At 51.9% G+C, this 71,508-nt stretch overlaps 1 long non-coding RNA gene across 1 annotated transcript; it reads right to left on the bottom strand.

The window, feature by feature from the left end:
• Positions 1-43,422: 43,422 nt before the first annotated feature.
• On the bottom strand, positions 43,423-61,896 carry LOC116799480. The gene is made up of 2 exons (XR_004361066.1): positions 61,747-61,896; positions 43,423-43,512 (listed from the first exon to the last, which is right to left on the bottom strand). It is a non-coding gene; the product is annotated as an uncharacterized LOC116799480 (long non-coding RNA).
• Positions 61,897-71,508: the final 9,612 nt, after the last annotated feature.

Raw genomic sequence — 71,508 nt, 5'->3', positions numbered from 1 at the left:
GCAGCTGCAGGAGAAGCAGCAAAGGTGAGAGCATCACCTGGCTCCCCCTCAGAGAAGGAGATGAGTCTCTCACCCAGGGAATGGCTCTGGAAATCGCAGTGATTACACAAACTGTGCCAGGAGGGGCTGATTGACCTTGGGAAAGCACTTCATACCTCTGCAGATTGTAATCAGGTAATGCCTGTGAAGTGCTCCGAAGGCTCTGGACAGAGAATGTTGTAAGATGATCCCAAAGGCAATAAAAAAAGGGAGAAATGCTGTCCAGCCATAGACAGAACTGTACCCTTGAAATTACATTTCCTTCCTCCCCTCTCCTCCTCCTCCAAACGTGGCACCAATTTGTCAAGTCTGGACAGATAATCCAGAGCTGTGTGCCTGGTTTATCACCAGGAATGGCTGCATCACACCTGCACTGGGCAGAATATAGATTTTGATTAACGAAGATAAATCCAGAGGATGTCTGATGGCTGTATTTTGTAAATCCGGCAAGAAAAGACTAATTTCTGCACAGTTGTGTGTGGTGTGTGTGAGCAGGAGAGCCTGTCTGCATTAGCATATAAATGCATTCAAAGTGAGACAAATACTGGTGGCTTTGGCAAGCGGGATACCTCTGGAATCAGGAATGTAAACTGTTTAGAAAAGGCAACATTTCTGTTTAAATGTAAGGAAAAGGCGGCTGGGGAAGGTAAACATCCTCCCAGAGCAGAAATCACCATGGGAACTCTGGGGAAAGGTGGACCTGAGGGTTCTGGAGCTGGTACCTGGGCACTGGGAGCAAACCCTCCTCGGGGGAGGCTGTGGTACCCGTGGGAAGTCCTGTGGGAAGGTAATTCCCAGGCAGCCGGGCCCCCAGAGCAGGGATACCTGCAGAGGGATGCACACACAGCTGCTCCAAGGGGTGGAAACGCTCCCAGAACCAGATCCATCAGTGCAAACCTTCCTTCCAGACGGGGCTGGAAGATTTAGGATTGCAAACTCATCGAGGGTTTGGCCACTCCTTTGGTATGTGCTTGCACAATTCCCACGGCCAGGGGCTCGCCAGCCCCGAGTACAGCAGAAATGACAATAGCAATAAGGAACCTTCAGAAGTCTTAATTAAGCAGTGACCCTAATTTCTCTCTCTCTCTCTCTCAGCCTGGAAAAGTTTCAGGTAGAATGAGGCCCGTCCTGTAAGGCAAAGCTGCCTCTTTAAAACCATCTACTGCTTGGCTTCGTGGCGTGTTTACACGGGGAAGGAGAGAAGGGAATGCTGGCAGGGGCTGAGCGAGGCCCCAGGTCTGTGAGAGCCCCTCCTGTGCCCCCCAGGCCCTCGGTCCACTCGCACACCAACAGCACCAAGTTTGTCCAAACAGCCCAGATTTTGCCTGTTCATGGCTCGGGGTTTGTTTTGGAAACAGCTGTTGGTCCGTGTGGTAAAACAGAAGATGGAAAGTGTCACAGGAATGTGGTTGTCATGCGAAACCTTCCCCAGGAATGGCAGGGAGATTTATACTCGGCGTTTGGATTTAATTTGATGCATATGGCTGCAGATGCCTGAGATTGGGGAATGGCACTCGCAGCCAGGACACATTTTTCAGGGATGGCTCGTGGCCGAGTGCAGGAGGAGAGCACATTGCAGCCACCCCATCCACCCACGCTGGGCAGGACCCACCACCCCTTCCCCCAGGGCTCTGCTGGCAAACAGAGGTGTCCCCCTGATGTCACTCAGGTGACCCTTTGCCTCCCCAGGTCAGGCCCTGAGCTGTTCCTCCTCTGTGCATCCTGGTACCCTGATGCTGTCCCTGCATCCCTCCAGGATGCACAGCATCCATCCAAGGATTCCCACCTCCTCCAGACTCTCGGGTAAAGCATCCCAGTCCTTTCCTACCCATCTGCTCACCGCTGGCCATTGCTTCCTTACACCATTTTTAAACCATTCTCCAACTATTTCATGCCCAGGTTTGGACAGGGGTGCAAGGAGCAGGCAGGCAATGCGGAATTACGTTTAAATGCTTTTCTCTCCCTCTCCTCATTTTTTGGGGGGAAAAACCCCAACCAAACAGAACACAAACAAACCCAAACCAGATGTGGCCTGTGTGCTGTGAACAGAGTGGGAATCTCACGAGTGGCCCTGGAGATAAACAAGGCTGGGCTTGTAAAGTGCAGACTGGTGGTGTGTGGGGACGGGAAGAGGATCTTATTTTCAAAGAATTAGAAAAATGTGATGCAACTCCTTTAAAAGAAAGGAAGGGAGAGGGAGAGCAATGCAGGGAATGCCACAAAAGTCGTGTAGGCAAGAGTGTGCAGCTGGCTGAGTTTGAAAACAAATGATTTTAATCAGCTGCTATTCAACTACTGTCAGCTCTGATTTACTGTGTGCAGCCAATTAAGGTTTTTGGGGGGTTCAAAGGTTAGGAGTGAAACACAAAAGCGTGTTGTCAGAGGACAGGAACACTGAAGCAAGACCAGGAGTGGGGCAATGTCCCTCCAAGTTTCCTTTCCCAAGTTTCCTGCAGTACCAGCGACCTCCCTGTCCAAAGGTTCCCTGAAAAAGGGAACCACCTTTTTCAGTGACTTCAAACTTCATCCCTCTCACACCAAGCAAGTCACTGCCATAATCTAAAAACGACAAAATGACTCGAGGTATCTTCCCCCCCTCCCATCTTGGATCATCACCAATACATTCAAGGCAAACAGTTCCAGCAGGGCTGTGATATGAGCTTTCCACAATTAATTAGTCCAGCTAAGCGCCAAGCAATGAAGAAAATTAAAAAGAAAAACCATCTTCCCGAGTACAGAGCTATCTGTGTGTTTGCACAACTCCCACCTTGGAGCAGATAATAGTCTGGAGTCTTTGATCCTATAATAACTCTTACAACTATTAGTATTGTTGGGATGCTCCAGGCTCTGGCTGCTGGCAGTGCCTGCCCCGGGGCTGGGCCGTGCATGGCAGATGTCTCACCATGTCCCACACCTCGGTCCTGTTTGCCCTGAGATCTGCACTCTCACTCATCCCGGAATCCTGTCACCCCCCTGCCTTTGTTCCTCCTATTTAGCACTTTGATTTGTGCAGCTCTGCTAAGAATCTCCCTTGCAGCTTGTTGACTTATCACTCATCCCCGTGAGTTCCCATTCTCTCCTCTCCTGACAGCTTTGCCTAATGTACTTATTCATTCAATTTAAATAAATCGAACACGGGCCTATGACAGCCGATAAGTGAGTCACACAAGAACAAACAGAAAGGAAGCACTGCAAATAGTCAAATGTCAAGTAGGAATGGAAAACTGTCCCTACAGCTCCAGCGAACCTTAGATGTCTAATATTTATGGCCAATTGATGTCATTAGAAAGTAAATAAGCCCTCTTATGCTGCATTACAAAAGATTAACTGCAAGCAATGGAGTTTAAATAGCACAGATAAGTGCAGATGGAAATAAACCTGTTTAAAGCTGGAAATATTTGCTGAACCTCCTTGCTGCTTTTAAGATAATTGATCTCTGTATATCTGTATTGAATCTCACCATAAAAGCTTTGAAACATCTTCTGGCAGAGCCCAGCTCACTCGTGACTCAACCTCTCCTTATCTCTCCAGATTGCAGAGGGTTTTTTCATTCCTCAGCACGCTGGGTGGGGAGCTTGGGGCCGGTGTCAGCACTTTCCATCCCGAGATGCTCCGGGCTGGGGTCCTGGAAAACCACCAGCCCCAGCCTTTGCCCAGCCCCAGTTTGGACCCCCGAGCTGGTGTGAGCATCCCTCACCCTGCAATTTGCCCAGCTTCAAAGGACAGCAAAAAAGTAAATAGTCTTTCAGGTTGCTGGAGTGTGGCTCCAGCCCAGGAGCTCTGAAAGAGCCCCGGCAAGAGAGATATTAATGAGCCACATTCTGCTGATAAGGAAAGTCGTTGAGAGAGGAAGGAAGAAGTGATTTGCTGCCTCACGCCCACACTGATCCCTGGAGCACGTCCCACCCTGCCTGGACCCGTGTCAGCCCTGGGAGACTTTTGGGGTACCTGTGCCCAAATGGTGAGAGGGGGCAGAGGGGCCACACCCGCTGGGACGCCAAGGGCTGCTGGACACTCCTGTGCACTGCAGGCACTTCTGCAGTGCCCGTGAGAGCCTTTGAGCAGGTCGAGGGCGGGAGGACACGTGGCCAGGACAATAACTCAAGCCCTGGAGGCGAGAGCAGGCCCCCCCACCCGAGGGCCCCGTGCCCCCCGCGCCCGCCCGCCGGGCACCATCTGCAGCGGCACTCAGTGCCAAGGCAGCGCTGCACCACTTCTCCACTGCAGAAACATTTATTTGATCCTCCAACTCTGCTTTCAGGATGATTAATCTGCGCCCGGCTGCGTGTTTAGGCTCTCCATAAAGGCAGGTGCATGTGTTGGTGTGCTGCTGCTGTCAGGGCCGTTAATGTAAGCGTCTGTTTTACAGCCCAATTGACAGCAGCATTGTTCTGGCAGGGTTACAGCTCTGACATGTGGAATCAATCTTTTTAACCTGTCAATTAATCAGTGGGCAGCTGTCAGCCCAGCTGAAAGGCCTGAAGGACAGTGCCCTTTCAATGGATTATACTGGATGCTCAGTGGAGTAAAATTGAACGCTTCAGCCTCGGGAACTCTCCCTGCATCCAGAGCAATGCTCCATCTCCTTTCTTGCTCTCCTGCCCAAAACCAGGCTGGGAAGGATGACAGTGAGACACCTTGGCTGTGTGTAACCGCCGGCTGAGACCTCCAGAACACAACCCCAGGGCAGGGCTGCACAGATCCCTGATCCCTGCTTCCCACTCCTTCCCAGAGCACGGCAAGGGTGGGGAGGTGTGTGAGACACAGACCAGCTTCCAAGGGCTGTCACAGGGAGCAGATGTCCCCATGCCTGGCACCCCACAGCCCAATCCTTGCTGGTAGCCCAGGCTGCCCCCAAGCCCCAGACAGTCCCTCGGGTGTGTTGGCCTGGGCTCCCCCAGCCCCATCCTGCAGCTTCCCCTGCCCCACTCTGCTCCCAGGACGATGGGAGCCACTCCAGGGAATTTCCTCCTGCAGCTCCTGTCTGTGATTTCCTTCAGGGGTTAAGTCTCCTGCACTATCTCCTTGCTACTTCCAAGGATGGATCCCACACTGGGGAACAGGAAGGTACCTGAGGGAGCTGACACTGCTCTGTAACACGACCTCCCTTTTCCCACAGCTTGTTGGGATTCTCTCTGTCACCTCTGGAGCAGGTGCTGGAGAGGGGACAGCAAACATCCCCCTCAAAGTGACTCGGCGTGGCCAAGGTCCCCTGGCAGGGAGCAGCTCCGGCAGGAAACAAAAGCATAACCTTGAAAATGCAGCATTTCCCCGGCCCCCTCAGCCTAATGTTCTGTGGTGTTAGTTGAGCGGCCACTAATTTGATTCATATGAGAAGCTTGACCTTATTCCACCAAGTGTTTTCCAGCCTGGATTTCTCTAACTGCTTGTTTATAGAGAGTATATGGAGCATTTAATGTTTTTTCGGCTGTTTAAGGACTTGATTCTTTTTTTTGAGGCAGTCCCAAGAGGACAGGGCACAAGCCACAGCCTCCCCCTACCCCTCCCAGCCATCAGGGTGCCCAAAGCCCCTTCCCTGCTCCAGTGCTGGGCAGGCAGAAAGGATAATTTATTTGGTGGCTGCATCATTAGGTGGAGGTGACTCCAAAGCTATTATCTTTGTTTAGCACAAGCAGGGAGCAGTTAGTGCTCTCTGGGTAATCTATCTTAGGATCAAAAAGCTATGGAGACACAGAAAAGCTCTTCTCAAGCCTTAATCTCTCAGCACCATCATTTTCTCAGCCGAGGAGGGGCAGGGACCTGGGTGCCAATGCCTTTCGTGATGATTTTAGATGATTGATCTCTCTAAACCGCTTTTTTCCTTGCTTGCCACGCAGACATGGATAGATGGAGCATTTATAGATTATCCCTGTGTGAGATGGCTTTGGACAATTAGTCACAAGCCAAGGAGTCCCCCCCCTGGTTTTCAGCCAGGGGAACACATTGAGGGGATCAGGATCTGCAGCTCTGGGTGCCAATCTCGTGACAAACTGGAATGGCAAACTGGAAGGTGGGAGGCAGGCACTGACCATTTGTATAAAACACCTGATTATCTGCCACAGGGTCCGAGGCAGCCTGCCCAAAAAGCAGTTTGAGGTTGTCAGGACTTTGACAAAAGCACAATACACCTCCAGAGGGAAGGTGGATGCCAAGGAGCAGCATGGAGGGGAGGAGATGTGTAAGGAGAGGAGGTCTAGAGACAAACCTCGGGAGGGCATTGGCTCCCAGACCTCTCCCAACAGCCACCGTTTTCACTTGATTTATTCTCACATTGCACTGCAGGAAATAGAGGACTATTATCTGCTGTTTTCCACCGAGCTGAGGTGGAGCAGCCGGCCAAGGTCACAGAGTGAGTCTGAGCACAGAGAGACTGAACTGAGGTCCCTGTGCCCACCCAGGCAGCCTGGCTGAGCTCAGGAGCCTGGGCTTGGAGAGCTCCTGGCAGTCCTTTGATGAAAGACACTAAAGAAGAGCAAATAGCAGTTGAAATATTTTCATCCAGGGCCCTGCTACAAAAATCTAAGTGCCAAATGGCTCCTAATTTGCACCTGACTCTTGTAATCAAATTGAGCTTTCAGCCCCAGTCCTAAACCAGGCTTTTCAGAAAAGATTGCAGAAAGATTATTCATCAAGAGGAGCAGAAGCTCAGAGAAGTCATTAGCACCTATTCTTTCGACAGAGGAAAAATGAGGTGACCTGTTCCACAGCTCAGCCTCCGCCTGGATCCTCCCTGGCCCTGCCAAACCTCCCCTGCTGCCAATCTGCTCACTTAGACCCCACTTGGCAGCGGGGTACCAGCACCACCATCCCACCTGGGAGGGGCAGGAGGGTTTTGGGGGGTCCAGAGCCTGCCTGGGAGGGTTGGATGCTGATGGGAGAGCCCAGCCTGGCAAGGTGTGCGGGAAGGCACGGGCACAACACGAGCCCAGACTGAGCCTAACAGAGTGCCCACGTGCCCGGGGGGCTCTGCAGGGACACAGGACACCCACACTGGGGTTACTCAGCTCTGCCCCTGCTTCTCTCCACCCTGGGGTACACACCCCGAGGTGCAGTCCCAAGTGACAGCTCCCTCCCACGATTACACCACCGGCTCGGATGTGTCTGTGCCCACTGATGATTTAGGTGCCAACCACCCTCTCCTCCCGCCACAGAAACAGGGGGACTTTCAGGTGAAATTGTCGGATCAAAGCGAGTTTACAGAGCCCCTTTAAACAAATTTTTACAATAATAATTTCTCTGTGCAGCGTCTGCAATAAAAGCCAACAGATGAGATGGCCAGGGAGCGAGCCCTGGCTGTAAATCACTGCAGGGCCTGTGCAGGCTCCTGCACTCTGCTCCGTGGTTTATGGTGTCATCCCAGTCCCAGAATCCCCGGAGTGAATTACAGCCTCGCGGGCAGCGGGTGCCCATCTATTATCCTACATGTAAACAGGTATTCAGATAGCAGCTTCAGAGCCTTCTCCCTGGCATTTAATCATGCCTGTAATCTAACCCCAGCCCTTGCCAAGGTCACAGCTCTGATTGCTCCTGCTCCAGCACGGCGGGTCTCAGCCAGCAGCACTGACAGCCTCAGACAAGCTGATTGTCCCCCAAATTAACTCTGATGCTCTGTGCAGAATAATTCAGTAGCAACAAGGTCTAATCACCAAGCCAGAGCCTGTCTCTGTCCCCAGGGCAGGAGGGGAGCCTGACAGAGGTGTTCAGCCTCCATGGCTGGGATGGGACATCCTCCAGACCTGCAGTGGGCTCTGCTAGTCTGGTGGGGATCTTGGGGCCATCCCAAACCTTATTCCTGCCCCCTGATCCTCCACCCTGTCAGCAACTGCCAAACCACAGCCCTGGCTCCCTCCTCCAGCTCCAGCTGGAAGCCAAGTTGTCTTGGATGGCCCATTCCAGCCTTTGGTGATTGACTTTCCCCTCCCACCCACACCAAGGGTGAGCTGGGAGCACAGGGAGCACTTGGTGCCCTTCTCTTTCCCACAGGCCACCTGGATTCACAGGCACAGGGAGATGCAGTGTCCAGAGTGTAACTCCTCAAGCATCACCCACGACAGAACAGCCCAGACACAGACACAGACCCAGACACATCCAGACCCTGTCCCGTGTTGAGCCCCAAGTCAATGAGACTTGAAGGTGCTCAGCAAAACCTTTTAAAGGATCCTTGAAGCGGAATCAATAACCAGTTCATCATCCTCCCTTGCTTCTCTTTCCCCCGTGACACCTTTTCTAAAAAGCAGCTGAGAAATTCCTCAGTCACTGCCCAACTAGCAGGCAGTAAATCTGCGGAATATAAAGATGATTTTCATTTCCATTGGGTTACTCCATTTTTCTCTCTAAATATTTCAGGGGAAGTTCGATTCATGGCCTCTCCTTTGGCGCTAAAAGAAAATAATAATAATTTTTTATTTAAAAGGCAGGGAGCAGAGCCCCGAGCGCCGGGGCCCCCGCGCTGCGTTTCAGATGGTTCCCGGCTTCATTACTGGCTCTAAGCAAGTCCTGTATACATCACCTGCTTTAATTCAGCAATATCATCAGTGTCAATGGGCATCCAGCGGCTGCCGGCTATTGGTCATCCGGACCTGACACAAACTCAATAAATACTCCATAACCCCTGACAGCCGCCAGCAGATTAGCCCGAAATGAGCGATTGCCCGGCCAACACCTGCTGAACCAAATCACCGCCGTGAGTGATGGGCCCGTACCCAGCTCTGACCACGGCCGGGATCAGGGGGAGAGTGATTTCACACTCGAAGAAAAGAATTAGAGGCGGTGGCTGGAGTGATTGGAAAACCTTCACGGGGCTCCTCAGTCCTTCCTGCCCCCCCGGCGGGGCGCGGGTTGACCGCGGGGCTCCGGCGGCACCGGCGGGTTTTATCACCCTCTGCATTATTGGTGCTGCCACCGGAGACTTTATTTCATGACCAACCTCGCTGGCGCTGAAAATCATTGTTTTAAACTCTTTGGTGAGGCCTCAACCTCACCTGCTTAAAAATCAGCACTTGTTTATGTTTGAAGGTGTTGTTTTGCAAATGGGGCTTCAGGTGCGGCAGAACAAGAGCCTCCGCTGCTGGTCCCAGAGACCCACTGGAGCTCAGACCACAGCACCAAGAGCCAGTCTAGAGGCACTACACAAGGCCTTGGAAATCTAGAGGAGCTGAAATTCCAGGATCTGCTGCAATCCTGAATTGCTACTCGCCCTGGGCGAGTGGAATCATAAAAATCACAAAATGGTTTGAGTTGAGAAGCTAAGTTGAGTTTTTAAAGCTCATCCCATTCCACCCATGTGCCGTGGGCAAGGACACCTTCCACTAGACCAGGTTGCTCCAAGCCCTGTCCAGCCTGGCCTTGATTTACCTTGCAAACCTGATTTTTAAAGTGTTCAGCTCCCAGGAAAACCACAGGTAATAACAATACACTGAATAAATGGAACAAAATCAGCACAGCCAGACCATACCCAGCTTTGAGCACGTGGCTCTTCCAGTGCCTCAGTTTCCCTTTAGGCCGGTCAAGAACTATTTCTCTCTGCTTAGGGGCTTTTTGATCTTTTCCTCCTAAACTAGACTCTTTTTTGGCTTGACTCTTTCCCCGTATCATCTCAGGAGTGATTCTGCACCAGAAGAAACAGTCTGGTGCAGAACTTGGACTGACTCAATTTGCAGCAGCGAATCCCATCCTGGCCCAGCCCTGCAGCTCAGTGCTCTGGGGGGATGCTGAGCTCCGTGGACCCTCCAGGACTGGTCTCTGGGCTCTATTTCCCAGTGCCTGGCACTGGTCCCCGGGTGGGACCTGTCTGTGGGAGTGGAGGGTGACGGCCCTGCGTGTTTGAGCGCGTTCCTTCCTGTCTGCTCAGAATCTGTCAGCGTTTTCACTACCCGGAATAGCTGTCACTCCAGTTTTGGCTCTAGGATCCTGTTTTGATTCCAGCCCTTATCGAGTTTATCTAGAATCCTTCTGCTCATTTAAAAGAAAAAAAAATAAAAAGAAGCCACCCAAAAAAAAAAATATCTCTCATTGGAAGCGCTTTTGGAGTTTGTCTGAGCCGGCTCCCGAAGCGCCCTGTGTGGGTTTGATGCACTCCAGCCTAATTGATGTCCCTGGATTTGAAGAGCTGTCTGGATTAGGGGCCCGCCAAAGTCTTTCAGAGTAATGTGATTTGCTGGAGAGCCCTGGTGTAGGTTTGCAGAAACGCTGCTGCTCCCGCTGCCAGCTTAAATCAGATACCAGCCTGACCTCGGCAAGCGGTGTCTTCTCCTATAAATTTTGGCATCACAGTGAGTTACATCATTCGTGCTGCATTATGTGCTGTTACAGACAAGAAGTCACGCAAGTTAATGTGGCATCTGGCTGGAATTTAAAGGCAAATGCATGAGGGTGGAAAATCCAAACCCACCTTTGCCCTCACACCTGCAGCTGCTCTGCCAGCCGTGCCCACAGCCGGGGAGGTGCTGCTCCCACGGGGCAGGGATGTGCTTCCTTCCAGGGAACAGTCCCATATTTACTGCTGGGAGGCTTTTCCTCCCCACTCTGCTTTTGACAAGAAGATGAACAGGAATCCTTCATGTTTTAGGAGGCACTGACTGACTTGAGCTCCATCTGGGGATGCTCCTGAGCGCGAGCACACGGGGAGACGGCGGTGGGCGAGGCAGGGAGGTCCCACTGGGGTCACCTGGCTGTGAGAGAGCAGGACACAGCCCCACACAGCCCAGGAGGGCACAAGTGCTCCCAAACAAGAACCCCTGCACATTTTCAGTCTCATTCATACAAGGGCTCCCAAAATTCCCAGCTGTGTCCACACGTACACATGGGAGGATATGTGACCTCGTGCCAGCCAGCCTGTCCCCAGGGGAATCACCATGTTCCAGCTCCACATTGAAGCAAAGAGATTTTCCAGCATGCCCAGGACCCCTTGGCCACCCCTGCACCCCTGTGGGCTATTGCCAGGCCCAGCTCAGTGTCCCCCAGAGGTGTGGGATGAGCCCCAGGCACCGGCAGTGCCCTCCCCGTGAGTGATGGGCAGCCCTGGGAGAGAGCAATCACAGCCCCGCTCACAAATGGGCACTTCTCTCATCCCTGCTTAATTTGCTCCTCGCTGCTTTACAGAAGCCTTCTCCAATTAGCCAATTAGGAGCTAATTTGATTTGCTCCAGCAGGGCTGCAGCCCGTGGTGGATGCCTGCAGCACGTGCTGGCCCCCTGTGCCAGCGCTGGGTCCAGCCCAAATTCCATCCACCTTCCCTGTCCTTCCCCAGAAGCCTGGGACAAACCTTTGCCCCAGACAAGGCTACAAACACCCATCTCCCAAATCCAGCACTTCCAGCTGCCCCTGCCCTGTATCTCGGGGAGATGCTGCAAGCACAGACCATTCAAAAGTGTCCATTAAGCGGCAAAACCTGAATGGCACTGGTGGTTGGTTGTTTTGGATATATTCAGTCTTTTTAGGAGAGCTGGAAGGGGAATCATCCAAGTTTTTCATTTAATCTTGCATAGCAATAAAATACTTCACATAGGTATGTTAGAAGTTTCTACTTTGAGTCATTTTCCCTCACTTAGGGTATGTTAAATCCTTCCATCCAATTTTTAGGCCCTGCTAAATTATTGATTTCATTATATATTTTATAGAAGCTGCTGTCCATTTTAATATAGGGGTGAAAAAAAGAAGCATTTTGGATTTTTCTTTCTGAGTGACACGGGACAGAGAGGCAGATGAACATCTGTGTGCAAACCATGAATTTTCCAGAGAGGAAAATCTCTTTTCAGTTCTGGTTTAACTGATGGCACAACCACCACTGTGTGTCCAAAGGTTTCACTCTCCTTCTGTCAGGGAGAACCAAGATCTGAGAGACACATTGGGATGGGGGAGGAGATGATGGGTGAGGAGGAAACAGGCCATAATATTACAAAGCACCTGGTGAAAAACTACAAATGGATCACTGCATTTTCTGTCTGCTCAGCTCTGCCTTGAAAGGGTTTTTCGCCGTAATTGCAATTGATGTTTTCCTTCGTCCTTGTGAAATGGTTTAGTGGTTTGGAAATGATTTAAAGGGGGGATAAATATGCAAAAACCCACGCAGGGTTCCTGTCAGGCTCAGCTCCTCAGCTCCCTTCTCCACAGACAGCGTGGGGCACCTGCACTGATGGGTCCCCTGGGGACACACCAGAAGTGTGTGACACCCTCAGCATGTTTCTGGTCTGCTCTGAACTGGCCAAAGGGTCTCACGTGTTGTGGGTGCTTTGCTGGATCAATTTTAGGCCAGAAACTCTGATAGGAGGTGGTTGGATCCTGTCTGCTGGCTTTGGGAACAAACCTGTCTGGGTTTTCACCGCTGTTTTTCAGTCAGTAGAGCAGATAAAGAATGAGTGTGGCTGCACACAGCCACAGAGACTCAAGGGTGCACCTACACGCTTTAAAAGCCAGCTAAAACATCCCACCCTCCCTGCTGACCCAGGGGAGAGGATCTTCCTGCAGAATAAACTGGAAGAGAAGGGGAACAGCACAAGGAACAGTTTAGCCCAAAGCACCTCTGACTGCTGCAAACTTCAGGTGCAAAGAAGGGCATGTTTCTAGAGAAGGGTTTTTAGAAGTCAGGAGCACTGAAGTCCTTCACCCATGATATGGGGAGATCATGAGATAAGAGCAACAGACAACCCAGAGATCCCAGATCCCCCCAAAGGACCCCAGGGAATGTGTCACCACTGCCAATGCCACTGTGACCAGAAAGGTCCCACTGGTGGGATCCCAGGAGCAGATCCCTGGGCATTCCCTACAACACCTCTGTGCTCCTGAAGTCCATTTCCCACCTGGTCTGAAATCACCTGGATTTAGTGGCCTGTCAAATGTGCCACAAAGGCTGGAGAGAGGGTTCAGAAGGCTGGAGAGGGGATGGAGATGACAGGGGAGTGGTGGCTGGCTGAGTGCCTAAGGAAATGAGGATATTAATGGAGCTGAGTTTGTAATAAATTGGAATTTATGGTACAATTAGCACCTAGAACCCTGGATGGGTGTCTCTGTTATTTTAAATCTAAATAAATAACCACATTAACACTACCCCTACTAGTTGTTTTTTGTAGCATAGCCAAGGCCCAAGTAATTTACTAAAAATAATGAGCCTGGCTCAGTGAAGACCAGCAAGACTGAGACAGCTCAATGGGGTTGCATTTACAGACGGATATTTTCCAGATGTCATGGTGACTGGTGGTGTAGGGGATCAAGAGAGGAGAGGAAATAACTCTGGAGCCCAAATCAGGCCCCAGCAGACCCAGGACAGCACTCGGAGCACGAAGCTCTCCAGGCTCAGAGTCAGCCCAGCAATGCCCTCCAGACACACACCATCCTGCAGAAGGGCTGCTCGGGAAATCACAGACAGTCCTGAGACGTTGTTGTTGTTATTATTATTATTATTCTCTTAAAAAGTTCCCTCTGCAGACTGCTGTGCCGCTGACATTCCCTTCGAGCCGCAATAACTAACCTGTCACAGCCTACAAACGCTGACAATACAGCGCCGTGTGGGGCTGACTTAATAAACCTCATTTACATTCATTTTGATTCACTCAGGCATTGAAAAACATTTCACAGGGAAAAAGAAATAAGCAGGAACCTCTCCCAGCTGACATGATGTTTGCTGATATGATACGAACGGACTTAATAGCGGCACGTATGAGAACACGCATTCCTTACAATATTTGCAAATGGGCTTCTTTTTATTTACTTGTGATTTTTTTTTTTCCCATCTCCCTTTCTCATTCTCCTTTGTGCTGGTGCCACTTGTGCTGTGGGAGCACTGCCACGACCACAGTTGTGCCAGGAGTGTCCCTAAGTGATCGTGTCCCAAACACCCCTCTGCTGGATCGACCCGCGGGCAGAGTGGGGGAATCACAGACTCATGGAAGGGTCTGGGTTGGAAGGGACCTTAAAAATCATCTCATTCCACCCCCTCATTCCTGCTCCAGCTTTTTATTTTTGCTCCATAATCTGAGGCTCTTTCCCCCCAGATTCCCTTTCTAGTGCAGCTCCCAGTGACACAGTTCCTGCACAACGCTGGAGGAATCTCAACTGGGCTAAAAGTTTATCTTTACCTCAAAGAGCGATAAACACTCGAGGCCTGGTGGTTCTGTTATTTCTGCTGAGCTTTTTCCTGCTGACATTGGTTTAAAATAAGTTCCTCTTGATTTACATCTGTCTAAGATCAGAAGGGAACAGGAGGACTTTCAGCAGAGCAGGATTCTGCAGATGAACACACGGGGCTCATTTGCTTCCTCTTATCTGATTTGCATCACTTCGAGAGACAAGTTTAATTTCGAGCACTGGCCCTGAGCAATTGAGAACAGGAAAAAAAACAAGCCCCCAAACCCAGAAAAGGTCTCACAATTAAGCAAGTCAGCGAGGTGTGTGGAGCTGGGAAACCTTCTGGGAAGGGGGAACAAGACCATGAGATGAAGAATAACGCCGGGGGAAGGTGTAGGGAAAAGGGGATTTTGCTGCATGTGCAATCCAGTGGCACTGCAGCAAAAACTCACAGGCTGCTCTGCTCGGCCTCAGCACAGGCTGCACCCACACAGGCTCTGTGGGAGCTTCATCCTGCACAGATCCAGCCTCACACCCCGCTGGGCACTGGGCAGAGCCCCTCACACCGAGCCAACTTGCCCCCCTGCCCTTCCCCAGTGCCCATCCTGACGCTGCCTGTGCCCGGCTGCTTCCCAGCCCTGACACGTTTGCAGCCAAACACTTGGGATGTGTCCTTCCTCTCCTCCTCCCTGCCTCGCTCCTGCAGCCACCACCTTCCCCAGACCCGGCCAAACTGACAGAGCAAGAGGATGGGGAAAATTGAGTTGTCTCGTTCCCCCCTGGGGGGGTCTGGCTTTCCTGCCTGTATTTGAAAGCGCTCATTTCCTACATCTCCTGACGAGAGTTCCCATCGACCGGTGACCCCCAAATGCCTGTGCCCATCAATAGTCCCTGGGATCTCACTGACAGGGCCATTGACAGCTCTGCCTGCCCAGGAGAGCCGGGGCTGTGGCCACGAGCTGGCAGGGGCTGCTCCAGGAGCTGAGATTGGCACTGCAGAGGAGCCTCCCGAGCAGGGGGGAAGGTGCAGAGCTGGGAAGGCAGCCAATGGATCTCCCTGTTGTTCACAGCTGCCTGACCCAGGAAGGGGAGTCTCCACATCACACACCCCTCACATGGCTGCTCCCCAGGCCCTGGTGCTCAGATGAGCTGGGGCTTCACGCTGGGGTTGGCAGAGATGGGCAAACCCTTCCTGGCTGTGTCCATGGGCCTCTGAGAGGAGCCATTGTTTTGCCAACATCTCATCAATGACCCACCAAGTCATTGGTACCTGTGCAATACCCCTGGATCACCCATGCTCTGCCCAAGCCATCTCTCTGCAACTCTCACTCCCCCATCACTAACCCAGGAAAGGAGACACTGCCCACGGTGCAGGACGAAAGCTCGAGGGCCCAGGAAAAGGCTCCCTGTGCCAGGAGGTGCAGACCCCCATGAGGGACACCCAGACCCATGTGGGGACACCCAGATCCCTGTGAGGGACACCCAGACCCACATGGGGACACCCAGATCATCCCTGTGAGGGACACCCAGACCCACGTGGGGACACCCAGACCCCAGTGAGGGACACCCAGACCCCCGTGAGGGACACCCAGACCCCAGTGAGGGACACCCAGACCCCAGTGAGGGACACACAGACCCCCGTGAGGGACACCCAGACCCCAGTGAGGGACACCCAGACCCCGTGAGGGACACCCCGTGGGCTGTGAGAGGTGTTTGCAGGAATCCTCCCAGCACAGCCCAACCCTCATCCAGGAGAGGGGGAAAAAAAAAAACCCCAACTAAAACCAAACATGAAAGAATATTGAACTTCTAATGCACTGTAATTACCAAATGATCCTATCTCAGAAGCAATGGGGCCTTGTGGGATTTATTGCTGTATTAACAGTGGTTTTCCATTGCATTACTTAATGAATAATGTCTAGGCTAATAGCACACACACACACACAAAAAAAAAAGAAAAAAGTGAGAACACAACTCCACTGTAATTATTATTTCTTCTAATGCAGCCACTTCTTGCATAAATACCCATCTCTCTTTATTGGGTTGTTGTTTAAAAAATGTTTCCTATTAAATTGCCATCGGTGCAAGGCATATATTACGGTTATTATTTTTACTTTTGCCTTGCAAAGGTATTTTCCTACTCCCTGGCACTCTTGCACACCCAACTGACCACTCAGCTCCCATCCCTGCCCCCGGTGCCACCCTCAGCTCTGCTCCCCGGGCTCTCCAAGGGCCTCCGAGACCTCAGCTGTGCAAACAGCCCAGCCTCTGTTTATTTTGGTAGCCTCACAAAATATTTATGGAGAGTTATTCGAGCAGAAAGGCTGAATGGAGATCATTGCAATGTGTCAAATTAAAGAGTGCTTAATGCTGCCTAATCTCCTGGTAATTGCTGCTGCGGCAGCGGATGGCATCGGGGCTGGGTGAGGAGGCTAATGACAGGCTGGGTGAGGGCGGCCCCTGGCACCAGCCACATCCAGCAAGGGGGGCTTTTGATCTGGATTTTGATCTGTAGACTGATCAAAGGACCCCTCCCCACTGCAGCAGCATCCTCACTCCTGAATATTTGTTACCTGTGGAGTGACAGTGCCCCAAATGCAGGGGCCCTCAGAGGGAACCCCACGGGCCCATCAGCAATTCAAGCAGAGCAGACAAGGAAGATTTATCATCTCCACTGTAGACCTGGGGAACTGAGGCATCCAGAGACTGAGAGACCCAGGAAACAATAATAATAAATGCTACTTGCAACTGCTGATGCTTATCTGAACTTCACAGAGGTTGTGCCACACTAATTACCGGGGCAGTGCCTGATTAGCTCCATGTTCACTGGAGGGTTACTGTGCCTATCTGGGCATCCCATGCTCTGATCACTGAGCCTCAAAACCAACCACCTGTGGGGCAGGGGGGACTTCCATCCTCATGGTTTGCCTCCTTTTTGTCCTTGATGGGGTCAGCAGCAGGTGGAAAAGAAAAAGAGAGGCACTGGCATGGTGGGTTTCAGAGGCTGGGCCAGTCTGGTTTGGGAAGACCCAATTAGCTACTGGACATATTTTCAAGGGAACGCTGATTTTGTTCCTTAAGGACTCTTCTTTCTCCCTTTAATAATAATCCTGCTTTTGGAACAGCAAACCCATTGCCCTGGCAACAAGCTGTGATGTCAGAGGAAGTTGGTTCCAACACTCTCAGGGGAAGAACCAGGAGCCGGTGACTGGAACAAGAAAGATTCGTGGTTTGGTGCCAGCTACCCAGCACCAGCCCTGCAAAGGAGCTCCCTGAGCTCCCCCAGACACACAGGCTCAGAGAGGGCACATTTCCTGGGCAAAAAAAGTGTGACTCAGCATCTCCCCCCTCGCAGCAGCTCCTCAGCACCACAGTGAGTCAGCCCCTGGCTCAGCCAGCACTGGTGGGATGCCCCCGCTCCCAGCCCTGGCTGCACAGCCCAGGCACAGCCCAGCACTGTGGGACCATCCCAGCAACTCCCCTGGAGCCTCAGGGCTCCCCACCTCCCACTGCTGATGGGGAGAAGCCCTGTGGTTCAGGATGGGAAGGGGGGGATACGGGAAAGGGCTCGATGAGGGGAGGGGGGGCCGAACCGGTCTGTTCCAGTTACGGAGCTCAGCAAGCGAGAGGTTCATCATTAACTGTCAAACAGCGGTTTTAATCAGCCCTGCTCCTCGGTGGAAGATAGATTTAATATCAAGGCACATTTTCAGAGCCATTAGTTTAATTATGACAGGTGTCTGCAAACTGGATGGCTCTGCTTTCAGCTCTGAATGACAGCGCTTAATTCCACGGGCCCACAGGGGCCACGAGGGTACTTTACAAAAATGAGCTTCCATTAAAGCATAAGTGTTTCTTTCTTCCTTCCTCCCTTTCTTCTTTTTTTTTTTTTCCCCCATACATATATAAATATATATTTCTCTCCTTTTGTTCTCTCTTCTCTGCTGAGAAAATGAGAGCTGATCAGAAAATTGCCCTTTAGTGGAAGGCAAAATAATTTTCCTTGCCCATTAGGACGGGTACTGCAGGTTAGGAAGGCTGTGCCCCGTGGTCTCTGGCCAGGCAGAAGCACAGCAATTTGCTGCTTAACCTTCCCATTATCCATCTCTCTCCAGCATTGTCCCAATAAACGGGTAAATAACCAATAATAATAACTAATAATGGAAGGTTTGGGTGCCTATAGGATGCTGCTTACCCCGAGCAGAGACTGAAGCAGGTCACCCTGAGCTCCTCCAGGTCTGCTGGGGGGAGGTCACCTCGCTCCACCTCACTGAACATTTTCCACCTCCAGCACTGTGTCAGGTGAGGGCACGTGGTGCTCACCCACAGCACTTCACACAAACCGATTTAAGGCCCCAAAAGGTCTTCCCCTCACCCTTATTCCCTAAAAATAGAGGGGTTTCACATGGGAGGGGCAAACCCACCGGGACTTTCGCAACTTGGGGGAAGTTTGGATTAACTCCGGCAACGCAGCAGCTCCAGCCCTGCCCTGTGCCCTCGGCCCAGCCCTGGCGGTTTGCCAGCTTTCCCTGCTGGAATTGTGCCCCCGTTCGCCGCGGGGTGGGCGATGCCGGGATGAGGGGGAGCGGGACGGAGCCGGTCCCTCTCGCAGGGATGCTGCCGGCGCTCTCCCGGCCGCACAGTGACCTCTGCTGCAGAGCACGGCAGCTGCCAGCGCAGTTCAGCCAGCCCAGCTCACCCAGCCCGGCTCAGCCAGTGTGGCTCATCCAGCCCTGCTCAGAGAGCCCAGCTCACCCAGCCCTGCTCATCCAGCCCGGTTCACCCAGCCTGGCTCACCCAGCCCGGCTCATCCAGCCCTGCTCACCCAGCCCTGCTCATCCAGCCCAGCTCATCCAGCCCAGCTCATCCAGCCCTGCTCACCCAGCCCTGCTCATCCAGCCCGGTTCATCCAGCCTGGCTCACCCAGCCCGGCTCATCCAGCCCTGCTCACCCAGCCCTGCTCATCCAGCCCAGCTCATCCAGCCCAGCTCACCCAGCACTGCTCACCCAGCCTGGCTCACCCAGCCCAGCTCACCCAGCCCTGCTCACCCAGCCCTGCTCACCCAGCCTGGCTCACCCAGCCCGGCTCACCCAGCCTCCAGCTCACAGAGAGGCGTTTTCCTACTCCCCGAGTCCCTGCCGTGCCTGCCCGTGACCCCCTCGCCTCGATCCTGGGTCCCATCATTCCATCAGCCCCCCAAATTCCTGCTGGGAATCTCAGGCAGTGGAGAAGCAAATCAAAGGGTGCAGCTGCTCGGGCTGCCCAGGGCCACGCTGCAGACAGGTTCTCAGCAAGAGGAGCATTTCTCCAGCTCTCCCAAGGCAAAATTCCTCCAGACCAGGTTCCCTCGGGGTTTTGCCCTGGCATCCCAGCCCTGCCCTGCCACGCTGCCCTCCCTCGTGTCGGCTCCTTGGCCGGGCAGCTCCATGGTGGGATCAGCTCCAAACGTTCCCAAGCAACGCTCCTCTGCAGGGAAATGCCAGGCTGGCACTGCTGCTCCCTGGGCAATGCCAGGCTGGCACTGCTGCTCCCTGGGCAATGCCAGGCTGGCACTGCTGCCCCCCAGGCCGGCAGGGCTGGGGAAGTGCTGACCCAGCAGTGCCTGCCATCCCCCCAGCCCGGGCTGGCTCTGGGCTCCCTCAGCAAGAGGACAGACCCTGGAGCAGAGCCCTTTCTGCACAGGGAGCCCCCCAGGCCCTCAGCCCCAGCCTCTGTGCAGCCCGGAGCCTTTCAGGCTGTTTCTAAAAAGGTCAAAAGGAAATATCACTTCTACTTTTCCCCAAGTCTGATGTTGAACACTGAAGTCTCCAAACAGCCCTTAAACACTATTATTTCTCGCTCCTAATTCGCAGGGTCCCTTGTTATCTCCCCGTGTCCGTGACCTTTCTGTCATGTGTTTAGGAGCTGATGACTGGGAGTTAAGACATGCCAAACTCATTCCACTTGTGACACAAACCACACCAGCCTCCGAGGGCGTCGGGGAAATCCCCTCTGCCCCAGCACTGCCAGGAGCCCTCCCAGCCCCTGCCCCACACGCAGAGACATCCCTGGAAAAACCAGCAGAGCTCCCGGTGGGCACTGCTGGGCTGGGCTGATTTCTGCAGCTCAGGGTCTGGCAGAGGCTCCTGCAGACCTGCCCTGAGCACTGACAGGGTGCAAAAGGCCTTCAGGACTCTTTTTTTCCACCCACTTGTGCAACGAACTTGTTTCAGTGGCGGTGCCAAACTCAGGAATGCAAACCTGGTCCGGATGGACCCCGGCATTCCATAGGCTTAGAGACTGGTAGAGGGATTTTTAAAAGCACCCAGGTGATGGAAGCACCCAGCATGAACTGGTTTATAAATGCAAATCAGATCATAATATGTTTTGGAGGTTTTGCACAGCCCTCTAGCACCCAGTCACCACTTACACTGATTTGTAAACATGGCCTGTGGGTGCTAAATTCCAGAAAGTCACTGGGATTTCATGGGAAAGAGACATTTTCAGGATCCATAACCAAAGCTGACAACAAAGTTGATTAATTTTCAGCACAATTTTACAGTTCCTAAAAAAAAACACCCAAAAAACCCAAACCACAAACCCAAAACCAACCAACCCAGAAAAAGAACAATGTGTTTCTCAAAAGCACAGTCCATCCCTCCCCTTTCATCCCATTTGGAAGAGCCTCTGCCCTTGTTCCTCCCCAGAAGGGGTCTGGCAGGTTCTAGCACAAGAGGAACCTGGGAGTGACAGCAGAAGTTATTTAAGTCCAAACACACAAAATTACAGATATTCCAAACAAAGAGCTTGGGAACTTGGCAGAAGGAGAGGGTGTCTGAGCTACCAAAGCAGCCATAACTCAAGAGCTGACAAATGATGTGGCTTTGAAATGAATATTTATCCTGGTATTTAATAATACAATTCCAGAGTGTGGAAACTACTACCCTGCTGCATCACATTGTCTTTAGTGCCTCCAAGTCACTGAGGACTATAAGGACCAGTCACTGGTGTGGTTTACATAATTTAATGCCTTTCTTAAAATGTTTTACTGCAGAAAAATACAAACCAGCAGGGAAAGGGATTTCCCTGCTAGTTTCTGGGCCATTGTTCCTGAAGCTTTGGAGCTCAGAGAGGCATTGAATTGGTGTCAGAGAAAGCCCACCAGCTCCCAAACATCTTCCCATCTCAGAGGAACCCACTCACTCCTCGCTGACCCACACAAGGGGGTAGTTTGAGACAAGGGCTTGCACAGAGCTCACCCAAATCCAGTGGTAACGAAAAGGAGAGGACACAGGTGCTCCCAGCCAAGTGTATCCCATTCGTCAGAAGCCTTCTGTTGTCCCCAAAGCCAACCTAATGCCAAGGAATGTCCTCACTGTGTCACAATCCATCTCTTCAGCCCCACTGGTGGGAGTCCAGGCGTCAGACTGTTCCTCCCCAAAAGCACAACCAGCAACCACTGACATTTGCAGACACCACCGAGGCCCCAGAGCTCCAGAATCAGGGCACCACACAGCTCTGCCCTGAGCCCCCCAGAACCAGCAAGGAATCCCCAAACCCTGTGTTTGCCTTTGCTGTGGGGATGAACTTCACCCCCAGCGAGGAGCTCACGGTGCCCACAGCCAGCTGGAGACTCACTGCCACCACGAAACCAAACAGATAAACCAAAGCAAAAACTGGCTGTCCCCTTTTAAAGCATGGAAACCACAAAATCCTTCTGTGGAGAGCCACTGGGGTGGGCTTTCATTTCCTTCCCCTCAAATGCCGTGAGGGATCACAGGAGGAGCAGCATTTGGATGCTCCAGCCTTCAAAGGCACCACCAAAAGCGAGGAGCAGCACTGACACCTCCACAGTCCCCATGAAGAAATGGCACTTTGCAGCTCAGGCTGCTCACGTGGGAGAGGCTTTCCTGCTGGAGAACGGTGTGAGGGAGCCTCAGCAGCCTGGGCAGGAGCCTTGCTGCCCACTTGGCTGCAGGGAGAGCCCGGGGAGGCACAGCAAGGTCTCTGCAGCCTCTCACCCGAGGGCCCTGGGCACCGTCACTGCACTCAGGCACAAATAAAACTGTCACGGGGAAGAAACCGGCGGAACAGAGCCTGAAAAATCCCCAAAGGCTTCGAGCAAACACGGCCCCCACATCACCACTGCTGCAGCATCTCATTATTTAAGCCAAACACACGGTTTTCAGAGAGCTGACTCAGGGCTCCCGGCGTTGCCGGTGCCACGTGCACCAACCTCCTCAGAGGGGCAGATCACCTGCAAGGCACCCCAAAATTCTGGGGAGCTGGCACTGAGAGCAGCCAGCCTTCTCACATGGAGCGATTTCACACTCAGCTGCTGTTTTATTCCCTGCTTTCTGCTCCGACCTTGGTGTTTTTGGGGGAACACAACCTGGCTTTGCTCACTGCGGAGCTGTCGCACGGCGCAGGAGGTGGTGAGTTTTTATGCCTGGTGGCAAATGCACAGCCCACAATCCCAGGTGGAAAAGCACCACCTGTGGCAAACAGGCTCCTGCAGCAGCCCAGGGATGTGTTCCCTTGGAGAAACCAGCAGGAGTGTTCTTAAGGCCAAGCTCTGACTGCGGGAGGGACAAGAGCGGGTCACCTCAGGGCAGTGGGAGCCTGTTCATCTGCCTCTCACAGTGGTTAAAAACCAAAATAATAAAGAAGCCTTTCCCTGCCTCCTCGTGGGGGTGTTGGTGTGCAGGATGCTCCACGTGTGAGCAGTGCTGGGCTGGCAGCTGGGATTGGGGATCTTGATTCCACGGCTCTGTGATCTCAACCCCCTGGGTGTGACAAAGAGTTCACAGCCAGAGCCCAGGATATTTGGGTTCAGGCCCTCAACCAAAAACCTGCTCCTACTTTGCCCACCACGAGTTCCCAGCGAGGAAAAGCACATTTTTGAGCCCCTGGTTCATCTTTTCAAGCCCACTCTAAGCCTGCTGTTATTAAATCCTGTTTCTCTGTGGGATATTAAATGTAACACACGTTTAAGTAACTCCAGGGTGCCTAAAGGGGAGAGACAGAAGATGTTTCTTCAGCATTTATTGATATCAAAATATATATTTGTATTGATGAAGCATTGGCTGTCAGGCTCCCAACAGAAAATCACTCCTGATGCAATAAACCCCACAGCCTGTTCAGCTCTGCTAACAGCAACCCTTGCCCAGCATTTAATTACCATTTCCAGGCTGAGAAAACCAGCCAGACTGATAGGAAGGGAAAATATCCACCAGCACCACAGGATCCTGCAGCACGGGGATGGTGCTTGGTCCCAACATGTCCCTGAACAGGCCATTTACAGGAGGAGAAGCCTGTTGTATGGGCATAGAAAAATAATTAAAAAAACCTTCAGGAAGGTTGGGAGCATAAAAATTTCTGGCTCTGTCGTCTCTCTGTTTCTGCAAGCAGCAAAAGATCCATAATTCTCACACTTAATGCAATTCCAAGGCATCTAAAGTGATTTACAGTCAGTTTACTCAATACTTTCAGCTTTATTTAATGTAACAGTTATGGCACATAAAAAGTTTATTGAAAATCCTTTGGGAGTATGATTGAGTAAGGAACAGTCACTGCTAATACCATTACAAGAGCTGAGGAGAAGGATCCCAGCGTGTTCCCCCAGTGACCTTCCCAGCTCTGTGATCCAGGGTCACACCAGGAAACCCTCCCCTGCTCCAGGGGGACACGGTGCCACCTTCCCCCTGCCCTGGTGGGGAGCAAATGGCTCGGGAGGCCCCTCATGGAGAGCCCCAGGACGGGATGGGAAGGGAAGGAAGTTCTGGGAAGCTGAGCGGGGAGGAATTTCCCTCCTGCCAAACTCACTGAAGCTGTTATTCATCCCCATGTTTGCCATTTGCCAGCAGAGCTGGGTCTCTCTCTGGAGAGCAGAGGAGCTGTTCTGGGTGGGGTTGGGATGGAGAGGGGGCTGCAGGGGGTGGGAAGTGCCTGGAATGGATCCCCCCCAGCTCAGCTCTTTCAGCACCACCAGCCTGTTCCACCCCTCCCCAGATGTGGAATTGCAGAAGATGTTCGTTTGCCTCAGCAATTAACAAACATTGCTTTTACCGTCATTAGAGCAATAACTATAATTTAATAATTGCCAGCGCTGTCAGTGATAACATCCACAGTGGTGAGCAGCTCTCAACATCAATTTTTGTTGGATATTCTTGCAGCGCTGGCAGCCCACCAAGGCTGCCTGAAACAACACGAGACTCACATTTATCTTAAGAGGTGAGAAAATGCACATAATAACTGTTCCTGTCGCTTTGGCAGCGCCTACAACTCCAGTCCCAGCCCAGCCCCAGCCTGTCCACACGGGGTAAATACAACAGGTCACAACCCCTCCCGAGGGCACCCAGTGAGCTCCCAGCTCCTCCTGCCCTTGTGCCATGGCTGGAGGAGGGTTTGGAAGGGAGGCACCAGCCTGGTGAGTGCCCAGCCCCACGTGCAGCCCCTGATGTCCCAGGGGATGTGGGCACAGAGCACGACTTTCCCTTCAGCTGGGACACTTCCAAGAGCTCTTTTCCCAAACCTGCTTTCACACCCCACCCGTGTTTTCCAGGAATCAGAGGTGAAAGGTGTGTTCGTGGGAAGGTGGGGAGAGGCAGCCAAATCAGCACAAAGAGAAAAAAAATTCAAAGTGCTTCGAGTAAACTGGAATAAATAGGCAGTGAAAGAAAAACATGTTCCACATGTGCATGTTCCATAAACAGAAAAAAAGGTTACATTTTTCAGATAAGATGGATGATGGATTGTTTAGCTGTATTTGTCAATCAAGTATTAAGACTTGCAGAATTAAAATCAGAGCAGTTCAGAGATGGGTTCCAAGCTCTCCAAAACATCAGGTTTGGCATTTCGATAGCTCTCAAGTTTTCATCTCCAGACACACGAACGGGGAGATGGATGGGTGATTTGGAGAAGAGATGGAGACATTCTTTCAAGAGTTTTTTCCTTTCTCTCTCTCTTTTTTTTTTTCTTTCCTTTTTCCCCCAAGAGATGATTTGCTTGTGCCAAGAATTCAGCCTGGGGAAAAGTCCAAATGCAGCATTTCCTCTTGCTGAAACTGGGGCTTGGCCCAAACCAAACTCTGGCTCCGCAGCCCCGTTCCCAGCAGGGACAGGGAGAGGGGGTGAGGTGCCCCCAGCCCGGCCCTGTGTCAGCAGGACAGGGGTGGGCATCACCAGGACACACCTGCCTGTGCCCCCAGAATGCCATTTACAGGTGCCCAAGGGGGAATGTGGAACAGATGGGTGGGAGAAGAGCAGCATTCCGTGCTGGAGCTGGCAGGGCAGGCTCCAACAAGTCCACTATTGTTAGACAGAAATTCCTAGAAACAGATGCAGCAGACTCAGAGCTTCAGAGCCAGTTCTGGAGTGTGGGGTCTGCAGGGAGCAGACCGTGTAGCTTATGGATTAATGTACTATTATTACATTACTCTTTAAGCTTCAAAGGTCTGCCAGGAAACCTAAGCCTACTATCTATTGAATGACATTTTAAGAACAAATAATACATTAATATATTTAATTTGAGAATAAACACGTACATTATAGGAAGGGATTTTGTCTATGCTGATAAGTCAGTGCCTGACCTTTCTGCTGCAATCCCTGGGTGCTGAGCCAGGGCCTCTCCCAGGAGCCTCAGCCTTCGGGCTGGTCCTGCCTGCTCCAAGTGCAGCTGCAGCCCCTCCTGGAAGGGGGAGCTCAGCCCTAATTATCCCTTCGACACTAATCTACAGCTACACTAAATCTTGCTGCCTCAAATTAGTTAATCAATTAGGTGTCAAACCACAAAATGTTAGTGATTGTGGCCTGGATTTATTGCCTTGGCACCAGCTTCCATCTGCTGCCTCTCCCTCCTCCCGCTCGGGATCTGGGCTGGGGAACTCTGGGGCAGGAGCTTCCCCCCAGCTTTTTGGGGACCCCTGCAAAGTCCTGCTCGAGGGAGGAGTGACCCCAGGAACTGGGATAAACTGGGGGCAGCTTGGCAGGGAAGAGCCTGAGGGTCCTGGTGGGCACCAAGCCGGGCCAGCAGCGTGTCCTGGGCACAAAGGGGGTGAGTGGCACCCGGGGCTGTGCCAGCAGGTCAGGGGGATCCTGTCCCTCTGCTCAGCGCTGTGCCCTGTTCTCTCCTTACAAGAGACACATGGACAGACTGGGGAGAGTCCAAGGAAGGACCTCAAATGATGAACCTCAACCACCCCGTGGTGCCTGAGCCCTTCCATGCTCCATCTGGGTTGTTACAACCACACAAGTCAAAAAAGGCCCATTATTCACACAGAGTAGCTTGGAAAATTTTAGCAGCTGATCAGTTTTGCTGAAAGTCTTTTCGGCTCCAGAGAGGTTGTTTTTTTTTTTTTTCTTATTTAGAACTTCAACAAAAAGATAAAACCGATAACTGCAACATTTAGCTTTTTCAAAAGTTGTGAAAATATTCAGCTTTGGAAAACATTTCTGGTCAAAAAATAAAATAGTCTGCTTTCTTGGAGACAGTTTCAAAAATAAATGTCAGCCTTTTAAGTGCGTACTTGAGAAAGTTTTTTAAAAAGAGGTGGGGGTTTTTTTTGTTTTGTTTGTTGTTTGTGAAAAACAACGACGACATTTCAATGGAAATTTCAGTTCTCTGGAAATTTCAGTTCTCGGGGGGGAAAAGCTGCTTCTCGTTCAAGTGACACTTGGAAGAAAAACGCTCCCCCAGGGCTCATGTCTGCACCCACTGGTGTGGCCAGGGGTTCTCTGCACCCACTGGCAACCCTGAGGCAGGAGGAGAAAGAGGTGGATGTTGAATTCCTGGGGTGCCCAGGTGGGATCAGTGACACCGGGCCGGTCATCCCGCTCCTCCCACCGCCCTCCTCCCACTCTGCTGCTGCTGCTCAGTTAAAAATGCAAATCCAAAGGCCAGGCTTGGGGAGAGGCAGCACAGGGCTGGTGGGGGAAAAAATTGCCAAAGCGAGGTTTATTGATCCCCGGTCGAGATTGATGGCACAATAAGAGCAGGAGGCGAAGAGTGATTTTGCTTTTGAAAACGTTGATGAATAAGCACTCAGGGGCAACAAATAGCTGGACTCCCCGGATGATGGACGGCAGCAGGAGAACAAGATGCATTTTTATAAATGGGTGAAAGGAGAGGAGGACTTATTAAAAAAAATGAATGACCACACGTGGCAGGGATATGCCACTGGGGAGAAGCCAGCCATTGATTTATGTGCACTACTGGCATTTGAAAATTCAATAATAACATTGACAAATGAGAGGCAAAGCTGGCCAGAGGACAGCAGAGAACTTGGAGTGGAGAAAGAAAATGCCAAGGTCAGGATGAAGGAACAGAAAAACATGCTTATGTTGGAAAGGTTTTGAGTTAACTCATCTATATAAAGACATTAAGAAAAATCACTCTGGGATCAGAGCTCACCATCCTGACTGTGGCACTGGCTGGGGAGAAGTAAACAGAGGAGCTGTGGCACCCAGTGGAGCTCTGTGGGGATATCTCCTTCCTGGCAGGGGGAGCAGGGAGCTGTTAATGTGCCCCTCGTGCTGCTGATAAGCTGGTGCCTCGTGCTGCCTGGCACCTCTCTAATGAAACACCGGGACATCTTTGAGAACTGTTGGCAGAACACTGTTCCTGGCGAGCTGAGGGCTCTGAAGCAGAGCTTTGTCTTCTCTTTCAGGGGAGGACGGAAGGAAAGCCTTGCTACAACAACCTCTCCCGAACCACAGATCCCTGGCTCCTGCAGCCCCATGGAAGAAAAAGCACCAACTGAACTCATCAAAGCCATCTCTGGCTCCCACTTGCACAACTCCTGGTCCTCACCAGCCAGTGGAACGTGGCGTGGCCCATAATGTTACCTTAACATTTGATCTACTTAACAAGCCCCCCCATTTTCCCTCCTCCTGGTCTCCTGGCTCCGTTACAAGCGGCAGTAAAAGAGCAGAGCTGCTGGGGAGAGCAGCAGGGTGAGGGTGGCACTGCTGTTCCCTGGCCTCCCTCCGGGCCTGCACTCAGCTCTGAGGATGTCTTTTCTAAATGCTGGGAGGTCAGAGGTGGGGATGGAACATAATTCCGTGCTCTGGTGAGCTTGGCTCAGCGCAGGAGCTCTGAGAATTCAAGCCCTCCAGATATTATGGTTGGGTTTCTTCCCCCTGCCCTTTTACAAAGAGTTAATTCCATCCTCAGCAAAGCAGCTGAGGCTCCTCTTCACGATGCTTTTCTCAGTCTTCCAGCCTGGCAAATCTCCCTGCCAGAGCCAGCTTTAATTTTAAATACTCTCTAATATCATGTCAGTGAATAGCTGATGTGCAACACTGACCTGTGTATTTTAGGATGTGTCCCTAAATAAGTTCCAAGCCAACTAAACCTTCAGTACCAGGCAAAAATCACCCCTTAGATTCACTCTCCTCCAGCCAGAGCCATCTTTGGCCAGGTGATTTGGGGAAGATTCCTAAAAGTGAGGCCAAAATGCTCATCTCTCTGGGAGGTGGGCCCTTTTGTGGAACCATGGCAGAAGTGTCAACAGAAGGATTATTCATAATCTCATTAAAATTACAGGGCTGAGAATGGAGTTTGTGGTTCTGTTGGATGTTCTCTATATTTAGATTCCATGTTGCTGTTGCCACTCAGCTCCTCTGTATCCAGAATCAGTACCCTTGACAATAATCAGGTACACACACACACACATTTTTGCTCGGTGTGTAAAAGTTCTGAAAATAAAGAATATCACCTTGAGTTTCCTTAATCTGAGGATCTCAAAGCAGCTCATGGAAGCAAAGTATCTCCTACAGTGGAGTGTAGTGGAGTAAAGGGGATATGTTGGATTCATCCAGGTTTTATAGTGATTCTGTGCATGAAAATAGACTGAAACTATTGCAGAGAAGGCTGGAGCCCCTTGCAGTTCCTGGCAGATGTATCTTTGCCCCTCTGAAAAAATCTCTCAGTAAGAGTTTTGCACAAATAATTAAGGTTGGCAAGGAGGGCCCGACTCTTTCTGGTTGCTGAAAAAAAAAAAATCCCCTGCTCAAGTCTGACATAACCGAAATAATTAATGAGGGAAAGGTTGAAAAGCTGATAAAATCTGTGTGAGCCCACCCCTCCTCCTGGCTGGGGGAGCAGAACGCTGAGAGCTGTGTCAGCAACAGGGTTTTGCAATCAAATTTGAAGCAGTGCAGCTGAGGACAGCATTAATTTGGATTTTGGAGCCAGTACTGCATAAAGCACAGCCCCATCCACAGCTGGTGGGATTCTGCTGTGTGAGCAGCCCCCCAGGATCCGGCCACAGCACCGTAGCCCCTCTCCCCCCAAGGGTGGGAGCAGCTCCTCAGCATCACTCCAGAGCCCATTAAACCAAAAGTAAGATACCTCCAATCATTATTACTCATTTTTATGGCCACGTTGTTCACAAATGACTGAATTTAGCTGTCAAACGTATAGAAAAGAAAAATAAAATCCAAGCACCAGCCATCTGCGCCCCAGAAAGGTTTGTGTTTCCCTGGTTGTTTATGGCACGAGGTCTCAGCTCCTTTGTTCCCCACCAGGTTGGTTATTGGGTGGGAAATGAGTGGGTTTCCCTTCCCCATTTATAAGGGGTTTGCATTCCCCCTCCCGGGCGGGCTCGCCCTCTCCCTATATGTATTTTTAGTACGTATGTCTCGGGTTGACACATGGAATTGTGTTTGTTTTACTGGTCCTGTCTCTCTAATAGTTTCCCCTTGCAAAGGGACCCAGCGTTGGTTATTTACTCTGCTCCCTTCCAGTGCCATTATCGCGGGCGCTCGGTCCAATCAATCCCGGGCCCTGAGAGCTCTGAGCTTCCCTGACCGACCTGGCAGCGAAGGAAACGGGCAGGGAGAGCTCCCACCCTGCCTGGGCTCAGCTCAGGGGTGTTTGCAGAGCCTCAGCTCTCTCACAGGCTGTGGGTCAGGTCCTCACCTGGGACCACCCAGTGCCCGTCCCCGGAGCATCCCACGGCTGAGGGTTTGTCCTGGACCAGGGCTGGGGTTTCCAGGAATTCACCCTCTCAACCATCCACCTCGAGGCACCCCCTCAGTTTTCCAGCAGTTTAGTGGTTGTGCTCAGAAACTCATGCCCTTCCAGGGCCTCTCTTAAGCAGAGTGTCCCAGATCCAGTGGCCACTTAAGAAGGTCTTGGCCAAAAGGCATCGAGAACGAGGCACAGTTGATACGACTGAGAGTTCCACTCCATCAGACCATGTAAACACGTATTTAGCTCTAAGTGGATAAATAATCCCTCTGAAAGCCACCCACACTGAGCACTTCTCAAGGTCTGGCGCTGGGCTTTGGGTGAGCATCGTAATTTTCCTCTCTCCAGCTCCCCGAAGGAAAGTGCAAGCACAAGTTAAAATCCCCGTGACCGCCTCCACTTTCATCCCTGGCCTGAGCTCATATTCTCCAGCCTCACCTGGGAAAGTGCTGTAAACAGCAGGAGTGTAAATCTGCTGAGGCTCCTCGGGCACTGTAATATATGGGGCACCAGAGAGGCCCCTGCGAAACCAGAGCACCGTGTGGGCCCCGGGTTATTAGAGAGATGCTGCAGGAGGGGGGAAGGAGAAATAAAGGGCATCCATGGACCAAACAGCTGCAGGATGGAGCCAGCCCTGTGCTCTGCCTGTCTCTGGGGTGATGCCTCTGAGAGCTGCAACTCCAGGGGGGGACATATTTATGAACTCCTGCTCGAGGGTGCCTCGAGCACCCCGATCCCCGGGGTCAGGGGTTTGGGATGACCTCTAGCAGGGAGTTACACCAGCCCCCACCTCCCTCCTCTCTCTCCACCAGAGCTGTGCAGCCCACCCAGAGCATGGTGGGCAGAGCAGAGGGACTGCAGGCACTGCCCAACTGTGCTTTGGAGCTGTCAGGAATCGTGGAGTCCTGGAAAGCTTTGGCTCGCCCAGTTCCAATCCCCCTGCCATGCACAGGGACACCTTCCACTGGAAGGAAGGATACCAGGACTACCACATTTCAGGACTCCAGAAGCCAACACCATCCTGCCTCGGAGGTGTTCTGATCTCCCTGAGAAAATCCTTCCACAAAACACCCCCAAACCCTGAGGGACCCGTGCCCTGGGAGGTTCCTGCAACCCAGGAGAGCATCACCTGCCCTGCAGCAGGGCACAGAGCGGGGAGCAGAGGCTCTGGGACAGGTAAAGCTCTGCTGTCACTTGGGAGGGCAGGACCAGCAGCAGGGGATGTCACTGGCACACAGGGGAGGTGTCACCAGCGACACCCAGGAGGCACCAAGGGCTGTCCCTGCTGTCCCCCCCGAGCTGAGCCAGCCCGTGGCCGCCAGCCCTCAGCGACGGGAACGAGAGATCCCGAGGAAAGCGGGCGAGGAAATGAATTCCAGGTAAGTGGCTCGGGCAGGGGGAGGGAAGGGGTGGAACGAGCGTCTCTCTTTTCAAGGCAGCTGGGCTTATTTTAATGGGCAAGGTCAGCAGAGAAATGACCAGGAAGAGGAATCGCTGCCATTACAAATCAGCCGCGATCTTGTATCAATTATTCCCGGCGCAGTTCCCTGCCTTGGGCTCAGGCAAACACGGCCTAATCAGTTTTACATCTACGTTTAATTTTATTGGAAAGAGGAGCCGGCAATGCATCATGGGGCTGCTGCGTGACATGAAAGGTGACCCCTGCCAACTTAATGACACAATACATAACCCTTAATGAAGTCACTATCTTGTCCTTTTTTTGCTGTCTCAGCCCGATGATTTATGATGGCATCATTTTGCTTTGCCCTCTTTTCATTTCAGCTTGACAAAGTGGATGAAACAATTATCTTCGTTATCGGCTGGAGCAGTGGAAATGTGATGGTTGAGGATCTCTGCAGGTGCAGGGCCTCAGCCAGGGATCATGGCAGTGGAAAAATACGCTTAGGAATTTTGGGGTTCCCCCTTTTCTCTGACTGTGGCCTTCTGAAGATGGAGGGAGGGTCCCACCAAGCCCTGGAATTCCTACATCACCATGGAAAGAAGCAATTTCAATTTCAAGCAATTTTTCTCTCTGGAGCAGCAGAGAGAAGAGAGCTGGGAAGTCTCAATTAATTTCCTTTTTCAGGGTTTTTTCCCCTCTCCTCTCCTGACACACCTGCACTGTGTACCCCCAAAATGCCTGACAAAGGTTATTGGGCAGGTATGGAGCTATACAAAGGTGGCAGTAGTGACTCTGGGTGTGTGCCTCTGCCTCTGCAGATGTGTGACTGTTTGTACCTGATTTTATGTATAATTAAAACCAGCCCCAGCCTGTGTGTAATCCCTCAGAGCTGAGCCCACCTCTCCACGCTCACGACGTTCTGGCTGCCAGTGCATTGTAAACCTGCTAATTGTAATTAATTGCAGCTCGATTCCTCGACCAAAACCACAGCCCAGCTCTTTCTACCAGTTTTTAGAGAAAACAGGTCCCTTTTCCCCTGGGTGCCCACAGGGGTTGCCTGACAGGTCCTCCCTGCAGGACAGGGATGCAGATGGAAGCTGACGGCTCAGCACTTCAGCCCTGCCAGGCAGAAATGACAAAGTGCCCTCACTGGCCATATGCTTGATGGCACTTGGAGCTGCCACAGCAATGTTTTCGGCTGGTGCTGCCCAGGCTCTGATGTGGCTGTTGCTGTTTGCTCCGGTTCTTGTCTCCACCGAGATGATTCGGGGTGACTGGGAGCAGACCTTTGTGGCACTGCTGAGGCTCATGAGCAAATTGTTGCAATTCTTTAAGAGATACAAACACAGGCTCTTCCCACCGTGCCCTTTGCCTGCACAGGGATGTTCCTTGCAGTGCCTTCCCCAAGTCTGGAGCACAACCATTCCTCCAGTCCACGAGCTGATGGAAGCCCTCCTGCCACCAGCCCAAGAGTTTTCTGCTCCCTCTTACATTTCTCAGCTACTCCACCTTCCTACTCATGAGCTCCTGGAGCCTCCTCTGTCAGCAGAGGTGGAATTAAACTGTTGTTCCAACCCTCAAACACGGCCCTCAGCCAACTCCATCACACTGTCCTGCTCCTTCCCATGGATTTACATACTCAAAACACTACCTCTTTTTAGCCACAATTTTGATGGTTTTGGAAATAGCAGTCACAAGCCTTCCAGGATTTTACAACCACTGCTTCAGCCTTCTAAATGTTCTTGCTTGTAGGTCAAGACCTCTGTACACTGAACCAGTCAGAGCACGTCTAATTAAGTTCTTGTGCCTCATTCCTGACTAATATAAAACATGCTTATCAACCTGGATTCTGCATTAGGGCTCCATCCCCCTCCTCCCAAGCAAGGCTCTCTCTCCATGCTGTGACCTGAGTGGGGTTTCTCGGGGAGGGTGGGGAAGGAATGAGGAGATAAATGTATTTTGGCAGGACATTAAAGGAAACCACAATATTGCCTTGTAATGCAGCTCCTATCTGATCAGCAGAGTCAAACGGTGCCGTGTCTCAAAGGAAGTGGAACCAGCCGCCCCCGTCAAGCTGATTGCCGAGATCTTCCCTGAGATACTCCTTCTGTCTGTCAGAGATACCAGCTGCTGAGGGATTCCCAGCATGTGCTGCCAGTGACCCCGACCCAGCTAAGGCAGACCCTTCTCCTGTCCCCATCCCTCAGGCTCCTGCCCCTCCCTCCAGCCTGCTCCCGGGGCTGCAGGCACACCATGGGAAGGGACACAGCCCCACTGGCACTGCAAGGGGACAGCCTCCCTGGCACTGACATCCACGCTGGGCTTTCCCAGCACGTCAGGGGCCGGGAACACACTGGCCTGGCTTATCTGGGAGAGCAGAGGGTGTGGGAGTGGGACACGGTGGTTGCTCTCTCTTGCAGCCAAAGAAAAACCCGCAGCTCTCGAACTGCTCCTTTAATTTCCTAACACCTTTCCTTCTGCCCTCGCAGGAGGCATTTCCTGCTCCTCTTGTCAGTTTGGACAGCATCCTAGGAATTCACTCACATGGAAGGTGGGAAATGTGATGCGTTGGCAGAAAACATAGGCAGCAGCAGCCTCGAGTACTTTCGGAATAATCCGCACAAATTTAACTAGTTAATTCTCGGAGCAATCCCATAAATTATCTAGGTACGAACGGCATGGAAAAGGGGAAGGTCACCAAGACCCAGAGCCTCAGCTGATCTGCACACCACACCCCCCTAAAGCAAGGGGTGCTGGATGTGGCCAAGCCCCCCCAGCACCTCCCTTCTGGGCAGGAGCTCCAGGAGCTCCAAATCCTGGTTGGACTCAAATCCATCAGAGAGAGAAGAAAAGGCTCTTGGAGTGACTCCTCCACCGTCAGGATAATTACAGCCAAGATTAGAACTGGTCGGAAAATAGGAGCACTTTACAAATGAAGGAAGAACTAACTGTAGGGTAGTTTAATCATAATTAATGGGAAGACACTGCTCGATGAGGAGCTGCATGTGGGCCTGGCTGCAGCTCGAGCAGCCGACTGTGATGTATCGCGGCTGCTTTCTAATCCCCTCTCTTTATATGCCCATTCTTCCTCGTGTCCTTGCTTTAAGAGGTTTTACAGGTTTTACATCATGGTCCTTGCCGTGGTATCCAAGGGTATTTAACTGCCACGGTTTGATACATGGCCCCTGGATTTGGGAGCAAGCAGCAGCAGCGAGGCTTTCTCGGGAAGGGTTAACCCACCCTTCCTCCGGTCCCGCTGCCAAAATCCGGCTCCCCCACCCGCCCCTTCCCCCTGAGTGTCACAGGAGGAAATCCGTAATCTCCCAGCTACAGATTTGGGGAACTTTGACATCCCCTAATGAGGTAAACACATTACTGTCATGTACAAACAAACAGCAACAAATTAGCAGCTGACACGTGCGGGAGCCGAGGCGCAGCAATGAGCGTTACACTCGTTACAGGCAATTAAGGGTTGCCTAGTCCTGCTCCCAGCCCTCTGGCTTCCCCAGCACCCTCCAGCTGCCTTCTCCCCGCGGGGTTTGCTCCCCCCCCCCAAGTGATGGAGGTGAAGATCAGGTGCAGCACAAGGTGCTACTGGGAGAACTGGGAAGAACGACGCCGGTTTGTGGCTGTGACTGAGAGGAGCTGGCAGGGCCCAGTGTGGGTTCTGCCTTCCCTGGGGCACCCAGTATGGTCTCAGATCCCTGGATCATTACTCCTGGTCTCTTGCCTGAGGCCCCATCCAAAGGAAAGGGCTAAGTAGCTAAAACAAGACAGGGAAGGGAGAGCGAGCTGAGAGAGAGGCAGATATTTGACTTTTGTTTCAGCAGAAGCCTCTCTATTAAGCGAGAGCCAGGACAACAGGCCCACAGTCAAAGGGCTTTATTATTATAATTGCTTTGCAAGGGCGAAAGCCTCTGGATGAGAATCCAAATCAGTCATCACTCAGAATGATAATCACGAAAAAAAAAGATAAATAAATAAAGGTAGGATCCAGCCAAAAAAAAAAAAAAAAAAAAAAAAAGGAGCTCACATTATCAGCCATTAAACCAATAATCCATTAGTGACCAAGGTTGCTGAATAATATAGTACTTTCCCAGCGCCCATAATTTATACTGCAGACTAGAGAATAGACACGATTATTAGAGTGAGGGCTACTGGATGACACATGATGCATGACCGCTCGGCATTGATCTTCACACAACAGGAAGGTGTCTAGACGGGGAGATGTATGGCCCCGCGAGCCCGAGCGGGGCATATTTCATGCGGGGCCTAATGGAGTGGTGGAGGCCGTGATGGATGAGGCGCGGGGTTCCAGCGGCAGCGCGGTTATGGCTGCGCTAATGCGCGACCTCTCCCGCTCCCCGCGTCCTTCAGCCACCAGGGGTGACCTCATTTAAAGGGAGGGAAAATGAGAGGCGGGGGGGGGGGGGGGGGGGGGAAGAAGGAGAGAGAAAGAAGGGGAGGGGGGAGAGGGGAGGAGAAGAAGAGGGAGTAAGAAAAATAAAAGATAAGGAGAGGGCGTGATGCAAATGAGCAATCGCCAGCGAGCTCCTGCCACCAGCGTTGTGGGCCTGATTCTGCTCCTGGTTGGACAGGGTTACTCCTGGGTTACACAATGCTACTGAGAGCACAGGAAGGCTCTTGTGGTGCCACTCTCAGCCTTGCTTGGGCTGCCAGAGCTCATGGGACCGGCCCCGTACTAGCACCAGAGCCCATCTTGTGGCAGGCCTGATGCCTGCCCCAACAGATGTGACAAACAGATCCAGAGTGGGTGTCTCCTCCCCTTAGTAAAGCCCCTCACCTCAGCACTGGAGCTCCCAGCCCCTCCTCAGCAGCCCTCCCTCCATCTGACACTCACCCACCAGCCCCCTCCTCCTCCTCCTCACGGACACGCAGGAACTGAGACACCTGGAACACCCAAAAAACCCCCAGACGCACAGAGAAACCCTGAAACACTCGAGCGGGATCAGAATTAATAAATAGCAGCCCTAAAAGACCAAAACAAGATCAAACAGGTTTGGTTTTACGTGCAGAATTCAAATGGAGCTGCAGAGCAGAGCCCACGGTGCTGTCGGACACGGCACAGACGTGGCACAGATGTGGCACAGACGTGGCACAGACATGGCACAGACGTGGCACAGACATGGCCCAGACATGGCACAGCTCTGCAGGGCTGGTGGAAGCCAGAGCACCTGCTGGCCTGCACGGAAAGGGCCGGGGATGCTCAGGGCACGCTGGCACAGAGGAGGAGAGGGGAAGGAAAATGTGACTCCAGGCAGAGCTGGAACAACACTTTGCTTTCCCTCAGGACCACTGGGAAGGAATGTTACAGCACTGGGCTGGGGCCCTGTCTGTTCAGAAGGGTTCTTGTGGCCATGCCAGTGTGCCAAGGCTGGAGGAATTTTACGCCAAGCTCCAGTACTATTGGCATGGGAGGTGACCAGCAGTGACAAGACCCAGCTATTCTGGTGCTCCACACTGGCTGCTGGCACCTGCTTCCAGAAGAACTCTGTATGGATCATCAGAAGAATGTGGGGTTTGTTTTTTGGTTGGTTTTGTTTTTGTTTTTGTGGTTTGTTTGTTTGTTTGTTTGTTTGTTTGTTTGTGTTTGTTGTTTTTTCTAGCTTCCAGGAATTTCTTTAAGAAAAACAGAAATACAGGTATTTTATGGCATTCTGTCATATTTTCACACCTGACAACACCACTTTCTGCTGAAAACCACTATGCTGTTGATAGGAAAGATACCCAGACTGATAAAACAACACACCCAAGAGCTCTGGACTGCTTTGTCTGAGGAGATGGAGGGCAGAGCCCAGGATGGAGCCCAGCAAGGAGCCCAAGCCCCACAGCCCACGCTGACCTGCAGAGAATGGATCAGCTGCTCCCTCCCTCCAGCCCTGGCTTCTCCCCTGATGAATTCTGTGTCTTGGTAATGAACCCTACAGGGTCCCCAAAGGCTAAATAAAACAATCTGCTGAAGTTGAAAACTGAACTCATAAAGAAAGACCTGTTTGCTTCCTCCCTCCTGTTTGGACCCTCCTTTCCTCACCCCTTGCTCATTGTTTGGGTCCTGGCCTGGTGCCCAGCACTGTTGTCAGCCCCTGTGTCTGTGCAGACACACCCTCCACCCCAAAGAACTTCCCAGCTCAGTGGTGAGGACAGATGGATCAAAGGAAAGATGATTATTGCTGTGCAGGACCAGGAAACTAAAGCCTGTGGAAGGTTTGGAGGGAAAGGTCAGGGCAGCAGCAGGAGCTGAGCCTCAGGCTCTTTGGGCTTTGACCACAGGGATGTCCTTCCTGCACTAACACAGCTGGGCAGGAGGGCACGGCATGGCACAGGGAAACAGCTGGTTTTGGGTCCTGGGAGAGCATCTCAGGTGACTCTACCTGTACCTGCCCTCAGCCCCACATGGCATGAACCCCACATCAGCACACCAGGTACTCCCAGGACTTCTGCAGCTCCTGGAGAGCTGTCCCACCACCCACTGCAGCAGCTCCCAAACCACGTATGAATCCACCATAGCCCCTGTTCCTTCCTCCAAACCCATGTACAAATCCACACACACAGCCTGCTCCTTCTCCAAACCCGTGTACAAATCCACACACACCCCCTGCTCCTCCTCCAAACCCGTGTACAAATCCACACACATCCCCTGCTCCTTCTCCAAACCCCTGTACAACCCCCCCACACCCCCTGCTCCTTCTCCAAACCCCTGTACAAACCCCCCCACACCCCCTGCTCCTTCCCCCAGGCCACGGACAAATCCCCACCTCCCCCTTGCCACGTTCCTTCCCCTCCATGTAAGGGCTCCAACTCCCCAAACTGCCTGGGAAGGAAAAGAGAGAATGGCCATTTACTGTGTTTCTTTTACCATCTGGGCTTATTAAAAACTGCGCAGCAAATTAAAAATAGGTGGGAACAAAGATGGGGGAATGACATAAAGGGCTGCAGAAAATTCTCTGTGTACTTTTAAAAGCTGGAATTGCCATATGGACTGGCAGAGAGACATGTTTTACATTTCCACTGGTACATGACTGACATCATTTAGCATTAAGTTCTATTTGAATAAAATGGTAGTAGACATTTAGGTAATATTACAGGGCAATAAATGTTTTAAAGAGCCTTGGGGGGATGCTCTTGAAACACAGTCCCGACCAGAACTCTAAAAATATGTCTTGATATATATTAACCTCTTTTAGGACTTTTGGCTCTCAAACAAATAACGGAGGACAGAGGGGTTTTTTCCCCCCTCCCCTTTTACTCTCTGAATTAAGAGTCCCTGGCTATATTTTTCCCTTTTTCCTCTTTAGCTGTGCTGGGAAGAACATGAGGGAATGTAGTTAAAATTCAAAAAGGTTCCCCTTTATCATTACCATGAATCAACACAATAAATGAGCCCCTTCAGAGCACGGTAATAAGAATTTGATAAATCATCAGCCAAAAATTAACTAGATGTCAAAACAATCTTTGGGAAGTGTGATGGATTAGGGGCGATAGTGGCAATTAATCTCCCAGCATGAGTTCACAGGAGAGACTGAGCGCTGGGAGATGGATAGGGGGGAGACCAAGGCCTCACAAGGTCAGGACACTGCGGAAAGGAGCGAGAGAGGCAGAGAGAGACGGGGAGAAGAAGGAAAAAATTCCACTGAGTCGGCAATACCCGGCCCCCGCAGCCCAGGGAAGGTCGGTCACACGCCTTTGAAAACCTCTCCGTCTCCAGCTGCTCTCGGTGATGAGGAAGCACTTTCTGCTCCTGTAATAAATGCCACGAGGCAGCTCCCGGGTCCAGCACACGGCCAGGGAGAGCAGGAGCACGGGATGCTCCGCTCCAAAACCAGGAACGGGCGGCTGGAGGAGATAAATCCTCCTCTGGCGTGGGAATCCATCCACACAGGGCCTGGCAGGGGGTGCACGGGGCCTGACTGATTCTGCCTGAGCACAGGAGGGGGGAGTGCAGGAGGGAAGGGCTGCTGCAGCCATGAACCCCTACCCAACTGGAGAAACCTCCCCCAGGCTCCCACCTGGTAGGAGGGTCTGCAGCCCTGCCAGAGGCACCATCCAGGTGAGCTGGGGCACTGCTCCCACCCTGCACCATCCAGGTGAGCTGGGGCAGTGATCCCACCCTGCACCATCCAGGTGAGCTGGGGCAGTGATCCCACCCTGCACCATCCAGGTGAGCTGGGGCACTGCTCCTGCTCTGCACCATCAGGTGAGCTGGGGCACTGCTCCTGCCCTGCACATCCAGCCACGTCTCCCACGGCCAGGCTGGGCCAGCAGGACCCCTCCGCCCACCCCAGGAGAGCCTCGAGCAGGGCAGGGCTTGCAGACTGGCACGGCTGGGCCAGCTCAGTGCAGGTACCACAGAGGCAGGGCCACAGCTCCTGGTGTGCAGGTATTTGGGAGAAACCCTACCCTGGGTAGGCAGAGCCCTTCCACTCAGCTCAGGGATTATCTTCACCTGTGCTGGTGAGTTTTGTGCCTCAGTTCCCGACAGCAGCACAGGCTCACAGCTCAAGTGAGACATTGTACAACTGAAAATACCTGCTGTGAGTCAGCTCAGCCTCCCTGTCTGCTGCCCCAGGGATTGCCAGCTCACCCAGCACAGCAGCTACTCCCCATTCTCCTTCCCCACCGTGCCCAGCCCTCGGTACTTCCATGTACAACAGGATCTGCTGTGCTGGCAGGGCCAGATCCTGCAGGGATGAGCACCAGGGCTGCTGGCACACACTGCCAGAACTGCCTAACTCATGCCCTTCCTTCTCTGCACAAAATCTGTCACCTGGAATCCTTTGCAATCCAAACCGGGGGGGGGAAAGGGTGATGAAAGCAAACACCAGGTCAGGCATCCCTGGCAGGGCTCTGCTGGCTGCTCACACCATGCCAGGCTCAGGGTGACACCTGAGCCTGACACACACTCGGATCAGGACACTGGGGGCTGGGACAAGCACACAGGAGGCTTTTTTGGGAGCCACAGTGACCACAAGAACACAAGTAACTGCCCTAGACCCTCTGCTGTGGCTCTGTTTCATCCCTCTGAGGGTGCTGCTGAACCCCCAGGGGTGATCAGGAACGGAGACCTGGGCAGAGCAGCTGGCAGAGGGCAGGAGGGAGCTCTGCACAGTCCCATTGCTCTGGTTGTGACCTGAGAGCCTCTCAGAGGGGACAGGAGCACAGGAAAGTGGGACTTTGAACCTGGGCTGTCAAAGTGGAGCCTGGGAGTAGCAGTGCTTGTGAAGTGAGAAAAGAAGTGGGAGCACCAGCTCTGATGGCTTCACTCCTGCACATTCACACTGTTGATAGCACCTTTCTTAAATATTTGCATCCTTAAGAAGCAGCAGGCTTTTAATTTTATTTTTTTTTTGAAATTACATTTTTTGTGACTTTGACTGCGTTACTCATCCAGTTCTGAGTAAGAGACAAATGCCTGGCAAATGCTGGGATGCTGCTGGCTGCTTGGTGCATATCAATGTCAGAGAGATTTCGGAAGGAGAGAGAGAGGGAGAGAAGAAAACACCCTCCCAGCTGGAACACTCTCCCTGAATGCCTGTCTCTTCTCAAGACAGACAAGGCTTGGATAGGACAGATGTTTCCACCCAAAAGCAGATGTGAAGATGTTACTTTCCCAGGGAGGAATGTGGTGGGGTTTATTATTAACCAACAGTCCCCACATGACAGCTCCCCTTGACCAACAGTTGGAAAACCTGGAAAAACACAGAGCCCTCTAATCCAAGTGGTGGCAGGAAACGCTGATGGACTCCACTGATTTATTATTATTAATTGCAACCTGGAAATGACCAAGAACATCTGGGAGGGCCAAATGTGGGAGAGAAGGAAAGCTCGAGCAAAGAGGCCGAGTTTTGGATTCTGTGATGGGCTCAGAGTGCTGCTGAACTCCAGGAGAAGCAGCTGGAAAGGCAGCCTGGGCAGGCCCTGGGAGGCAGGAGCAAAGGGGGGTCACACAACCAGCACCAGTCCTGGGGTACAGCGAGGAGAGAGGGACAGGGCAGGCAGGTGCACGTGGATTTTGCTGAACTGAGAGGCCAGTTGAGCTTCACTAAAAGCTCTGGGTTTCTTCAGTCCTGCTGCTCCGTAAAACCTACACACTTCCAGATTTCCAAACAAACACTGAGTCATCCATTACCTAATGTAAAGTCAGACATCCTCTGCTGCCAGCCCCACCTCGGGACACCTGGACACTTTCCCACCAGGTACCCCAGAGTCCAGGCTCCTGACACACACACACAGCTGTGGTCAGCCCACAACCTGAGAGCTCCTAAAACATCTGTTTGTATTTTCAGAGCAGCATTAACGCTGTCAGGCCGTGGCAGATCTGCTTAATTTTCACAGACATATGTATAATACACAAGCCAAAATACACTTAAAATGGGACATGTCAGAAAATAAACAACTATTAAGTAATGAAATATAAAGGAAGTCGGTTCCTGCACTTTCTCTCTCCCACACACATCCCCTGCAGCCACAGGTCCATCATCTCCTCGTGACTCCCTGCTCAGCCTCACGCCCAAAAACTTCTACAGGAAAATACAGCTGCTTCCAATGGCCAGAGTGTCCGTCCCTTTCCCAGGAAGCTTTGAAAAAGCCCAACATCCACGTGAAAAATCAGCCTCACCATACCCTATCCACATCCCCAGATTTGTAGAAATTGAACCTGAACAGGTTATTTCCACCCCTGCCCTTTCCCTAATTTATTCTGTGAGGTATGTGCAGCTGAAACCAACTGCTCTGAGGTGAGGAGAAGTGCCCCCTAATTGGGAACAGCATCTCCAAGGGGCTTTTCCAACGAGGTGCAGATTTCTCTGGCACACATTGTCGGAGCTGAAGGCAGCATAATGAAGTCCAGAACTTTTAGGTTTCCCCTTTAATATATCCATCATGTCTAGATCCATTATTGACATGTTGACTTTCTTGTTTCTGATTTAAGCTGCCAGACTCGGTAAAATTGCCTTGACAGCTTTAGCATTTGTGGCAGAACACTGACATGATGTTACTTACAGCTAATTAAAGTTGAGAGCATAATAAACAATCCCGGGATCCTAGCAACCCAATTTCCTCGGGTATTCAGCTCGCTGGATCTTGACCCGGGTTCTTTGAAGCTCCAGCAAATTCTTTGAGTGACCTCCCTGCTCCGAGGGTGCTTTGGAAACCAGGGCTGGAAAACACCGGGAACGCGCAGGCACGGCCTGTCCAGAGGAGTGGGGAGGGACAGGGAGACAGGGATGGGGGACTGAGGGGGAAATGGGAACCTGTGGGATGCTGGAAGTGGCTTCCCAAGGCCACTCCACCGAGCGGAGACGGGCCAGTGGGTCGGAGCTGATTAGCGGCGCGGTGAGAGCGAGCAAAGGGAAATTCAGACTGATCACCAGGAAACCTTCCCTCTGGTAGGGAAATTCAGACTGATCACCGGGAAACCTTCCCTCTGGTGAGCTCTGCTGGGCTGCAAAACACTCTCTGGAGGGAAGCAGAGCAAAGCCCACTGCTGGAGTCACTGAGAGCTGGCTGGCTCTGCAGTGCAGAGCTGGGGGACCCCGGCGAGTGGGAACCAGGGAATTCACAGGAGCAGCTTTTCTATCACTAGCCCAGAAGGTGCTGGAAACTTCAACTGCATCAGTTCATTCTCCCTTCCTCTCCTGTGCCACCTCAAAACCAGCTCGTTTCACACACAAGGGCCTGTCACGGTGTGAAATTACACACCCACAAAAGAGAAAGATCAGTTCACTCAAGGGCAAGGTCTCACCTTTTCCTCTGATGAACATCTTTTTGTTACTTATTTTGTTATAATAACAAAAGAATAAACCTTGCCATACCCAAATCAGATTCTCAGAGCTGACTCAGCCAGCAAAATCAGCATTTTTTTTCTTGTCTGCAGTGAATCAAAAATCACTACTCACTTGTGCAGAATCAACTGAAATTTGAGGTGAATTAAATCCAAAATCTCCCTCTGTTCCTACAAGTGACTGACATGTCTTCTTTATTGCCAGTTTCTTGAGTGCTATTGGACCGATTTCTCCCATTTTCACTGTATCTCCTCATTCTGCAAAGTAGGGCAACAACAACATTTCACATCTCTTGCAAAGACTCAAATTTCAGAGCGACACCAGCTCTGTGAGTCATTAGAGCCACTGAACATTGTTAGAGCAAACAAAGGTGAAGTTGTATTAAGTTAAATCTCAATGAAAAAATGTTCTAGTTCCAGCATGTTGACTTGCATTTGTGCATATGAAGAGCAACTGCTGAATCACAGTGAGGTGATGATGCATCTGACATGTCGATAGATAATCTTTAACTGACTTAGTAAGCCAGTACAAAGGATGTGGCGCTGCTCTTAATCTCTTAATTCACCTTAAACCAGCCTGAAACTGAACCTCGTGTTCTCACAATGCTTTATTGCACTGAGGGAGCTTTCATGACTCTTCTTAAAAAGACAGAACCTCCGGGCCCTGGAGGTGAACCAAAGCATGTGCACCCTGTGAGAGAAAGGCCCTGTGAGCCCAAGCTGTACCCTGGTGCATGTGTGGTGACTCCAGGGACCCCAAGGACATCTCTGTGCAGCTGCTCCAAGTCTGCACTTAGAGGATGAAAACAGTATTTTACACTTTGGTGGACGCTGAACTGCCTGTGGATTTTGCAAATCCCTGTTCCCCATTTCCACACTCCACAGGGCAGAGAGCAACTCCTGACCAAGCAAAGTGAAAAGCTTGGGGGTTAACAAGTCCCAGAGCAGAACATCTCCCTGGGCCTCTAGTGAAGAGCAGTGCCACCACCCCTGACCAGCAGTGGCCACTGCTGTGGGAGAGTGGGATGAATCACCCGGGGCTGGATGACCTGCCTGCTCCTGACTGGAGCTGCCACGGAGCTCAACCACCTGACAAACCTGGCTGGAAGTGCTGCAGGGGGAAGTCTTTTCCCAAAGGCAACAGTGGGACCTGGGAAGCAAAGGCAGTGCAGAAGGAATGCCTCTCTGGAGGAATTTCCTCCTGGACAGTGAAGGGGGATCCCTTGTCCCCCATGCCATCCTTTCCCAGGAGCCAGGGAAGGCAGACTCTGTGAGGCTGGAGGTGCAGAGAAGATACCTGCTCACAGCACTCACTCCCATCCAGGTTTCAATCCCTATTTTAGTGCTCCCAGTTTCCCAGTGTTCCACAGCCCTGCCCTTCATCTCAGTCCATCAGCAGCAGGACGTCCTTGGAGCAGGCGGGTGCAGAGAGGTGGATGGCAGAGGGTCAGCAAAGGAAAAGGAGCGTTCACATTCCCAAACCCTCTGCCAAAATCCCAGATCCCCCAAACCCTTGCACCCTTCCCTGTCTCCAGAGCAGTAAATGCAGCAGCTCCCCCGAATTCCCCGCAGGGAGGGGGGGAGCAAGGACCGGGAACCCCAACTCGACTCCGGCCGCGGGTGCTCACGAGAGCAGCTTCTCCTTCCTTTTGTCCTGGCTGGGGCCCTCTGCAGTTCCCGCTCATTCCGACCCTTTATTCCTCACTTTCAGCCCCTTGTTCCCTTCCAGCTGGGCCGTGTGTGTGCTCTGGAGCTGCAGTGGGAAAGGTGGAGCGCGGTGACCCCCGGTCATCAATCACGCTGCCTGCGCGGCCGCTTCACAGCCAGAGCCTGATTATCGGCCCTGGGGAGCCGTGCAGGGAAACGGGAGGGGAGTGAGTCCATTTCCTGCCACCAAACCGCCGACATCAATTCACACCGGGGGGCTGCGGCACGGGGGGAGAGCCTGGAAACGGGATCCAGCCGTGTGAGGGGACGGGGCGGGATCCACGCGCTGCTGCGTGTGAGCACACGTGTGAGCACACAGACCTGGCCACGTGTGACCGTCCCGGGCAGCAGAGGGGCAGCAGCCCGGAGGACAGACTGGTTAAACCAACACAGGCAAAACCTTGGACTAAAACCAGGATCCAACCCTTGGTGGCTGGATCCTCGGATGGGAGGTGCAGGCCTGCTGGCTTTCTCCAGGCTGGGATTCACACCACTGCACCTGAAAAGCTCAGGGCTTTTTCAGTGGTAGCCCCTAAAAACGGCGAGAAAAGCCTACAAAAGTTTAGACCACAGCTCTGTCTCAGGTTCCCAGAAAAACCCCAAACTAAACAACCACCACCCCACGCCCCGTTCTGAGTTCAGGCTGCGAGGTGTGAAGGGTTTTACCTCTGGGCAATGAGCTGTGGCAGCAGGAAGCCGTGTTGCCAAATACCTGCCATGCTTCCAGGGATGACAGGAATCCATCCTAACAGCCAGCAGGAAACAAAACAAAGCCCCACACAACCACCACATGATCAACACTGGAAGTATTTATAACTGAGATCCCAGAGTCCTGGTGTCTAGGAAAGCTGGGTGATTGCATCCTGACATTCCTACTGCCAAGGAACAAACGGGGATGGCAAGTACAACTGGTAACAATTTTCTAAAATTGCAGAAATTTCTCGTTGTTTTCTTTTTTTTCTTGGTTAATAGTTCTTTTGTCCTGACTCTAGACATTTTGCTAATCAGTTTATATCATATGGGAGCTATCAGCAGAGACAGTCAAGCCTGGGGATATGTAAAACCTTTCCATTGCCTGAAGAATCCAAGGAGACCTTTGACACTTGCAAAATTCCCTTGCAAGGGAAGGGTAAGGGAGCAAAGTCAGAGCCAAAATCTGCAAAGTTGTCTCTTCACTTGCTTTCAAACAGAATCTTAGAAGTTTCCCCTGCAGATATCATGTTTTTATGGGGCAGCAACAACTGAGGGACTGTTTTGCCAGGGACTGTTTTGCCAGGGACTGTTTTGCCATCCTCTTGGCCCTGTGTCTTGCCCACTCCTCACCCATGGTCTCTCCTGGCCACCTGGCAAAACCAGCAGCACCTCTGCTGGAGCAAGGATGGTCTCCTGGAGCCACGTCCTCCGAGACAACACCATCTCATCAGGGCACTTCCAGTTGAACCCACGTGTTCCTCCAGCCTTTGCTCTCCCAGGAAAAACCCCCCAAAACCCAGGCAGAACGCAGCCCACCACGCCTGAAAACACGGGAGGGGCCGAGGGGAGGTGCCACAGCAGCCTCTGCTTGGCAGCCCTGCACGTCTTTTCCCTTTCCTGTTGAAATAAATGGAACGTGGAAATTGGGGAAACTGAACCAGTCAATTGGAAGCAACAGGGCAGAACCCCCCCAGCCCTGCAGCCGAGCTGCCACCACGCTGTCACCGAGCTCTGCAGCCACAGAGACTCCCCCCCTCCGTGTCCCTGATTATCCAGAGCATTGATCCCGAGCCCAGGCTCAGCCCCGGAGCTGCCACGTCAGGCTCTGGGCTGGCTCAGGAGCACCAGGACCCCGAGGTGTGCCAAGGAAACGGTGTCATCAGCTCTGCCGTGTGCATCTGAGCAAGAAGTGCCCGACAAAAAAAAAAACCCAGACCCGTTTGCCATTGCAACTATATCAAACCTTCTCCAAAAAGTCACTTCGAGGTCACTGTTTTTGTCCAGTATTTCAATACATTAAATGCAATTACTTCATTGTTGATTTACCTGTCATTAGAGGCATGTGTTTGAACATGATTTATTGAGTGAGTTTTGTGCCAGTTGACTTGCAATAGATTGCACAATATTCAAAAAGGCTCATTTGCTTGGCATTACATTAGAAGCAGGGTGATTGCAACACAAAGCAATGTAAATGAGTTCTGAGAGGCTCCATCATTCATGTTGTCATGTACTGAATCCTATTATTATTTATTACCATAATTGTACTGTGTTTCCTGGGGCGATAAATTAGGACTGATGGGTCCCGCTGACAGCCAAGGACTGGACTCGCTCTATATAATTTAATAGGGATACTGTTGGATCTCTGCTTGGAGGAGACTTAGGGAGGAATTTAGTAACTAAGCAAAATCCTTTCTTAAAAAAATTAAAAATAAAATAAAAGCAGTGAAGTTTCCTCCCCCCCTCCTTCTCCCTTGGCAGCAATTTAAGTCTTGATAAAAGCTGCAAAGGAAATGGGAGCACTCTGTCTTTCATAATAGGATTGTTAAAAAAAATCACTGCCCTGTGTCACAATCTGTTTTCTGCTCCCTGCTGACAGGCAGCCTTGCACTGGGAGCAGGGGGACAGCACGTGGCTTAAAGGGACAGCAGGGACAGCTCCCAACCTGCAGCAGCCCAGCTCAGCCCCACCCTGCCCTGCCAGCACCAGCTGTCCCCAAGGGAGGGCTGTGGGGAACATCCACACACAGAATGTCACCAAACCCAGCTTTTCCCGAGCTGCCACAGGAGGTGCTGCTGGATGTCACTTCCCACCCAGGGGCCTCCCAGATCCCTGGGGGTCTTTGGCAGCCCCGGCTGCTCCGGTCGCACGCCCCGAGCCCTCCTTCCAGGGGTTCAGCCTCTGAGGTTCAGATCCCGGGGATGTTGTAGGAATAATCAGTTTGGTGACAACCTCCCAGCTGACACCTGTTCCTCCTGCTGGACCTTTCCTTCCCATGCACTGGAATTCTCAAAGCCTGAGCAGCCAGAGCAGGACTCAGCACCAAAAACCCCCTGGACAGCAAACTCAGCCCAAAGGTGGGACCACAGGTCCAGCACACTTTGCAGCAACGCTACCTGTTGAAACCAAGGAGTTTGCTCCTCCTAAACTCAGCTACTCCGGGGTGTGAAAAACAAGGAGGAGGCACAAAACTCAGCTCTTATTTTTATGTCAGGCACCAAAGGCTCTGAATGGGACGACTACGAGAGAAACAGGGAAAGGACATCTCAGGTTCCAGTATCCAGATTAAGATTCAACAACAAAATTCTGCTTCTTTCCAAGCCTTTAAACACCACCAATACCCAATTTTTCTTCTACAATTCATGAAAAGAGACTCAGAGCTGCAGAACCTCAGAACTGCTGGACTAGAACAGGTTAATGGTCCCTACAGCCCTGTATGTTGTATTTGTGAGCAACCAAATGTCCATAAATCCTCCTAGTGGACAATTTTATGGAATAATCAACACATCAGGGATATTTCCTTCTAACCTTCCCTGAGTTAGTGACTGGCTTATGCCCTGAGGCGTGAGAGCTTATTGACTGGATCCATCTCTTGTTTGAGTCAATAGTTATCCGTCAATTCAGGTCAATTCAAATGAGATTTTATTGACAGGAGAAGCTACACAAAATGTTGCCAAAGTGTGAGAAAATGACAAGGCACCCCTACCTTCCTCGAGCCATCTGTCAGAGAGAGGCACAACCTGCACTGGTTTTACAGAGAGACTTTACTCGCAGCTCCATCAAACAGAAATTGTCCTTGATTTGGCTTCATCGACTTAATTGAGCTGAGCTCTGCTGAGCATAAACAAGATCCATCCTGTTTCTCCACGGACACCACCAGAAGCAGCAGCAGTGCATTAAAAGGCCGAGGTTGCAAACCCATAATTATGTCAGAAACAGGGCAGCACGGAGCTCCTCCTGCCAGGGAGCACAACAGCACCCGTGGACGCGGAGCTGCACCCACAGCTGTGGGACCCTGGGCATCCCTCTCCCCCCTCCCCGCCGGCTGCTGCTCCAGCTCACGTCCTGCCCACCCCACGCAGACACATGAGACTTGTCACTCAGCCTTCAGAGGCGCTTTTCCCTCGCCCTCCCGCAGCGGTGACACATTTTTGGCCGAGCACGTCCCGTTAATAGAAGCCGCTGTCAAACACGGGGGCTCCCAGACAATGGGGGGATTGTGCCGATGGGCAGATCCCCAGGTAACGTGATGCAAGAGCTATAAAATAGCTCAAAGACACGGGCAAAAAAAAAAACAAAAACAACCACATAGCTTGGTTTTGGAGAGGCATTTGTGGTTTGCAGAGGTTTTTTTTCTTAGTATAAATTTTGGAACAGGCCCTGGCACCGGACCTGACGGGGTTTCCAAGCCCAGCCTGGTTTGACGTGCGCATTTCCTTGAGCTGTGCACTGTTTCCTTGACTTCTCCAGCACCTCCTTCCCCAGCACATCCTCCCCATCCTTCATTTCATTACTCAGAAGAAGTGATGGGCCCAGTCCAGCTGGGCCCAGTCAGAGCAAGAATTCAAACCCACCCTCTGCACTGTCCCCTGTGCTGGCGCTTTTCACCCCGAGACAAACCCGGCTCTGCTTTGCCTGACACAGCCCAGCTCCAGAAGGAACCTGGAGGGGACTCTGCGAGCCTCTGTGAGAAGGAGCCCTTTGCCACAGGGGCAGGGTGAGCACAGGGCACACACCTGATCCAGCCCTCCCTGGGGACCTGCCCCAGAGACCTTTCCCAGCAGCGGCTCCGGTGCTCCAGGTGATTCATGAGAACACGGGGTCGGAGCTCAGTTAATTGTGACAAGTCTTTTACATAAATCATTGGCAATCTAACAAATACCAAGAAATGGCATATGGAGAAAGGAGAGGAGGAGAGAGGAAACTATGCATGTGACTGGAGCCCCACCTCAACCCAGCAAGCAGCCAGGTAAGCGTCCCCAGAGGGTTTTATCTCCTCTGAAAAGCACAGTGGCTCCTGCAGCTCTGGTGGGTGGGTGGGCAGCAGCTCTCAGGGCACTGCAAGAAATTCCTTTAGGGATGCCAAGGCTGTGCAAAACTTATCCTGCTGTTTGTGAGGGCTGGATCTTGGATCAGGGCACTGAAGTGCAGGGAACACATGGTACTGGGTCCTCCCAGCCACACCAGGCTGGGCTTTGCTGCACACCCCGAAAGGATGAGGCACAAGGACCCATCTCTGCCCTCTGGCACCAGGGAGAGCCCAGCCCCGCTCAGTTTGTGTCCCAGTGAAGACACCAGGGCCAGGTCAGAGCCACTGAACCCCCTTTAGCTCTGCACATCCATCAGCTGGGGGGGGTCTGGCCTCTGGTGACGTGGCCTGGGTTGGAACCCGTGACCCCCCATCCATCAGGGCTGCACACCCCATTAGCCACCCAGGCTGCTCCTGCAGGGGTGCTTTGTGCAGCTTTGGTGAGCTCCCATGACCCATCCATCCCTCCACACATCTCCAGGAACATTACCGTGGCACAGAGTCTGACTGAGTGCAGGGATGAAGATATTAAGCATGTGTCTCTGTCAGTTATGGCCATTATCATTAGCAGACGAGCTACTATTCCCTATATATTCCTTTTAGAGCCGTTTACAGCCGAAACATTTTTAATGGCTCGATGAATATGAATGCAACATCCATAACCATTTGCACATATGAGTCTTTGAGGCACATCCATCTCCCACTGCAGGCACATCACCTCCCATCACCACTGTCACACCCAACAGGGAGTGGGGAGAAGGGGACCCCACTTTGCAGTGACAGATGAGGACATTATCTCTGCCTGGTTTGTAAAACACGTTCCCAAAATCTCCACCACTGTCACCACAGACTCCTCTCCCCAGTCACCTACTTATTTAGGCTCTTATCCTTTCATTAACAATGGAAAAATGCAGGCCCTTACATCTGTTAGCAGGCATGATTTTAGACAAATACAACTTCTTATCAAATAAGCCTGCAATAAATGTTTCATGAACAGAACCCTTCAATAGAACTCCCAACACTAATTTAATGAGAAGTATCAAATGAATTTTTTTTTTTATTCTGATATCCCCCCTGAGACAAATGATACTTTGCAGGCCTATTTTTAACAAATGAATTATTGACTTAAACTGGCACAATTAATCACAATATAATGGGATCAGGGGATGTTAGAGGCTCATTCAGCACGGCAGATGATGAGTACTGACTCTTCCAAGAAATGAGGCTCTTTAATCACTCCCAGATTAACAGCTACATGCTTTCAAATTTCAATCACAGGGAACTGGCAGTGTGGAATGAAAAGGGCCCACTCCAGCAAGGGTGAAGAAGTGGGAGGATTTCTTGCCCCATAGGAGCCTTGGTGCTTGCTGTCTCAGAGATGGGCACCCAGTTCCCCTAGGGAAAGGACAGGATCTTAATTCCACTGTACTTCCAAGTGTTTTTCCTTCCAGGTAAGAATTTGGTTTTACCAGGTAAGGATTTGGTTCCAGGACAGAGCACACTTGCAACCCCTCAGGCTGTTTGACACCTCCCTTAAGGGAAACTCTTCAGATTTTCAGTCTCCATCAGGATTCTACTCCAAGAGAAGCACCCAGATTATTTTCCTGATATGAAACCACCTCCAAATATTTTGGCAGGGAGAGCTGCCAGTTTTGTGCCCACCTCAGCCCCGGTTCTTGTTGGAGCTGATGAGGAGAGTTCCCTGTTTGGGTTTGGGTTCACTCTGTTCACCAGGAGGCTTCAACAGCTGCCCCTCCTCAAGCAGGGAGGAAACACGGCAGCTCCCGTTATCCCTGAGTTCACACAGGAAAGGGGAACAGCTCTTTGCAATGGAAGAGCAGTGGGAAAGAGGCAGGGGAAGGTGGCAGATGCAGTGGGTTGTGCCAGACTTTTTCAACAAGTCTCACTGTCTGCAAGGCAGAGCCTGGAGATGGGAAGCAGCAAGTGAACCCTGGATGTGCCTGAACGTGCCGAAGCTCCCTCCCAGAACCAGGGCTGCTCTGCCACGGGGCAGCTCCTGGGGCTCTGGTGCCCAAAAGCTCTGCTTTATTTGAATTTACAGGCCTGTCAGAAAGGTAGGATTGATGGGGCAGGGGTCTCATTTTCCCCGGGGCAGGGGGAGGAAGTGGAGGGATGTTAGCAGCAACGCTGGGCACATTATCATCTGCTGGTCCCATTTAACAACTTCTCACAACATATGCAGTTTACATTACAGTATCCTGCACATGTAGGCTTTGGCTGGAAATATCCTCCAGAGCTCGGAATTTACTGTCGTGCAAATACTGGGAGAGGCAAGGAGCAGGCATGCCAAAGAGTGGGAAAGGAAAGCCTCCTTTGTTCCTGCCTCTGGGCCCCGTTAACCCCAACCCTGCCGTGCTGCAGCACGAGGGGTGCTGCTGCTCCAGCCCCACGTCTTTCCCTGTGGCAGCTCCTCAAGCACCATCAGCTCACACAGACTGACTTGGCTCCCATGGGCAGCTGGAACTGGGCCTCTGAGAGAAGATCTGCTCTCAGCCAAGCTGTCTTTCTTTTCTCTGCAGGCCTGGCACAACAAGGGGCCTCGCTCTGCCATCGCTGCCACCAGCTCTGCATCCCCTGGGGAGTCTCCCCAGCCCCGGCAGTGCCAGTACAGACCCCCAGGGCAGCAAAGGAACCACTGCAGGTGAAGCTGCACTGACACAAGATAAGGAGTTTCCTCCTTGGTTTTGTCCTCCTTTATGCAGGGAAAAAAAAATCAGGAGGAAGGTTCAGCGTGACGTAAGAAGAGGACTGAAGAGAATCTCCTTGTCCATCCTTTTGGCACAGAATCAGAGAATCATGAGTCATGGAATGGTTTGGGTTGGAAGGGATCTTAAAGATCACCTTGTTCCACCTCCCTGCTGTGGGCAGGGACACCTTCCACTACCCCAGGTTGCTCCAAACCCTGTCCAACCTGGCCCTGGATGCTTCCAGGGATGGGGAGTCAACAACTTCTCTGGGCAACCTGTGCATGGGCCTCACCACCCTTATGGTAAAGAATTTAATTCTAACATCTAGTCTAAATCTACCCTCATTCAGCTTAAGGAAGCTGAATTTTTACCTTTTTAGGAACTTTTTCCAGTGCTAGGCTGGACTGTCAGTCCATGTAAATAGAGTTTCCTGGATTTAGGAGGTGTAATCTCATTTTATACCACAGGTATCCTGACCCTCTGTTCTGAGGAGTGGGCCTTTGGAACAAGAGGGTTAAAGCAGCAAGAATTCACCAGGATTACCCTAAAAGTTACACCTTTTGTCACCAGCAGCCATATCCAGAGAGGATTTTCCCTGGGAAGCCCAGCACACCTGCTGAGGGTGGTAGTGCTCCTGTCCTGGGGCATCTCCACAGTAAATGCTCCTGCCCAACCCACCCCAGAAACCCCCCTGTCCCTCCTGCACACACGTGTGGAACTCCAGCACACTTTGGTCACAGCTCTACTTTGTGATGGATTTAATTACTCCTAATTTATACCAGGCAGGGCTGCACTTAGCAGGAAGCACTTAGCACTGTCACTGTAATGTCAGGCTTAATACATGTTTTTAGAGCTCTGGTCATTAACTACACCAGAGATTTGAGCCTTGGATTTACTATTTGGTGCTCCCAGACCCCAGTGGGCCTTGGGGGGTGTTGCAGCAGCCTGCCAGTGTTGCTCAAAACCACATATATATGTGACATCCACCCCACTTCTCCATTCTGGGGTCACAGGGAACAGCTCTGCACCCCCCAGGTGTGACACAGGGTTTATTTTTACAGAGAGATTCCCAGATTCAGAGGCCTGCGAGCTTCCAGCCAATATAAATTGGTGTGCTGAGAAAGGAAAGCAAGTTTATGCTTCCTGGGAATGTTTATTATTGCAACAGTTCGAAAATGAAATCTCGTATTTGAGAGAAAAATATGGTTGAAGTTGCTCCTGCGTGGATAGAAATGACCCACATTCCTACTCCTCTCTTAATTTTTTAATAAGCTGATTCATTCCCCACATGACATCACTACATGTTCATACCTTTATCAAAAACATAAATAAAATATTCACTTGTATTTGTTTACCAAAAATGCCTTTTATGAAGATGAAATATTTCTAAAATCTGCTCATTTATGTTTTCCACCGAGCAATATATTAAAAAAACAAAACACAATTTGTGTTGGTGAAACTTAAAGAGTTTTGACAGCAGCAACAACTTGTTTTGTGAAAATTGCTTCTGAGGGGAAAAAAAAGCAATTCTTTCAAACCCCACCATTTAATATTATATATTTTTAAAAACAACCTGCTCCTGTGCTTGCTCTTCACTGAGCACTACCTGTCCTTGATGCCACCTGAGGCACCTGAACACAGCAGCACCATCAATACAAATGAACACACTAAATGGTGACTGCCAGGCTGTCCATCCCCTCGTCCTCAAATGGCCATTTAGGACGAATTCCTTGAAAATCACGAATGCCATTCCTTTTCCTGGCAAAGGTCTTGTCTGCAGGGTGCAGGGAGGAGAGTTGAGATAAATGCAGCCCGGGTATGAAGTTAATGTGGAGGTGTCAGAGCTCGGCAGAGCTCGGTGAGCTCCAGACACGTCATCCCAAAGCAGAATTTGACAGCCCTCACCTCGTGTTTGTGCCCTCACACCGCGAGTTACTGCTCAGGTTCCCCATCACTCCACTCCTACTACTGCACCACCACCACACACACACTCCCCACTGCTCCTGGGAGCTCGGGGGCTGCACGAGCTGCTGCTGCACAGTGGAGTCGTGTCCGTCCCACTCAGGGCTGTGCCCTCCCTGCTCCCACCCCACAGGGAGGGCACGTGGGATCCGAGGGACCTGATCCTGCTGCAGAACCTCGGGCTGGCCCAGAGCAGCCCCAGAGCCACGGGGGGATGGAGCTGCACAGGGTGTGACAGCCAGTCTGTCCTGGCTGCCTGCAAAGAGCAGCTGCTCCATCCCACCCCGTCTGAGAGCAGTGAGTGGGACAGGGGAAGTTTTGCTACAGAAAACTACTCATGGCATGTTGTTCACCTCTTGATTATTTATGAGAACCTAATAACAAAACAGCTGAGCAAACAAAGCCCCCCCTTCCCCTGCTCCTTCTCCTCCAAGCCAACCTCTGTAAGCCCGGGGACTGGCCTGAGGGGCTCCAGGCTGCCTTTGCAAACACACCCCTAAAATCCTGGGGAGGATTCACGTGCCTTTGCTGACTGACAGGTGCCACGGCGATCAATGGGGGCAAGGAAAACAACCTGGGATCGGGGTTTAAGTTGCTGTTACACAGCTCTGGCAAACAAAGGAAAGGCTCCCCTGTCAGCTGTGAGTGACACGGGCATTGTCACCCGGTGATCGATCCCAGCCCCAGCACACCCAGCTCTTCCCAGGAACCAGCTGTGGCTGCAGGGGGGGGCAGCTGAGCAGGGATCAGGGAAGGATCAGGCGTGGGGGGCTCGAATTTGGCTGCGAGCAGGTGTTGAGTGAATTCCTCCAAAAGGACGAGATTCATTCTTCCACTGGCTTTGGGATGAATTAGCATGAATTTATAATCCATAAATCCTGGTGGCAGCAGAACAGCATCCCTCCTGTTGTTATTTATTTTGAGATTTTCACTGGGGCAATAGCTTTACGTTTGACATTTATATAGGTCACAGTGAGCTAATAGCCATCTGCCATCTGGGGACTTTTATAATGAACATTGCAGAAGACTATGAAACAATCTCTGGCATTTCCTATTCGAACAGAAGCTGAAATAGGGTTGATCTTTACAATATGCTCTGCTGTCTCTCCTCAGGTTTGCATTAGTCATTTGCCTGGCCTTGCTACACACGCACACACACTCGCACATATGGGAAGGGGTGGGCTTCAGCATTTAATACCAACAGTTAATCACCACATGCATGAAAAACACCCAATACCTTGTACAGCTATAAAAGGCCCCGATTCACCTGAAAATTCTTCATACATCTCAGAAATACTAATGACTCCCCAGCCCTCCTCCCCTGCAGCGCAGGCACGGGAGGGTGGGCTCTAGTGCTGGCTTGGCTGTGGTGCATCTGTGTGAAATCACTCCTGCAAGGTCACACTCTTCCCTCAGCACAGCCTCTCTGCCCTGCTCACCCAAAACACATCCCAGGCTGAGCAGGGACAGGTAAGAAACTGCAGAGTTCCCAGGAAAACACCCGCAGGCAGGAGCTGAGGTGCAGCACATGAGCCCCGTCCAGAGCAGCTCCCTGCTCCAACCCCAACTGCTCATCAGCTACCTGGGGCCTTCAGCCAAGTGCAAACAGGAGAGAAACAACCTCCAGGGGAAGGCTGGGGGTCACGTCCTCCCCTCAATACAGGCACAGCCTGCAGCTCCTCCTGGGCAGGAGGGTCACTGCCACCTCCCTGGGACAGCGTGTGCAGGGACACCTGCATTTCCCAGCACCTGGGAGCACCGTGCTGGCATCATCAGCTCTTGCAGATGGGGAACTGATAGAGCAGGGAAAGATTAACTGACTTGCTGAATTGTGTAAGCCACCTACACCAGCTGTGAGCGAGCCCAGGTGTCCTGAATTTTGGGTCAGCACTTCGACGGGGAGGCCGTCCCTTCTCCCCACACCTACACAGTGTTTATCTTACAACAGGGATGTGTGAAAGGACTGAATGTGCTCAGAGGAGAATATCCCACCCCCATTAGTCACTCTCCAAAAAGCCTCCTCGAGGGGCAGGCCTCCTTGATGCTTCATGTTCCTCCCGAGCTCCCCAAACCTCCCGAAGCCTCGGGGTAATAAATTACATTTGTCTGTGCCTTAGCAGCACCAGCCTGTCCAAATGCTCCTCTCCACGACTCAGCTCATGATGAAATGCCTATTTCCTGGTGCTGAGACCTGTGAAAATTGGTCTTCCCAGCCTCCCTCCCCAGGGCTGTGCCTCAGCCAAGGGGGCACCTTTGATCCCACGAGCTCCCTGCCTCCCCCGTGCCCTGGCACAGACGCCTGGTCCTGGGGTGTCACTTATTTGTGTTTTGTCTTCCAAGGACGACACACAGAGCACGTTTGAAATCCAATCCCCTCTCGTGGGGCTGCAGGGACGGGAGAGCAGGGAGAAGCCTGAGCACTGACCGGGCTTTGCCCTGGTCCTACAAGGACTCAGGTTACACAGAATGCTGCCCCGGCTCCCACAGCCATAAATCTCCTGGGCTGCAACTTTTGCAAAGCCCAGCTGGTGACAGCTTAAATAACTCCATGCTCAGCTGCTGCCCACGAAAGCTGACAGGGAGAGGGTGGCCTGGAAAGTCCACCTTCCCTGCTTCCATCAGCATTCCCAGCAGCTGCTCCAGCTCCCCTCCCCGGGTACAGCAGGTACCTGGTGTGGTGCAGCTGACTCGGGGGGCTGTGAGACCTCAGCTGGTGACACACATCCAGGGTGACCTCCCAAAGCCTTGCAGCCCCTCCTGCTCCACCACCAGCCAGGTCACAACTCTCCTTCCATCGCCCTCAACCCAATGGAGTCACTTTGCACCGGAGCTGCTGCCACAGGCAGAGCCTTCCCTCCCTTCCACCACATCCCTGCACACTCTGGCCCACACAAGAGCAGCTTCATTACAACCCCAGGCACAGACAGATAAATGCTGTAACAGCCTTATCTCCCCCTCTCCCACCATGTGTGTGCTCCCACCTCCCAGCACAGGCAGTGCCTCAGCACCCTTGGGGCCAGGCTGTTAAACAGCGCTCGTGGCTCTCTGGTCACACAGCCCACAGCTCTGCCCCAGGAGTGCTCCTGGGGCTGTTATTAATGTCTGTGTCACAACAGCTTCCAGAGCATTTCCATTACACCCAGCCCAGAGCTCAGCCCTGCAGGATCACAGCCCCTGCTCTGCCTTTGGGTTACAAAGAGAGCAGGAGAGGGTGAGGCTTCACATTGTTCCACTTAAAGGGGATCACCAAAGGGTACAGAGACAAATGGCAGTGGAGGGGTCATTCCTGTTGCTGGGGATGCACTTCTGCACCAGCCTCATTAGGTAAACTTACTTTTGTTCTGCTGCTGAGTGTTCTCCTGCCTTCCAGCCCTGCTCCATCCCTGCCCTGCAGCATCACAGCAGCCCTTCCCTCACCTCTGTGCCCTGTCCCACTCCTGGCAGCCCCCTGGACCTGCCTCATCTCGCCCTCGTTCCCTGCAGTCCCTTCCAGCACTGCCTCTGATGTCAGTCACACCTATTTTAATGTGTTAACTTTCTAAATCCACTTTTGTGCTCACTTTACAATAAGCTGCTTTGATCAGGGTAATACCAGCAAAACCAACAAACCCAAGCCCCTCACCCCCCTCTCCTGGAGCAAAGCTCACCAGGCCTCGGGCTTGTAAAACCAAAGCAATTGCAGCCTTTAATTTTATATCCTTTATTTTCAGGCTGTTAGATGCTGGTTCTGATTAGGGGCATTCTGAGCAGGCATGGAGTTATTTTAAATAAAAACCAGCTTTGTTGAGCTTTGGGGGGAGGGTAAAAAAAGCACAGCCTTATCAGTTCAGAAGGGTCTGGCAAAGCTGATCCTGCCAGGACAGCCCCCTGACCAGTGCAAACACACTTCACTGGGCAGTGTCACTCTCAAACAAGCTGCCCAGATGTCACAGACAGGAGGTTCCTGCTGAGTGCACGTGGCTTTGTGACACTGCACAGGATTTTACAGCAGGGTCAGGGGAAAACTCAGGACCAGCCATTTAATGCTGTTCAGTTTGGGCATGAGATCTGACAGCCCCAGCATCCTGCCTGTGCTTTCCCTTTCAGAGCAGCTCCTGCCTGCTCTGGTGACTCTGGGTAGCAGAACCTTATCTTTTTTCTCATCTCTCTGTCATTCTGGATTTTTACCTCTGTGGGTACGTGTGCTCTCCCTCCACCCCCTCAGATCCTGTAACCTCAAGGTCCTTCACCTTTCAGTGCCAACATCGTGTCAGAGCTCAGCTCCTGCTCCTCAGGAAGGAGTTACTGGGACCATTCCTGGGGCAGGGATCAGATTAAGTTAAAGAGACAAGGAGATAAAAGCTGGAGTAGGCTCTTGTGGAAGAGTTCATGGACGACTGCAGCACCACAGGACACGTGGCCTGATTTAAAGTGTGCTGAAACCAGCAGAAACTGATGTGAATGCACCAAAATGCCTGGTGTGGGGTTATTTTTACCCATTATTTTTACCCTGGTTAAAGACAGAGTGAAACGGCTGTATTAGGACTAAGATTTAATGCTCCATGGTGAGACTTTATATCTACCTTAAGGCTTTTTAGGGCTGAAAACACTGATCACAGTAAAAAGTTCTGCAGCCACGGCCTTAAAAACCTGCCTCTGAGTCAACCAGTTTCAAAGGCTTTTTCCCCTCTCAGAATTTTGCAGCATGACACGATTTCATTGAGCAGATGCTGGACAGATAATGTGACAGCTTCACAAAAGGGGTGTTTCCCTGAAGTGCTCTGGAGTTTGCTGCGTGACTCTGATGTCACTACAGAAACTCTGACAGCCATCAGAACACTTTAATGAAGCCCTTTCCTTTCCCTAAGTCACGTCTCCGTTGTAGTTAATATTTTCACTGTTCTGTGACACGTACAGACAGCCTGGCAGCACCTTCAGGGCTTGGAACACACCTTCCCATGGCCCTGAGTGTGAGTCCTCCTGGGCCAGGACCTCATTACTCCAAATGCTGAAGCAGCACTGGCATCCCAACTGCCCCGGAGTGCTGAGCAGCGAGTGCAGCAGAGCAGAGCAGAGCAGAGCAGAGCAGAGCATTGCACGCGCTTCAAAACGCTGATTTATTTCCCCAGGACATTCCATGATATCAGCAGTTTGAAGCTGGGAGCTCCTCCCCAGCCTAGGGAAGGTCAGCACCCTCTGGAGCCAGTGTGGGCTCCCCTTGGCTGCCAAGCCAGGACCCCGGGTAGCCAAGGGGCTTTCAGCAGGACGCGGCCCCTTTCCAGCACTTCCAACCCCAAAAAGTGAAGGCATCTCAAGACAGAACGCTCTGAAATCCTTTCAGCAGGCCTGGCAAAGCCCCTGTGAACGTGTGCACACGGAGGGGGGGACGTGCAGGATCCCTGCCCTGGGAGGGGACCCGGCCCCACTGTCCCCTCTGCTGGCAGCCCCTGCTCTGCTATGACAGCCCATGAGTGAATAACCTAATCGAGCCATTAAAAGAAACAGAAGCCCTCTGCCCTGTTTGATTTCTCTCCATAATGATGTAAAGTGCACTTTAATGGAGTCAAAGTGGTCCTGGGCCATTCTTGTTAAGGCTGTTTGATGCAGTGCTATTGAGTCCCACTGCTCGCCTTCATTACCTCCCTCTGCTCTCCCCTGCATTGTGCTCCACACTTCCCCACAGCTCCTCTGCTGCCACAGCCCCTTGCCTGCATTTTGTCTACATAAATTAGACCTTGTGCAGCATATTGGCCTGTCAGGGGACTAGGAAGAAACTGTATATTGTTTCTGGCATTCCCGGGCCCTTCTGCCCCTGACATCTGCTGTGTTTGTGACAGGGAATACATTCCTGACTCATTATCCGGGCGAGCGGAATCCCTCCCTGACAGCACCATTAATCAGAATCAAGCAGTCCGGCAAATAAAAAAAAAAAGGGGGGGGGGGGGGAAGAGAGAAGAAGAAAAAGAAAGCAAGTAAAGAAAAGAGACAGTTTCTAACTTTCACTTCTGTGTCATTCCGGTGTCTGGACAAGTAGCAATCCATCTTGCTGAGTGACAGCTCTGATGGATGGCATTATTTATGCTTTTGTGTATTAAAAGACAGTTCTGGCACTGGCTTGTCACTCACCAGAGATTTAAAAAAAGTTGAAATTTAATTTGAAGGAAAAGAGGGCAAAGATCAGAGGATTCTGGCTGGGGAGTTCTGCCTGGGAGGGACAGAGATTACAGCAGGAGGGAGCATCACAGAGGTGTAGGGATGAGGCATAAATAGGTAATCACCCTCCCAGGTACTGAGGCCTCTGTTTTTCCTGGTGTGTCTGTATCAATATCTCCTGGGCTGAGAGGTCTGTGTGTTGACACAAACAGGTTTGATGTTCCTTGGAGGGGGATGCCTCACTGGGGGGGTGAGACGGGCATATGCTTAATTTTCTGTACATAATTTGTTTGTGTACACAAACGTGATTATATATGCACATATGTATGTGACTCCATGTGTGTCTGTAACAGGGTGGCTTCCCGTGCACATGTGTATTTACACAAATTAATTTTAAATACAGGCTTTTTGTCCCAGCACACACATCTTCAAGATACAAAACACTTCCCTAAGTATCCACACACACAGGAGGACGGTCACATGGATACATCCCAAGGTGAACAATACACCCACTCTTTAAAAAATGTTTACTTAAACTACTTATCAGTCAATTCGAGCGCAAACCAAGGACAATATTCTCAGGGAGCTGTCTCGTCCTGACCCATTTCTAAACTCGGCATCACAAGGAATGTAAATCCATATCTTTGTTTAGCTGTGCTGATTTATGTGCTGGCACCCGAACCCACAGGTGTTCCTACACCTGTGCCACATCCTGAACAAACACCAGAACACGGTCAGAGGGTGTCTGGGGGCAGATGTCACACACAGAGGCCTGAGAGGAAATCAGCAGGTCACCCTCACCTCAGGAACAAACAGGTACCTCTCCCTGAAAATTGCTGATTCCCTGTATTTATGTTCCATGTCCAGAGTGAACAGCAAAGACTTACCTGATCTGAAGACCGTGGTTAACTTATTAAAGAGCATTATACAAATTAGGCATCCCCAAATTTAGGCATCAACATTAATTAAAACCTTGAACCTTACCTGGAAAAACTGAGTCTGTTCAGGAAGTCTGGGCCACGGAAGGATGCACAGCTCTTCCCTCATCCCCTTTAGATGTGTCCTGGAGGAGGTGCCTGTCCCCTGCTCTGCTGGCTCTGCTGCAGGCTGGGGACTCACAGAGGTGCTGGTGCTGTTCCCGGGGATAAAATGGAAGGGATTTGGTCACAGGTGGAGCAAGGCCACCAGGAACATCCCTGCTGGGAGCCAGCAGCTCGTGCCCTGCCCTGGCTCTGGGGGGCAGGGGCACAGCAGTGGTGTCACACAGGACACAAGGGGTGTCACTCTCTGGCACTTCCAGCCCTGAGCAACACATGGGTTTGACCTGAGCACACATGGAACAACAAGAAACATCGTTCCTATTATTTATCACTTTTGCTTGGAGACGACCCAGCTCTTGGCTATTTGGACAAACATCTGCTTTGGAGCCCATTGCCCAACAAACAGCATTTGCTTCTAATTAATACAAATCTGTTTCCTTCCCCAGCCTCAGCAGTTTTCACTTCCCCTCTCCTGGGCTATTGGCACCAGCAGCATCACCCCAGCACACCTCCCAAACCCTGACAACAGCTCCCCTGGAGGCTGCAAATCCAGGGCAAAACCCCAGCACTCCAAAACCTGCCAGAGTTCCTGGCTCAGTCCAGGAATGGTATTGACTTGCAGACCCTGCTGGATTGTTACTCTCATCCCTTTGGGCTCTTTTTTCCCTTCCTGAGGGTGGTGCATCTCCTGTTCCCACCCACTGGGATTTTTCAGCACTTCCAAGTGACTGTATTCCCAAGGTATGGACTGAGCAGGGAGCTGCTGTTAACCAGAGCATTTGGAAACCCCCCAGCCGGGTCACAGCACTGCTGTCCTGCTGGAGATGGAGGTCAGAGGGTGGCCCAGGACCGTGCACTGACTTCATCTGGAAAAGTTCCCTGATGGGATGACATCACAGGCAATGAGCTGTCCCTTCAGGGTGTGAAGTTGTGGAATAAACCTTATTCTTTCAAGATCCAGAGCTTAAATTTCAAAGTGAGATGTGTGTGTAATCCCCTCAGGCCCCTTTGAAACCCCAGCCGGTGTTTTGAGAAGGAACTGGTCATTTATCTACTCCCAGTCTCAGCAAGGCAGAGCCTGGGGATTGGCTTTTTTAAAATGTTGATGCCATGAAATTGCAATTGGCTGGGAGGCAGGGCAGGCTGCAGTTAGGGGAGAAATATGTGGAGGGGTTTCTCTTCCCTGGCTCACACAGGCATGAGCCGGGCTGGTCAGCGACTGCTCCAGGAGGAAACACAATAATCATCACTCAGAACAGCCAGGCACACTCAAAAGGGAGACTCTGTCTTATTTGTCAGTCCTGCTTTATCCATCTTATTGGACTGGGAAATAAAGACGTCCCAGGCTGCTCCTCAGCTGGGGTGACCGGGGTGAATTTTCATACCCGTGCTGGGGACAATTTATACCTGTGAGGGATCTGCCCCCTGATCTCCCAAGCCAGGGGAACATAAGCTCCTGCGTTTTCAGCGTGGCAGTGGGAATGTTTAATTCGATTCTGTCGTCTGTCAGAACAGCAGGCGGAGGGAAGGAATGCACTGGTGTCATATGGAAACCACGGCTTGATGACGGACAAAATTAAATCCTTGCAGTTGGACATAAACCATGGTAACACAAAATATGCAGCGAGTCAGGCTTGCTTTTCAGTGCTGAAAACACAAGGCCCCACTTGGCAGGCTGAGGAGGGGATATTAGTCAGATTCAGACATGGTTTTCTTTGTTTTATTGAAGGATAAATAATTATGTGCTGAGATATTCCAGACTCATGTTAACACAGCTCTGTGTGAACCACAGAGGAGGATGCAGTGAGAATGGGAAGGACTGAAGGTCCTTTAACCTACAAACTCTCTGGGAATTCTGCAGAAGTTTCGGGATTTACTCCTAGAAAACAACCCCAAAGTTCCCTCACGATTTACAGGACCACGGAATCTTTTAGGTTGGGAAAAAAACCCATCAAGTCCAACCGTCACCCGGGCACTGCCAAGCCCATCACTAGAACATCTGACATGCTAATCTCCATAAATTAAACCTTCCAGGCACTCTCTTTCTTGGCATTCCTCAGCTAACACTGATTCAGTGGATCCCACGTCTCTGCTCAGCCTTCCTGCTGCTGCTGCTTCAGCTGGGGACCCTTCGGAGCAGCTGGATGGGCCCCCCTCCCCTGGGCTCTGGGAACCAAGGGGCTGCCATGCTCCCAGCACTGGGGCAGCTCTGCTTCCCTGTTGGTGCCTTGTTTCCAAACAACACCCCTCGGGCACGCCGGAGAAAACAAATGGAGGGCAAAATAAAGTTATTTGTAACGACACTTCCCTCTGTCTGAACGCGAGAATTCCAACACGGATCCATTAAATGTACCCAGACCTGCTGAATGGCTCAAAGTGGCACTCAGAAAATGTAGGTTCTGCCTCACACTCATCCTGTGTTCCACAATCTCCCAAGGGCAGCTGCTCCTTTCTGTCTCAAATGAAACCCCACCGTAAAAACCACCTCCAGTGCAGGATCCAAGGTGTTCCAGCCCTGTCCCACTGCCAGGCTCCTCCTTTTGCTTTCCTTGTACACCCTGATGGCAGAGGCTCTGTGTTGTGTTGTGCCCTCGTGCAGTGGAGCCCTGCCCTGGCCTCTGCCAGTCCCTCTGCAGGGCTCTGACCTGGCACGGGGGGTACGAGCCCCCCTCTCCTCCTTTCCCAGCATCCCCACCCCAGCTGCCGCCTCCCGGGGTGATTTATGATCTTCTGCCCGGTGAAATCTGCATTTCTGGTGCCTGCCAGCACTAATGGAGTGTGCAGAGACCTGACAATATTGACTGATCTTAGCCATTCGTGTTCCTCTTTCCTGGTCAGCCGCCTCTGCTGCCAAAAAAAAATTTAAAAGGGAAAAGTGGGAGGCGAAAGCCACAATTCCCTGATGAAGATGTGGAACTGCCTTCCTCTAGAAAAAAAGGCTGCTCCAGTGCCTGCCCTCTGGAACTGAGCTCTGGATGCTGCTTTCCATCCTGCACTGAGTGTAAAATGGAACTTGCAAATCACTCTTTGGAAAAGGCAAGGGCCAGGAATGTCACCCAGCAGGGCGAGTTTCCGCAGAGATGGAGTCAAGCTGAGCAGCACAGATCCGTGGAGCTGGATTTCACGTCCCTGCTCCAGAGGTTTCCTCATTAACCGGGGTCTGATTCTGCTATTGAAACTCGTGGTAAGTGGTTCCTCCGGCACAGATCCAGCAAAGCACTTAGGCAGATCCATAAATTTGTGTCCCATTGACTTCTGTGCAACTATTTATGTGCTCGAAGTCGTGCATGTCTTAAATGCATTTCCAGAACGGGCCGGGTGCTCCACAGCCTTTCTGCAGCACCATAAACTCCAGGCTCTCAGAATTCAGGGGTTCAAACTCTCCTTTCCCCTCAGCCACCATAACTGCAGTGCAGGATGCAACTTCAGAAACTGCTTTTAGAAACCAAAGAAGCTGTGGTTCTGAACTTCCAATAATTCTGGAGAGCACCGAGCCTCGACACATTAAAAAGAACCAAAAAAAGAACAAAAGCCATGGCTGCCACTTAAGTTCATGCCTTGGGAGACCATCCTTTGGCCAGTAAGTCCAAACTGACTCCCACCTCCCACTGAGGCAGATGAATTGAGTAGCTGGGAGCAACTTTGCATTTATCAATTTTTTTTCCCAGAAGTGCTAATTTCATTCCTTAAGGACCCCAGGCCCCCAAGAGCAGCAGAAGGTGCTGTGCTCACCCACGTGTCATCCACGCTCTTCCCCTTCCCAGCTGCAGCACAACACATTCCTTAACCCATCGGGTTTCCAAACCCCAAAGTGACATCCTGCAGAGGATGATTTACAGTCAGCCCAAGCTGCTCTTGATATGAGTGGTAATTTCATCAAACTAAAAGCAGTGGTGATTTATTTTTAATTATAATTACTCTCTCAGCACAGGAAGCGGGGCTGGGAGCGGGGTTTGCGTTTCCTGCTGGGTTTGTCCTGGCCCTGCACAAGAGCTGCCTGCAGGGTGCAAGCTCTGCTCGACAGCCCCTTGCTCTGGCTGCATTTTGGGACAACCCTGCGCTGAATGTGCTCCACTTTGAGTGCATGACAGGGATAAACACGATTGTTGGTTTGTTTTGGTGCTTTACCCTCCCCTCTTCACACCCCATGGACGTACCTGTCCTCTCAGCTCTCCGTGTGTCACCTCTGTGCTCCTGGCTGAGGGAGGGCTCCGTGGGGACCCTCTGGCACTGACCAGGAGGAACCAGCAGCACAATCCATAACACTCCAAACTTTTCTCCTACGTCCTTCCTCCCACGGGGCTTTTCAGAGCCTGAGCTGCCAGGGGCTGCAAGAGATGGACAAGCAATTAAACTCCTGGGGAAACCCACCTTGAGGAAGGTCTCTGGACAAAAAAACCAAAAATCCTCAGAATTTTGATGTTTTGGGGGGTTTGGGCTTCTTGCTGCTTTACTCCAAATAAAGCCCTTGAGGAACAGATTAAGTGTGTTCACGGAGAACTTCGGCTCTGGGAAACTCCAGTCTGTGGCAATGGCTCAGTTCCCCTTTGAGCTTCACCCACGAAGGGAAAACCCACATCTCCCTGCCCTGCACTCCAAGGGGAGCTTCACATTCCATCATCATGGAAACGGCAGCACTGCGTGTCAGCAGGTGAAAGGTGAGCTCATGGGCCAGGATCCCCTGCCTGCACTGCTGCAGAGATGGCTTATTGCTGAATTGGGAAGGAAAAATTGCAAAGCTTAATATCAGAGATTTGCCTTTTGCCTGTGGAGTTGTGGGGGTGAGCGTGGATGTGCCAGGAGGAATTGCCAAAAGCTCCCAGCCCAGCCCAGCCCCTGCTGGAGTTTCAGCATTCTGGGTGAAGTCTGTTCCCAGCTCACCCCTTCCCACCTTCCTTGACCACACGTTTCGCTCCACTGGCCTGGCTGTAAAATATCTGGTGCAAAGCTCAGGAAGGAAATGGGGCCCACGAGGTGGGGAGTGAAGCACTCAAATGCTGGATTTCATAAAGCAGAGAGATGAAACACGTGCTGACACACGAGACTGAACATACCCACGGGCTGTGGGACGTGCTCCCAAACCTGGAAGGATGCTCAGGCAAACCCTGTTTTCATCATCCCTGTCTATCAGCACCCAGCCAACACGCCTCAGAGGGTCCATGGAGACGAGGTATTAGAAAGATCATGCAGCCCAGGGAAGTACAAAAGTGATTTAAAACGTTCTAATCTCGTTAATCTGTTTCTTCTCCCCAAAGATGCTCAAAGCCCAGGCCAGATCACCAGCTGGCAAGTGAAGTCGAAAAGCACTTAAATAAGACCTTAAATTTAAGCTCATGTTTGAATTCTATTTACCACAAAGTTCATTTGAAGATAAATTCATGCTAAAACAATATTTCTAAGCAAAAAAACCCTCACTTGAGCCAGAGTCTTTGCAATATAAACAGAGCTAATCTGTTCTAGATGAGGCTTTTCTGCTCTGGGACTTCTTTCCCACTCTCCTGCGCCTCTATCATCCAGCAAAGGGAACAGAATTTGGGGGTGTGGTGACTTCTCTCAGTGAACCTACCAAGTTCTGCTTGGATTTTGGATATTCAACTAACTGCTGGAAAAAAACACAGTGAACCAGTTTGTCACCAAGATGTAACACAAGCAAAACAAAAACTGCTATAATAATGAATTGAAATCTGCTGTGCCTGTTTCAGCCTGAAAAGACCCGTTTTCTTGATCCTTTTTTTTTTTTTTCCCCCTGCAATTACCTGGGAATTGCAAGCACTGGTTTAGGGTGTTATGAGGATTAATACACTCAGGTAAAATTTAAGGCATCCTGGAAAAGGGTGCAGTGTAAATCTGTTTGATGTCATCACCTACAGACATCCCAGTCACAGTTCACTGGTATCTCAGTTATTGTCATGGGCTCCCAATCTGAGAGCCACAGATTAAATATCCCCTGGAGTGAGCAGACCCCTGACTGCTGGGTGTCATTCCCAGTGGGATGGGCAGGGTCCCACACACATGGGATGGGCAGGGTACCCCATACATGGGATGGGCAGGGTACCCCATACATGGGATGGGCAGGGTTCCACACACATGGGATGGGCAGGGTACCCCATACATGGGATGGGCAGGGTTCCACACACATGGGATGGGCAGGGTTACACATACATGGGATGGGCAGGGTCCCACACACATGGGATGGGCAGGGTCCCACACACATGGGATGGGCAGGGTCCCACACACATGGGATGGGCAGGGTACCCCATACATGGGATGGGCAGGGTACCCCATACATGGGATGGGCAGGGTACCCCATACATGGGATGGGCAGGGTTCCACACACATGGGATGGGCAGGGTACCCCATACATGGGATGGGCAGGGCTCCACACACATGGGATGGGCAGGGTTACACATACATGGGATGGGCAGGGTTCCACACACATGATGCTTCTTCCCAGCATCCCGGTGGGTGATTATTTCTGTGTTCTGGGGGAAGCCAACACTGCGTATGTGAAGCAGGTCACTAGTTAAGACACTGATTTTGTGGGAGCTGGACAATCTCTTCCTTGGCCACTCCTCACTCGGTCACAGCAGTTCCCTGAGGCTCCCACGTGGGAAGGGATCAGCCCAGTGTCTGTGCTGGGGAGCAGAGTTGGAACTGGAGGTGCTGTGTGCACGCCAGGCACTGCATTAGTGTCATTATTGCTGCTGACAGTGTAAATGGCAGCACCATAATGGGACAACAGCACCGGGGCCCGGGGAGGCAGAGGGTAAGGAGACATTAATATGTGCAGTCAACTTGCATCTTGCACTCTGCAAGTGTGCTGGTATGAGTGGTTCTGACACCCTGAACATAAACCAGATGGCCCCTTTCTTACGCCATATCATGCAAAGAGAGATTTGAATTAATTCATGTAGAAATCATGACAATTCTGTTGCTGTTGGAACTCAGTATAGCGGACAGGGTGGCAGGAGATTATGCTGAATTTTTAACTTATAAAACACTAGTGACAGATGTCACTGCCTGTTCTCCTTTGTTGTTTCCCATCCTTTCTCCATTCCCTAGTGCCCTTCTGCCCTTCTCCACAGCTTTACCTCTGCGCTGCATTGCCAAAAAACTTATTTAAATACAATTTTCTGCAAAACTTTACACACGGCACGTAAAGAAAAATCCATCAAAGTGTGTGCCCGAAACACAGAGATGTTGGGGTGGAGCAGATTCCATTTTTCAGCGAACTCCACCTACAGCCCTTTCTGAAATCCCATCCCAGATCAATAAATACCACGTCACCGGCCGGGGGATCGATGGGCCGGGCAGGCAGCAGTGCCTCCCACGGGGTTTGCATCCCGAGCAGGTGGGACTCAGCAGGGATGCTGTCATGGGATGCACCACAACAGATGCCATCACCTGCACTGCGGGCAAAGGTGCTCTTTGCCCAGGGTTCCCCTGCAGGGTCCTGCCCGTCAGACATTCCCTGCTCCCGTTTTAGGGACGCACCCGCACGGGCCCCTGTCCGGCTGGGTCCTCCTGGCAGCAGGAGCAGCTCTTGGCCACCCCAGAGCACCATCCCCAGGGAGGCCTTGGCTGTCGGTGCCCTGAGGAGATCCCTGCTCCTGCTCCTGCTCCCTGCCCTCCACGCTCGCCTCCCCATCCTGCGTTTCAGCGCCTGCTCTGCCGCCGACACAGCCCTGTCAGCCCCTCCATTGTGTGGCCAACAGCTCTTTCAGCACATGAGGCTCAGCCAGCAGGGCTTGAACACACGGATGGGGCGGGGGGGGGACGAGGGGGGCCCTCCCCGCCCTGCAGAAGCACAAGTGGGTTTGTTCAGCTGGCACGGCCGGTGGTGTTGACGCTCCCTTTCATCGGCGGGTATTAGGCCCAAATCCTGCCTCCCCGAGCCTGCACCCGGCTCCTTCCACCTCCTGTCAGGGCTGGCAGCTCTGCCAGGCTCTCTCCGTGCCCTGGCACCTGGGGCACTCGCAGGAGCAGCACACACACACATTTCTCTCTTACCCCCCCACTCCTTCCCCTTTGATTTTTTTCCATCGGGGAACTTTCCCTCTCCGCCTTCCCCTCCATCCCACCCCCCTACCACCACCACCACCACCACCCCTCCCCGAACCTGAATGAACACTTCTTTCAGTAATGGGTTTTTTCCACCTGGTTGACTTGATGAAAGGTTTATGAGTTGACATTATGTGTGAGGAGAACAAAGCGAGCGCGGGCTGTGTGCGTGCGCGGGGGCGGGGAGAGCGGGCACGACGGAGCTGCTGAAAACTTTATTACAAACTGAGAGACGCCGGGAGCCATAAATCACTCGGGTGCTCCCCCTGCAAACCCCCTCGGAAAACCGCCGGAATGGGAGCTGAATGGGAGCACACCAGGCTGGGCACCACAAGGCTCCAGTGAGTGGCACTGGGCTGCCGGGAGGAGGGAGAGGGGAAGGAGGAGGAGGAGGAAGGAGGAGGAAGCTTGCTGTGCACACATCTCCCACAGGTCCCGCTTCCCTGTGCCAGACAGGGACCTCCAGACTCCTGACCCCAAATCCTAGAATGGTTTGGGTTGGGAGGGACCTTAAAGCTCACCCCATTCCACCCAGGGACACCTTCCACCACACCACCTTACTCCAAAGCCCCGTCCAACCCAGCCTTGAAATCAGAGTTACGGACACAACAGCCCCAAAGGAGGTTTCCAGAGGCAGGGATGGATCCATACACACCCAGCTCTGGGGGAAAACCAGCCTCAGGCAACAGGCTGCCTTTTGGGACAGCTGCCCCACACTGACCCCGCTGCACCCCAGAGCTCTGGGCCAGCTCTGCCCAGGCAGTGCAGGCTTTGCTCCCATTTCTGCCTCTCCCCAGGTGAAAGCCGGCAGCTCCTATTTACCAACACACAGCTGAACAACAGCTTGCTGTGAGCGTTTAAAAGCAACACACCTAAAACAAACAAACAAACAAAAGGATTTCAGCTGGTATTTGTTAGGAAACCAGCGTTAACAGGCTCACAGTTATGGAAAGCACCTTTAGCAACACGAGCGAGATGATTTTTACTTTGCATTACAGAGAAGGGTAGAAAGAGCAGAGCTGCCACCAGCTGAGCCTGCAAAACAACCAGGAGGTGCATTGTCACATCAGCTCCTGGGGAAGGCTGGGGAGCTGACACACACAGCACCGACACCACGTGCTGCTCCCAGCCCAGCCCAGCCTCCCTCAGCTCCCCTCGGCCTGCACACACCCCTGGGGCAGGTCAGGGCTGCAGCCAGGGAGAGCAGAGCAGGTTCCTACAGCACCCAGATGTTCTTACAGCACCCAGAAATTCCTACAGCACCCAGAAATTTCTACAGCACTCAGAAATTCCTACAGCACTCAGAAATTCCTACAGCACTCAGCTGTTCCTACAGCACCCAGACATTCCTACAACACCCAGATGTCCTTGCAGCACCCAGATGGTCCTACAGCACCCAGAAATTCCTACAGCACCCAGAGGTTCCTACAGCACCCAGACATTCCTACAGCACCCAGATGTTCCTACGGCACCCAGATGTTCCTACAGCACCCAGATGTTCCTACAGTACCCAGACATTCCTACAGCACCCAGGCTGCTCGCTGGACACCACAGCATCCTCTGGATCACACGTTCCAGGGGAAGCACTCCAGCTCGTCCAGCCCTGCACAGCATCAGCCTCAGTTCTGCTCTAATTTAGCCGGGT

The sequence above is a fragment of the Chiroxiphia lanceolata genome, chromosome 28 (genome assembly GCF_009829145.1).
Source record: "Chiroxiphia lanceolata isolate bChiLan1 chromosome 28, bChiLan1.pri, whole genome shotgun sequence".
NCBI lineage: Eukaryota > Metazoa > Chordata > Aves > Passeriformes > Pipridae > Chiroxiphia > Chiroxiphia lanceolata.
The sequence above is the reverse complement of the archived record's forward strand: the minus strand, read 5'-3'. Positions and strand labels throughout refer to the sequence as shown.